Raw genomic sequence first — 71,338 nt, forward strand, 5'->3', positions numbered from 1 at the left:
AAGTGCAGCTAGATGCTGCTTTTAGACATCTTTAGGCAGATTATGTGTGTCATCCATTTCCTTAAAAGCCTTAAACAATTCATGGTTTAAAGCCAACTGCCAGCCCACAGGCAGGCGCGTCATCCGGAAGCTGCACGCACCCCATTGCTGGCAATGACAAAACACATTCTGTGACATCACATGATGTCGCAAGTTTGACATGTCTGGTTTAAGCCTTAAAAGCATTTTAAGAATATAAAAATATTAAGTCCATTTACCTCCTTAGTTATCCTTCTCCTTCAAAGGAGAATATGTGCTGTACCACTATCTCCCAAGTCACACTCGTTTTTCTCCTTTCCAGTTTAGCAGTTGAATGCAAAAATGTCTACTGAATTTTACTCTGTGCACCCATCCTTTTTTATTGGCATGAAAAAATAATAATAATAATAATAATAATAATAATAATAATAATAATAATAATAATAATAATAATAATGATGATGATGATGATGATGATGATGAAGAAGTTGGAAGGTACCTTGGAGGTCATCTAGTCCAACCCCCTGCTCAGCCAGGAAACTCTATACCATTTCAGACAAATGGCTGTCCAGTCTCTTCTTAAAACTTCCAGTGTTGGAGCATTCACCACTTCTGGAGGCAGGTTGTTCCACTGATTATTTGTTCTAACTGTTAGGAAGTTTCTCCTTAGTTCTAGGTTGCTTCTCTCCTTGATTAGTTTCCATCCATTATAAACAGCATGAAAGACACAGTACTGAATACTAAAATTGGCTCCATGTCATTTGCATCTACACAAAACTGGTGGTTTGAAAATGCTGAGAAATAGGAATGACTTAATATATAAGCAATTTTATCACATTTTAATAAATTACTAGCATCAATTATATTATTTTATCCCGCCAGTTGTTCATCCTTCACTGCAAATATTGCAGATATTAATGAAATCTAACAACTAATTTATCTTCCCTGTTCCAGTTTTTAGTAATTCATGAAAGAATTAAAATAATTTTCACAATAATCAGTTTAAGTTGGTTTGTTTTGGGCCAGAACATGAAGTTTTGGAACTACTTTAAAACAATTCATATGCTTCATTTAGTGGGTTTTGGTAAGTATTCCATCTGACAATCTGCGATCCAATTCAAGTCAGCAGCAACAGTGAAAATGGATTCATGTTTGCTTATCTAATAACAATAAACATGAGGTATAATTATATAAAAAATGTTATGTGCTACTGCAGCATTAAACAGCACACTACACATAATTCAGTCAAGGTCTGTTCTAAATAGAAGTCCTCAGATTGCTATCAACAGAGGAGTCTGGCAAAATAAATGCAATCATAGCTGGCTATTGCTACAGACATTGAGGCAAATTTCCTAAATAGAAGCCTGATTAGAAGAAAGTGAAATTAAAGATATCATGAGACTGAGGCAAACTTAATTAATTCACAGCATCTATCTTCACTGAAAAATATAGGATATTAATATCAAAACAGCATTGCTGAGCTGTTTGTTTCACAACTTTTAATATATTGTCTATCTGGACTTTCTGAGAAAATGTCTCATGGAGATAAGAGAATGTCCTTTTCATACACCAACATCATACCATACAACAGAAAAATATAAACTGACATTTTTTTTACCATGAAGTGGGAAACAGACGGTTTAACTAATAACTGATACTAAGACAGGTGGTTCTTTATTTGTTCATAACATTAGGATAACCTAAAATACCAAAAATAAATAATGAAGAAAACATACAAGTGGACTATAAAATTTTAAAATGATATTGATGTGATTAACATTAAAGAAACCAAGGATTTCATTGAGTTTAAGCCAATCATTCTCCTTTAATTCAATCTACCTCACGGGTTGATAAACAGGATAAAATTAAGGAACATCTCTATATAAGTTGCCTTGCATGTTCTAAGCAAAATACCACATAAATAAAATGAATAATAATCTGTGATGTATACTACCAAGTGCAATTGATAAAGATGGGCAACCTCCAGAAAAAAAGGGCATCTTCCATGTATATATTGCAGACTGAACTCTGATTAAGTAGAAAGTAGATCCTGAACATCTTATTGATACCATTTCCCCCCCCCCCAAAAAAAAAATGGAATGGTCGTTTGTGTCAATCCTTCATTTTCACTCTGTTATTTCATATACTTTTGCCGTGAGCTCCATAATTTCCCAAAACAGATTTTCAGGTGACACAGAATTTAAGGGTAAAGCGAAAAAAGCAAACCTTGATTTCTTCCTCTGCCTCCAGGCTCTAGTGTGGGATCATAAGTTTATGGAAATCCAATTGATACTATTTTGGTTTAAAATCCTTATTACATATTTAAACAGCCTCCATACCCCAAAAATAGTATAAAACAACCCAGGTAGCATTTTGTTGAGCAATTTTGATTTAATCCAAACTGAGAAATCTATAGGAAAATAAAATACATGCAAAACTAAAGCATGGATTGTGTAACCAACCTTTAAAAATCAGATATTATATGGAAACAGTTGCATTAATCTTTAAGATGAGAAATTGAACCTCTAGACATATGGAGGTTGTTAATGAATTACAGAACAGATTGACATTATTTAAATGAATGAATACATAGTTTTTGTGAATTGTGGAACTATGAAGATTCCATTTAACTATTCAGTGGTACCCTTCATGTATACACTTAACATGTTTTCACAATTTAATTTACAAATGGAAAAAGAAGAAAATCAAGGAGGAATACAAATTTCAACATCAACATTATTTTTGGTTTGAACAAAAATTATTATAGTAACATTAATAATGCAATGGAAAAATATAAACATCTATATACAAGTTTTCCCACAGTATCTTATTTTTGATTAAGAGGCCAATCATTTTCTTTAAAACAAAAAAGGTAACATTGCTCTAACAATAATTTGGAATTCAGTGCCTGGACAGAACACTTTTTCTTTCATTTCATTCCTTCCCACCCCTGAGCTTAGCAATTATATTGATTTTAAATATAGCTATAGTAGTATATACATATCTATAAAACTTGTAAGATTCAATGCAGCAGTTAAAAAAAATCCACACACACTAGAGTATTTTCAGCTAATCCTAGGAGATTGGTTTTGCTTATATGATTCTTACTTTAAAAATCAAGTAAGAAAGTTACTCTGCAGTTCAAACATTCATTTATTGACTACTAGATTTGATTTTTAGTGCAACAATAAGGCAACATTAAAAAGAGCATTGAAATAGAAAGTTTGCATATGTGTAAAGGTAGCAAGTTTATAAAAGACACATCATTGCTTCCTAAAAAGACAGCCTAGATCCAGTATCATAAAATTACATATAGGTGAAGATCAATTCACTATTGTTTAACAATTGTTTTTCTGTATAAAAGGTAATTCTAGTTTTTGTCATATCTTTAAAGAAAACCTGGAAAAGTGTTATGGCTGTATGGGATAAGTAAGGTAAGAAAAATATATATATTTATATATATTTGTCTTAAGTTTAAATAAAAAGATCCACATTTTGTCAAAACAGTTCATCTCTGTCCAAAATGTATTTCTTCCTTTATGGTACAGAATTAAAAGACAAGATAAATGTTAATAAAGAAATATTTTACAAGAAAATATCTTCTGATAGCTTTTCAGTGAAAATATTGTTTTGTAACATTCAAATATGACATAGAAGACCACAAAAGAAATGGTGAACTCAAAAATTTCTAGACACATAAATAAATGAAATATTATGTAGGCAACAGAGCTCATGCTGAAGGCTAGTATGAAATAACAGTGTGCAATCTACTAGGAATATAGCTCTAGTATACATATTAACAAGCCCAATCATGGACTGCAGCAAATCAGTTTTATCACTGCTACCTGTTTCTATTTCATAACAAAGTTTTCCTTGATTAAACCATTTCTGCCTTATTCATACCTTTCTTCAGAAACATAACACATATAAAACAAAAGATATTTATTTACCATAGAACGTACCTCTCTGCTGACATAACTTGGAAAAAACTTGCTTGTCAAGACACTGACAGTTCAGTAAATATGCAATGATCTTACTAATTTCTTAGTTAAGCATGTTTTAACTTATGCTGCTAGTTGTGTGATCACAGTGCACAGAATCCATATCTAAACAAATTAGGTGGCTTTCAAAGTAAAAGATAGGTTACTTATCATCCTAATATACTTAAAACCTTTCATAGGCCCTATCATGCATCTAAACTATTGTTTGGAAAGCATATGTTTCCTGAAACAATCTTTTGCGGCAATGGATATACCAAAACCACCAAGAAATTCATATTATTGCACAATACATGAAGACCTGGAATTCTTCCGAATGTTAAAATTGAATGACATTTTCCAGCATTAACGTTGTATGACTACGAAAGGCATGTCAGTAGCATGGTGTGAACCAGCGATAAACATGCGCCCAGAATGCATACTAGTAAAAATTCAGTCAAAGGAAGTAGTCTTCATCGCCTATTTATCATTTCCAGTCAGAAGGTTAAAGTTCAAAGACTGAATGATCAAAGTGCTCATTTTCTCAGTAGGATTATCTTCTGTTAGGAGAATCATAGAATGATGGTGTCAACAAGTGTCATCTTTAAAGAAAAACAAAATGTAAAATATTATATTGTGCACATGTACATTCTTTAAAACTTATGAAGATCTTTATCTGGAATAGCCCCTAACAGTACCACTTCAATAAATTAAATAAGGTTTAAAAATTATAAATTCTGGAGAAGACAATGTAATTTTGAACCATTGAATTGCCTTGTTTTATTCACACTAATCTGACAATGCTCAACTGCCTATTCAGTAAAATAGTGCATCTTTCAAACAAAAATGCAAATATACAAAAAGCCCCAAGTCTCAGAAACCGTGAAAAATTTGGGAAAAAAAATCTGTTGCTGTGCAAGTATCTTCACATCATGAAGGGTTTAGAGGATGAGAAGTGGTAGAAAAATCCTCTATACTATTTTGTCTTGATATTTCCATGCAGAATAAAGAAATTGTTATATTTTAAACTATTCATTGCATTTTATTTTATGCTAGCTTTGGCAACCTACCGTATATACTTGAGTATAAGCCGAATTTTTCAGCCCACTTTTTGGGCTGAAAAATTCCACTTCGGCTTATACTCCAGTCAACAAAAAAACTTACCGAGGACTTGTGCGCGGCCGAGGCTTTGGTGCTTCCGGGATCGCGCGCACCTCTCCCAAGCCACCGCCGTCCGAGACCTGCCGAAGTTTGGGGAGGTTTGGGGAGGTGCGCGCGCACCTCCCCAAACCTCCCCAAACATCGGCAGGTCTCCGTTCCTCCGCGCCCTGCCTGCCTGCTTCTTTCCACAGCGGAAAGAAGCAGGCAGGCAGGGCGCGGAGGAACGGAGACCTGCCGACGTTTGGGGAGGTTTGGCCGCCTCCCCAAACCTCCCCAAACGTCGGCAGGTCTCCGTTCCTCCTGCCGACGTTTGGGGAGGTTTGGCCGCCTCCCCAAACCTCCCCAGGTCTCCGTTCCTCCGCGCAGACCTGCCGACGTTTGGGGAGGTTTGGGCGCCTCCCCAAACCTCCCCAGGTCTCCGTTCCTCCTGCCGACGTTTGGGGAGGTTTGGGCGCCTCCCCAAACCTCCCCAGGTCTCCGTTCCTCCGCGCAGACCTGCCGACGTTTGGGGAGGTTTGGGCGCCTCCCCAAACCTCCCCAAACGTCGGCAGGTCTCCGTTCCTCCTGCCGACGTTTGGGGAGGTTTGGCCGCCTCCCCAAACCTCCCCAGGTCTCCGTTCCTCCGCGCAGACCTGCCGACGTTTGGGGAGGTTTGGGGAGGCGCCCAAACCTCCCCAAACGTCGGCAGGTCTCCGTTCCTCCTGCCGACGTTTGGGGAGGTTTGGCCGCCTCCCCAAACCTCCCCAGGTCTCCGTTCCTCCGCGCAGACCTGCCGACGTTTGGGGAGGTTTGGGCGCCTCCCCAAACCTCCCCAGGTCTCCGTTCCTCCTGCCGACGTTTGGGGAGGTTTGGGCGCCTCCCCAAACCTCCCCAGGTCTCCGTTCCTCCGCGCAGACCTGCCGACGTTTGGGGAGGTTTGGGCGCCTCCCCAAACCTCCCCAAACGTCGGCAGGTCTCCGTTCCTCCTGCCGACGTTTGGGGAGGTTTGGGCGCCTCCCCAAACCTCCCCAGGTCTCCGTTCCTCCGCGCAGACCTGCCGACGTTTGGGGAGGTTTGGGCGCCTCCCCAAACCTCCCCAAACGTCGGCAGGTCTGCGCGGAGGAACGGAGACCTGGGGAGGTTTGGGGAGGCGCCCAAACCTCCCCAAACGTCGGCAGGTCTGCGCGGAGGAACGGAGACCTGGGGAGGTTTGGGGAGGCGCCCAAACCTCCCCAAACGTCGGCAGGAGGAACGGAGACCTGGGGAGGTTTGGGGAGGCGCCCAAACCTCCCCAAACGTCGGCAGGAGGAACGGAGACCTGCCGACGTTTGGGGAGGTTTGGGGAGGCGCCCAAACCTCCCCAAACGTCGGCAGGAGGAACGGAGACCTGGGGAGGTTTGGGGAGGCGCCCAAACCTCCCCAAACGTCGGCAGGTCTGCGCGGAGGAACGGAGACCTGGGGAGGTTTGGGGAGGCGCCCAAACCTCCCCAAACGTCGGCAGGAGGAACGGAGACCTGGGGAGGTTTGGGGAGGCGCCCAAACCTCCCCAAACGTCGGCAGGTCTGCGCGGAGGAACGGAGACCTGCCGACGTTTGGGGAGGTTTGGGGAGGTGCGCGCGCACCTCCCCAAACCTCCCCAAACTTCGGCAGGTCTCCGGACGGCGGCGGCTTGGGAGAGGTGCGCGCGATCCTGGAAGCACCGAAGCCTCGGCCGCGCGCAAGTCCTCGGTAAGCTCCGGGCGGTCACTTGCTTCGCGTCTCCTGAGGGAAGGGGGGGCGACTGGAGCGGGCGTGTTTCCTCGCCTGCTGGGCGCCGCGATTTGCGTTCCTCCTGCCGACGTTTGGGGAGGTTTGGGCGCCTCCCCAAACCTCCCCAAACGTCGGCAGGTCTCCGTTCCTCCTGCCGACGTTTGGGGAGGTTTGGGCACCTCCCCAAACCTCCCCAGGTCTCCGTTCCTCCGCGCAGACCTGCCGACGTTTGGGGAGGTTTGGGCGCCTCCCCAAACCTCCCCAGGTCTCCGTTCCTCCTGCCGACGTTTGGGGAGGTTTGGGCGCCTCCCCAAACCTCCCCAGGTCTCCGTTCCTCCGCGCAGACCTGCCGACGTTTGGGGAGGTTTGGGCGCCTCCCCAAACCTCCCCAAATGTCGGCAGGAGGAACGGAGACCTGCCGACGTTTGGGGAGGTTTGGGGAGGCGCCCAAACCTCCCCAAACGTCGGCAGGTCTGCGCGGAGGAACGGAGACCTGGGGAGGCGCCCAAACCTCCCCAAACGTCGGCAGGAGGAACGGAGACCTGGGGAGGTTTGGGGAGGCGCCCAAACCTCCCCAAACGTCGGCAGGTCTGCGCGGAGGAACGGAGACCTGGGGAGGTTTGGGGAGGTGCCCAAACCTCCCCAAACGTCGGCAGGAGGAACGGAGACCTGCCGACGTTTGGGGAGGTTTGGGGAGGCGCCCAAACCTCCCCAAACGTCGGCAGGAGGAACGCAAATCGCGGCGCCCAGCAGGCGAGGAAACACGCCCGCTCCAGTCGCCCCCCCTTCCCTCAGGAGACGCGAAGCAAGTGACCGCCCGGAGCTTACCGAGGACTTGCGCGCGGCCGAGGCTTCGGTGCTTCCAGGATCGCGCGCACCTCTCCCAAGCCGCCGCCGTCCGGAGACCTGCCGAAGTTTGGGGAGGTTTGGGGAGGTGCGCGCGCACCTCCCCAAACCTCCCCAAACGTCGGCAGGTCTCCGTTCCTCCGCGCAGACCTGCCGACGTTTGGGGAGGTTTGGGGAGGCGCCCAAACCTCCCCAAACGTCGGCAGGTCTGCGCGGAGGAACGGAGACCTGGGGAGGTTTGGGGAGGCGCCCAAACCTCCCCAAACGTCGGCAGGAGGAACGGAGACCTGGGGAGGTTTGGGGAGGCGCCCAAACCTCCCCAAACGTCGGCAGGTCTGCGCGGAGGAACGGAGACCTGGGGAGGTTTGGGGAGGTGCCCAAACCTCCCCAAACGTCGGCAGGAGGAACGGAGACCTGCCGACGTTTGGGGAGGTTTGGGGAGGCGCCCAAACCTCCCCAAACGTCGGCAGGTCTGCGCGGAGGAACGGAGACCTGGGGAGGTTTGGGGAGGCGCCCAAACCTCCCCAAACGTCGGCAGGAGGAACGGAGACCTGGGGAGGTTTGGGGAGGCGCCCAAACCTCCCCAAACGTCGGCAGTTCTGCGCGGAGGAACGGAGACCTGGGGAGGTTTGGGGAGGCGCCCAAACCTCCCCAAACGTCGGCAGGAGGAACGGAGACCTGGGGAGGTTTGGGGAGGCGCCCAAACCTCCCCAAACGTCGGCAGGAGGAACGGAGACCTGGGGAGGTTTGGGGAGGCGCCCAAACCTCCCCAAACGTCGGCAGGTCTGCGCGGAGGAACGGAGACCTGGGGAGGTTTGGGGAGGCGCCCAAACCTCCCCAAACGTCGGCAGGAGGAACGGAGACCTGGGGAGGTTTGGGGAGGCGCCCAAACCTCCCCAAACGTCGGCAGGTCTGCGCGGAGGAACGGAGACCTGGGGAGGTTTGGGGAGGCGCCCAAACCTCCCCAAACGTCGGCAGGAGGAACGGAGACCTGGGGAGGTTTGGGGAGGCGCCCAAACCTCCCCAAACGTCGGCAGGTCTGCGCGGAGGAACGGAGACCTGGGGAGGTTTGGGGAGGCGCCCAAACCTCCCCAAACGTCGGCAGGAGGAACGGAGACCTGGGGAGGTTTGGGGAGGCGCCCAAACCTCCCCAAACGTCGGCAGGTCTGCGCGGAGGAACGGAGACCTGGGGAGGTTTGGGGAGGTGCCCAAACCTCCCCAAACGTCGGCAGGAGGAACGGAGACCTGCCGACGTTTGGGGAGGTTTGGGGAGGCGCCCAAACCTCCCCAAACGTCGGCAGGTCTGCGCGGAGGAACGGAGACCTGCCGACGTTTGGGGAGGTTTGGGGAGGTGCGCGCGCACCTCCCCAAACCTCCCCAAACTTCGGCAGGTCTCCGGACGGCGGCGGCTTGGGAGAGGTGCGCGCGATCCTGGAAGCACCGAAGCCTCGGCCGCGCGCAAGTCCTCGGTAAGCTCTGGGCGGTCACTTGCTTCGCGTCTCCTGAGGGAAGGGGGGGCGACTGGAGCGGGCGTGTTTCCTCGCCTGCTGGGCGCCGCGATTTGCCCGGGGAACGCGCGGGCCCCGAATGGCAGCGTGGAGCGAGGAAGCGGACAGCCAGGGCTTCCCCGAGAGCCGCGGCCACACAGGGTATTCCTGTGTATTCAGGCTTGCAAAATGGCGGATCGAGCCTCTGCTGGCGGCAGAGGCTTGCAGAGCGCGGATCCAGCCTCCGCCAGCGGCGGAGGCTTGCAGAGCGCGGATCCAGCCTCCGCCAGCGGCGGAGGCTTGCAGAACGGCGGATCGGCTTATACTTGAGTCAACAACTTTTCCCAGTTTTTGGGGGTGAAATTGGGGTCTCGGCTTATACTCGAGTCGGCTTATAGTCAAGTATATACGGTATTTCTTCAGTTCAATTCTATTTTATTAATGATCTATTCATTCAAGAGATTTTTATACCGAGCAGTAAGGTTATTCATTATTTCATTCTACTGATATGAAGCACTCCTTTACACTTAATGTACTAACTGGCTCATTTATTAATGGCTATTCTCAATATACGGTAAGTAAAATCCTTAAAGCTGAACATCTGCGTTACATATAGGAAAGCCTGTTTTCAGTGCTTCTGCAGTTCAGAATGACAATACTTCATTCCCTAGCAGATTTCTTGGAAAAGAACTGTATTTGAAATTTTCATATGCCTATAAGATATAGATCTCTCTCACCTGAATTCATTAAGACAAGTCTAAGTAATGTACTAGTAGACTCATTTGTAGTATTATTTGTGAATATTAAGAAACTTAAACATTCAAGCATTATACAAGAAGCTTTGTAAATTGCATACTAATTATTCATTATTTAGAATATTGTTTTCAAAGTAAGTGCTTACCATGATACCACCATTTTGTTTTCTTTGGATTCTTGTTACATGTTCTTACATAAAATGAATTATCTGGTGGTCTTCTCTGCAATAAAGTAAAACTATATAAAATTATAAACCTATTTCAATTATACAAAACTGCACATCAGTGGCTCAATTGAAAATAGGATATACATCTAACAAATAAAGGGAAGGGACAAAGGAAATTTCAGAAATGCATTAATTGAAATGAGAAAAAAATCTGGCATTTATAAGTTCCTTTTCTAAGATTTTATTCCTGATTTTCAATACTTTAAACTGGTCAACTCTCAGGGAATAAATTGTTAATACTTCAGGTGACTTTATAATTCCTGATGTACTGACACATATATTTAAGCAAATATAATATCTCTCTACTCATGGCTGGACAAACCAGACAAAACTAGCATGTAATCAATCCAGGTTTGGAAAAACCCTCAAGTTGTGTCAAGAAATAAACTGGATAAAGAAAGAAAGAAGTGAATAATACATAAGTAGGCTAAGTGATATGAGAAAATATTTCTCTGCCAAACTTTAAATAGCAGTTTCTAGAGGAAATAATAATCAGAATCTTTCCTCTTACTCCTTCTCCATCACACACTTTAAATATATCGGAAGAAGTTCTTCCAACTGTATTCTGTGTATGAACCATCTAGTATTTATAATGTATTTTTAGTAAAAGATACCAAGTATGAGTAGTATGTCAGAAGGATTGCTATATTGCCCGAATGTGTTTTTATATTTGTTCTTTTTAAGCCAAACAAGAATAGTCTCAATCTAGGAGAGACACAATTTAGATATAACATTGCAACATATACCAAATGATCTGCAACTATACAAAGAGCCAGGAAAATTTCACTGATGCCCAAGTGTGCTTTGCTAAAAGCTGAATTTTATTTTAGACAGAAAATCATTACAGGATTTTTAAATATCTCTAATTTGCTTTAGAGATAGCATTCAAAATGTTATTAATATCAAGCACACTAAGTATACAAATATCTCACTGAATACCCATTATCAGCCAGTCACATTCTTAAGCTTTCCAATGAACTTTTCAGGATTTCTTGAAATAACAATTCAATGTGAATTACAAAATGTGGCAAAATGAAGCAGGAATTCACACTAATTTCAGTGAAACTAGGTAATGACCTTTCTTTTGAAGATAATTATTGTTTCTTAGTCTCCAAAGGTTGGAAAGAAAAAAAAGGTTAGTTGTTACTTAACTAGTTTGCATTGCAGTTATATAAATTAACCCTTATGCATTTTTAAAGTGTATTGTTTAACAATGTAGCTATTTTAGGGGTCCACTAAATGTCATTAAAGAGAAAAAGAAACATAATTGGTTCAGAGTGGGACATTCTACTATCATTAAACTTATAATGACATTATCTCTAAATTTATACCTTTTCTTTGCAGCTTGAAAGCATACTGATAATGCTAAGACAAACTGATTGCACTGAAAGAGCTGGAGACCAGTCTTCTGTTAGAATAGATAAACAGATATGTCCATTGCTATAAACATGAGGATGAACAGGAATATTTTCACCAGTAAACACAACCTATAAAGTAAAAATAAAATTAATACTTTATTAAAATTATAGATAAAAATACTAATACTATTTATAAAATACTCCATTTTTATACAAAAAACATTTGAATTCAAACGTGGACATAATCTGTAAATTAACTGAGACATGTGAAAGGTATGAATCAAATTTTATCCTTCATATATCGCAGTATGTCAGTCTTGAATTTAATGAAATTTATCATTCAGTATGTTGCACAGGTACAGAATAGGTGGTACCTGGCTTAGTGCACAACCACTTAAATATGAGCGAGCAGCGTTCTGCAGCTGCAAAAAAAGCCAGAGCAGTCAGAGGCTACATTAATAGAGGGATAAAATCAAGATCATATGAAATATAATGCCCTGGTAAGACCACTCTTGGAATATTACATACAGTTTTGGTCACCATGATATAAAAAAAATGTTGAGGCACTAGAAAGAGTGCAGAGAAGAGCAAAAGGTGATCAAGGGGCTGGAGACCAAAACATATGAAGAATGTAGGAATTGGGTATGTCTAATCTAGTGAAAAGAAGGACTAGGGATGACAATGACAGCAGTTTTCCAATATTTGAGGGGCTGTCACAAGGAAGATCTATTCTCCAAAACAAAAGCAATGAATGGAAGCTAATCAAGGAGCGAACCAACCTAGAACTAAGAAAATTTTTCCTGATAGTGGAAACAATTAACCAGTGGAATATCTTGCCTCCAGAAGTAATGGATGCTCCAACACTGGACAGCCTTTTGACTGAAATGGTATAGGATCTCCTGCTTGAGCAAGGGATTGGACTAGAAGGCCTCCAATATCCCTTCCAATTTAGTGGTTTTTCGGTTATATTCTGTTATGTACATTCTGTTACTTCAGGTGCTACTGCCTAGAGGTAGTCCTCAACTTACAACCATAATTGAGTCCAAAATTTCTGTTGCTAAGTGAGACATTTGTTAAGTGAGTTTTGCCCCATTTTATTACTTTTCTTGCCACCATTGTTAAGAGAATTACTGCAAAATCACTATTTACCCACTGACTTTGTTTGTCAGATGGTCATAGAAGATAATCACCCTGGGACATGGCAACCATCATAAATATGAGTCAGTTGCCAAGCAGCTGAATTTTGATCACATGACCATGAAGATGCTGCAATGGTCGTGTGAAAAATGGTCATGTCATTTTTTTCAGTGTCATTGTATCTTCAAATGGTCACTAAATGAACTGTTGTAAGTTGAAGACTTACACCTTTATATATTTAATTCTTGTCAGACAAATATTCTCAATGTGATTTCTTTCCTAATTTGTTTTTACTATTCTTTGTAACTTTTTTAACTTGAAGTTTTTTAATCCTGATCCTGTGCTGTGAATCCGTGCAATTCAGAATATACAGTTCAAAACCTGTCTTCCTAATACAGGTATGTCAAACTGCCGTCCTGTGGGCCGGATACATCACGCTGAAACTGCACCCACCCCATTGCCGGCAATAGGGAAAAAGTTGCGATATGTTGCACAACGTCATGTGACATCACGAGTTTGACGTGTCTGGTCTAATAGTACTTTTTACCTCTTCATTGTTTCAAATAGCCCACGGAAGTACGGTATTTCTTTAATTTGGAGAAAAAATGGAAGTCGCATGGGACCAAGTTGCTAAGATGGAAAGATCCAACTTTGCAATTACCTTGTGGGTTGCTTGTGAGGTCTGAACCCTGGTATTGTTACATTATAGCAAATTTCCTTCTCAACTCTGATTGTTTCAAAGATTTCTTGCAATGTAAAGTTTTGAACTGATGATGGCTTTGGATTCAAGTTTATGTAAATCTGTGTAGCTCACTGCCCCCCCAAACCTGTAACCCATGAGTTTTCCTGCTAAAGCCTGAGTTTTGAATTTATTTTTTTTACAGGTGAAGCTTTACAATGTCATTGAATGGATAAAATAATAAAATAATCATTCAATATTACCAAATATTTTATAATTTAATTGAGCATATGATAAATTACCTGAGGAGAATCAAATGGATACCGACTACTGAATTTAAATAGCAGTTGAAATTTCTCCCCTTCATATAATGTTCCAGAAGCCCCTTCCATGTCTACTATCCACCTTGGGAAAGAAAATGGTTTACAATGATGAAAACACATAACCATAGTATTTGATCTTCTGTAAGTAACTTGATGTAAGTTATCGGGCTGTCTTTTTTTCTTAAAAGGTCATTGTATGTGCTTTACCAAAAGTAATATTCTCTACAATATTGGCCTTTGAAAAAAAATAATGAAGTTATGTTACAGAAATATTGTATCAACAATTGGACTGTTGAATCCAAAACAGAGAATTCTTCAATTTCTAATGAATCACTAGGCTGGGTTGCCATTTCCCAGACAACTGAGCAATGGACGGTATGTACTGGTATCTTCCTAACTGCCCCTTGAGTCATTCTCAAACTGTCATCTTTCCTCTTAGAAATTGTGAGGAGGTTGAGAAATAATTGGAAGAATATTGACGATAAAAAAAAGATAAACCACCAGCAGGTCAATGGAGATTCTCAGTCTTCCAGATCATGGTTGTCCCAAAGGTGCTTTTTCAACAGGCAATTGGACTTTTCTGTTTTTCTTTGAAGAAGAGCTGAAGAAGCTTCTTGGATGAGAAGTGAAACGTCTTCAAAGAAAAACAAGGAAGTCCAGTTATGTCCTGAAAAAAGCACCCTTGGGACACCAGCAAGTCATTTCAAAAAATGGCAGCCAGGTGGCAAAAAAACCAACAGAAGAAAGGTTAGCATCCTTCATGAGACTAGCCCAAGCTACATGCAGCTGAAGCCAAAAAGCACTAAACTAAGCGTGATTGTAAACAGCGTGACTGAACTGGGTAAGAAGATTGATTTTATCTCTTTTACCTGACTGATTTCCTGAGGGAAAAAAAAAGAAAAAAACCCAGAAGTAAAAATCCTCTGAAAGTGAGGGTGTGTGTCTTTTTTTTTTTTTGGCGGCACGGCAGTAGCTTGCAGCGGCCACTGCAGATCCTAAGTGGTGCTATCTTTTTTATGTTTTTTATGTCTCACACAATATATGGATGTCAGAGCAACTGGTGTTTACGTGTACCATCGCCAGACACTATGGAAACTCAGAAACAACTCCAACAACTTCAACGACATTATTACCGAAGATTTGCAGAGGAAGCTGCGTAATCTCGGCTTGCTCCAAAGCCCAGGCCTTCAGACCTCGGCGTCACCAGAAGCCGACGGATGGAGGAGGGGGCATCGGAAGTGGTGCGAGAGGAAGCGAAAGCGAGGAAAACAAGCAGGGGTAAATGCTAGGTTAAAGGCTAACTTTAGTCGGCCTGCTTTACCATCTATCCTGCTAGCAAATGTTTGTTCCCTGGACAATAAATTAGATTAAATCAGACTCCAGCAAGCTACACGGCATAAGTACAGACATTGCTGTGTCTTTGTTTTTATGGAGACATGGCTGAGTGATAGAGTTCCGGATGCTACTATTCAGTTGGATGGGTTAGCCGCGTTTTGTGCCGATAGGAATGAAGCTCTGTGTGGTAAGACCCGTGGTGGTGGACTGTGTGTTTACATCAACACAGAATGGTGTATAAACTCTGTCCTTGTTTCCACCTACTGCTCACCGTTTGTGGAGTTTATGGTTGTGACATGTTGTTGTTGTTGTTAGCTGGGAAGTCGTGTCCAACCCATCGCGACCCTATGGACAACATTCCTCCAGGCCTTCCTGTCCTCTACCATCTTCTGGAGTCCATTTAAGCTCACGCCTACTGCTTCAGTGACTCCATCCAGCCACCTCATTCTCTGTCGTCCCCTTCTTCTATTGCCCTCGATCTTTCCCAGCATTAGGCTCTTCTCCAGTGAGTCCTTCCTTCTCATTAGGTGGCCAAAGTATTTGAGTTTTAGCTTCAGGATCTGGCCTTCTAAAGAGCAGTCAGGGTTGATCTCCTCTAGGACTGACCGGTTTGATCGCCTTGCAGTCCAAGGTACTCGCAGGAGTCTTCTCCAGCACCACAGTTCAAAGGCCTCAATTCTTTGGCGCTCAACCTTTTTTATGGTCCAACTTTCACTGCCATACATTGCAACTGGGAAGACCATAGCCTTGACTATACACACTTTTGTTGACAGGGTGATATCTCTGCTTTTTAGTGTACTGTCTAGATTTGCCATGGCTTTCCTCCCAAGGAGCAAGCGTCTTTTAATTTCTTGGCTACAGTCCCCATCTGCAGTGATCTTGGAGCCCAGGAAAATAAAATCTGTCACTACTTCCATTTCTTCCCCATCTATTTGCCAGGAATTGAGAGGGACAGATGCCATGATCTTGGTTTTCTTAATGTTAAGTTTCAACCCAAGTTTTGCACTCTCCTTCTTCACCTGCAACAAGAGGCTCTTTAGTTCTTCTTCACTTTCTGCCATTAGAGTGGTATCATCTGCATATCTTAGGTTGTTGATATTTCTTCCGGCAATCTTAATTCCAACTTTTGATTCATCTAGCCCTGCCTTTCTCATGATGTGCTCTGCATATAAGTTAAATAGGCAGGGCGACAGTATACAGCCTTGCCGGACTCCTTTCCCAATTTTGAACCAATCAGTGGTTCCATGTCCAGTTCTCACTGTTGGTTCTTGACCCGCATATAGGTTTCTCAAGAGACAAATAAGATGGTCTGGTACACCCATCTCTTTAAGAACTTGCCACAGTTTGTTATGATCCACACAATCAAAGGCTTTAGCATAGTCAATGAAGCAGAAGTAGATGTTTTTCTGGAACTCCCTAGCTTTCTCCTGTTGTGACTCAGGGCCAGCCTGTGGGTCCGACAGCCGGCTCCGATGTATCGGAGGACTCAGATGTGGGGGAGGAGGGAAACGAACCGGCTGATGATGATTTGGAGGCTTTGCAGAGTCCTCAGCCGGGGACCTCTTCTCAGCTGCGTGAGCCCGAGAGTGCGGAGGAAGATGACCCACAGCTGGCCCTGTTCAAGGACGCCCGACGCAGGAGGCAGTCGAGCAGGAACAAACAAAGAAAGGCTGTGAGACTCCTCGGGAGGAGGCACAGGGAGACCACGCCCTGAGCTCTCTATAAAAGGAGTGTTTGGGGAGGGGCTGGTTGCTGAAAGCAACTTTTCCGCTTGAGAAGACAAGCTCTAGTGTTTTTGTTAACTGCGTAATTAAATCTTGGCAGAAGCCTTTTAGCCTTGGACGCTCTCCAGTCTCTTCTTTTGAATAGGGGTTTGTTAGAAGAGGGCTGGTTCAGAACATCTCCATGATCCAGCGTATGTTGGCAATTTGATCTCTAGTTCCTCTGCCTCTTCGAAATCCTGCCTGTACTTCTGGTAGTTCTCGATCCACATACTGCTGAAGTCTAGCTTGTAGGATTTTAAGCATGACTTTACTAGCATGAGAAATGAGTGCAATGGTGCAATAGTTTGAACATTCTTTGGCACTGCCTTTCTTTGGAATTGGAATGTAAACTGATCTTTTCCAATCCTGTGGCCACTGTTGAGTTTTCCAAATTTGCTGGCAAATTGAGTGTAGCACTTTTACTGCACTGTCTTTTAAGATTTTGAATAGCTCAGCTGGAATACTGTCACCTCCACTAGCTTTGTTGTTGCTCAGCTTTTCTAAGGCCCACTTCACTTCACATTCTAGGATGTCTGGCTCAAGGTCAGTGACCACCTCATTGTGATTATCAGGGACGTTAAGCTCATTCTTGTATAGTTCTTCTGTGTAATTTTGCCACCTCTTCTTAATCTCTTCTGCCTCTGTTAGGTCCCTGCCATTTTGGTCCTTTATCATGCCCATTTTTGCATTAAACGTTCCCTTCATCTCTCCAATTTTCTTGAAAAGATCTCTGGTCCTCCCTATTCTATTGTTTTCTTCTATTTCTTTGCACTGTTCATTTAAGAAGGCATTCTTATCTCTTCTAGCTATTCTCTGGAATTCTGCATTCAATTGGGCATATCTATGTTTTTCTCCCTTGCCTTTCGCTTCCCTCCTTTCCTCAGCTATTTGCAAAGCTTCCTCAGACAGCCATTTTGCTTTCTTGCATTTCTTTTTCTTTGGGATGGTTTTGGTTGCTACCTGTTGTACAATGTCACGAACCTCTGTCCATAGTTCTTCAGGCACTCTGTCTATCAGATCTAATTCCTTAAATCTATTTGTCACCTCTACTGTATATTCAACAGGGATATGATTTAATTCATACCTGACTGGCCTAGCGCTTTTCCCTACTTTCTTTAATTTAAGCCTAAACTTTGCAACAAGAAGCTCATGGTCTGAGCCACAGTCAGCTCCTGGTCTTGTTTTTACTGACTGTATAGAGCTTCTGCATCTTTGGCTGCAGAGCATATAGTCAATCTGATTTCTGTGTTGACCGTCTGGTGATGTCCATGTGTAGAGCCGTCTCTTGGGTTGTTGGAAAAGAGTGTTTGCTATGACCATCGTATTCTCTTGACAAAATTCTATCAGCCTGTGCCCTGCTTCATTTTGTACTCCAAGGCCAAACTTGCCTGTTATTCCAGTTATCTTTTGGCTTCCTACTTTAGCATTCCAATCCCCCATGATGATAAGGACATCATTTTTTGGTGTTAGTTCTATAAGGTGCTGTAGGGCTTCGTAGAACCGGTCAATTTCATCCTCTTCAGCACTGGTGGTTGGGGCATAGACTTGGACTACTGTGATATTGAATGGTTTGCCTTGGATTCAAACTGAGATCATTCTGTCATTTTGAGGATTGTATCCCAGTATTGCTTTTCCTATTTTTTTATTGACTATGAAGGCTACTCCATTTCTTCTGAGGGATTCTTGTCCGCAGTAGTATACCTGATGGTCATCTGAATTAAATTCACCCATTCCTGTCCATTTTAGTTCGCTGATACCTAAGATGTCGATGTTCAGTCTTGTCATCTCTTGTTTGACCACGTCCAGCTTTCCTGGACACGTAGACCTTTTTTATTTATTTTATTTATTTTTATTTATTTTTATTTTATTACATTTATATACCGCCCTTTCCCGCCCTTTTATTTACCCAGGGAATTTACCACTGCTTTTATACTCGGAGTGTATATTCCACCTAGCGCTAATGCTAAAGAAGCGCTCTGTGTACTTTATCGGACTATCAACGAACTGCAGAACACACACCCTGATGGATTATTTATTGTTGCCGGAGATTTCAATCATGCAAATCTCAGAACTGTGCTCCCTAAATTTCATCAAAATGTGGACTTTGCAACCAGAGGGGAAAACATGCTGGATGTTGTTTATACAAACATGCCGGGTGCATATTGGGTGAAGCCCCGTCCCCACCTCGGTTATTCAGACCACATCTCTGTTATGCTAATTCCAGCAAACAGACCACTCATCAGGCGTTCAAGGCTAGTACGGAAGCAGATGAGGACCTGGCCAGCAGGAGCCATCTCTGCTCTTCAGGACTGCTTTGAATGCACTGATTGGGACATGTTTAGGGAGGCTGCAACCAACGGCGACTCCATTGACTTGGAGGAGTATACATTGTCAGTGACCAGCTATATCAGCAAGTGAATTGATGATGTTGCAGTCTCCAGGAAAATTATCTTACACCCCAATCAGAAGCTGTGGATAACTGGAAAGGTGCGTGCTCTACTGAAAACTCGAGACTCTGCATTCAGGGCAGGCAATAAAGTAGCCCTAAGAATAGCGAGAGCCAAATTGTCCCGGGCCATCAGAGGAGCAAAGTGTGCACATGCCCAGAGCATCCACCAATATTTTATGGACAGCGGCGACACACGGTCTATGTGGCAGGGCATGCAAGCCATCACTAATTACAGAATATTACCATCTGCCTGTGAGAGCGATGGCTCACTTCCAGATGTGTTGAACATTTTCTACGCCCGTTTTGAAGCACAGAATAATGTGACAGCAAGGAAGACCACACCTCCTTCCAACGACCAGATACTTTGTCTCTCCACTGCTGACGTGAGGAAAGCCCTAAGTAGAGTCGACCCATGGAAAGCTGCGGGACCAGACAATATTTCTGGCAGAGTGCTCAGAGGATGTGCAGACCAACTGGCAGATGTTTTCACATCTTTAACATTTCTCTGAGCACCACTGTTGCCCCAAAGTGCTTCAAGACAACGATCATCATTCCCGTGCCGAAGAAACCATCTATGTCTTGCCTCAATGACTACCGTCCCGTTGCACTTACTCCCATCATCATGAAGTGCTTTGAAAGGCTCGTTATGAGGCACATAAAGACCCTGCTGCCCGTAACATTGGATCCACTGCAGTTTGCATACCGCTCAAATCATTCCACTGATGACGCCATCTCTATTACACTCCATCTAGCTCTCACTCGTTTAGAAAACAAGGACTCATACGTACGTATGCTGTTCATAGACTTTAGTTCAGCATTCAACACTATTATCCCACAACACCTGATGGGGAAGCTGGCCCTGTTGGGCCTGAACACCTCCCTCTGTAACTGGATCATGGACTTTTTGACTGAAAGACCTCAGTCAGTCCGGATCGCGAATAACATTTCTAACATCCTCATACTGAACACTGGGGCCCCTCAGGGCTGTGTGCTCAGTCCCCTGTTGTTCACCCTGCTGACACACGACTGTGTAGCAATGCACAGTTCGAACCACATCATTATGTTCGCTGATGATACAACCGTGGTGGGTCTCATCAGCAAGAATGATGAGTCAGCATATAGAGAGGAGGTGGAGAAGCTAATAAGGTAAAGGTAAAGGTTCCCCCGCACATGCGTGCTAGTCGTTTCCGACTCTAGGGGCCGGTGCTCATCTCCGTTTCAAAGCCGAAGAGCCAGCGCTTGTCCGAGGACGTCTCCGTGGTCATGTGGCCGGCATGACTAGACGCCAAAGGCGCACGGAACGCTGTTACCTTCCCACCGGAGTGGTCCCTATTTTTCTACTTGCATTTTTACGTGCTTTCGAACTGCTAGGTTGGCAGAAGCTGGGACGAGTAACAGGCGCTCACTCTGTTACGCGGCACTCGGGATTCGACCCGCCAAACTGCCGACCTTATGATCGACAAGCTCAGCGTCCTAACCCACTGAGCCACCGCGTCCCTTAGGAGAAGCTAATAGACTGGTGCAAAGCCAACAACCTGTCTCTGAGTGTAGACAAAACAAAAAGAGATGGTTGTTGACTTCAGGAGGACAAAATACGACCGCTCTCCGCTGAACATCGATGGCTCCTTCGTGGAGATCGTAAGGAGCACCAAATTTCTTGGTGTTCATTTGGCGGAGAATCTCACTTGGTGCCTCAACACCTGTTCCATAACAAGGAAGGCCCACCAGTGTCTTTACTTTCTGAGGAAACTGAGGAAGGCACAGCTTCCACCACACATCCTCACAATCCTCTACAGAGGGACTATTGAGAGCACCCTGAGTAGTTGCATTACTGCCTGGTTTGGAATCTGCACCGTTTCGGATCAGAAAACCCTACAGCAAATAGTGAGGATGGCAGAAAAGATCATCGGGGTTGCTCTTCCCTCTGTCATGGATATTTACATCACATGTTGCATCCGTAAAGCCAGAAACATTGTGGCTGATTTCACACAACCCTCATATACACTCTTCACTCTTTTGCCATCTGGAAAGAGGTACAGGAGCATTCGGGCTCGGACATCCAGATTGTGTAACAGTTTCTTCCTACAAGCCATTAGAATTCTCAACACGAAGAAACTGGAACTATAAATACTTGTATTTGTAGTTTTTAAGTTTTTAGTTTAGAGTTATGTGTAGTTTGTTGTTCTGCTCTTCTTTTGATTTGTGTCGTCTGATGTAGCACCTTGGTTCTGGGGAAATGTTTCGTTTCACTGTGTACTGTACTGTATATTGTTGAAATGACAATAAAGTCTACTACTACTACTACTTTGTTCCACCCTCCTCTAAACTAAAGTGATGAATTAAGTTTACGGGGGGGGGGAATACAGAAAATTGAAAGATGGACTGGTGCTGACATCTAGTGGTAGATGAAAATACTGCCCTAAATATATAGATGAATCAAAAGTTGGAATTAAGATTGCCGGAAGAAATATCAACAACCTAAAATATGCCGATGATACCACTCTAATGGCAGAAAGTGAAGAACTAAAGAGCCTCTTGTTGCAGGTGAAGGAGAGTGCAAAGGTTGGGTTGAAACTTAATATTAAGAAAACCAAGATCATGGCATCTGGCCCTCTCAATTCCTGGCAAATAGATGGGGAAGAAATGGAGGTAGTGACAGATTTTATTTTCCTGGGCTCCAAGATCACTGCAGATGGGGACTGTAGCCAAGAAATTAAAAGACGCTTGCTCCTCGGGAGGAAAGCCATGACAAATCTAGACAGCACACTAAAAAGCAGAGATATCACCCTGTCAACAAAAGTGCATATAGTCAAGGCTATGGTCTTCCCAGTTGCAATGTATGGCAGTGAAAGTTGGACCATAAGAAAGGCTGAGCGCCAAAGAATTGAGGCCTTTGAACAATGGTGCTGGAGAAGACTCCTGTGAGTCCCTTGGACTGCAAGGCGATCAAACCGGTCAGTCCTAGAGGAGATCAACCCTGACTGCTCTTTAGGCGGCCAGATCCTGAAGCTAACACTCAAATACTATGGCCACCAAATGAGAAGGAAGGACTCACTGGAGAAGAGCCTAATGCTGGGAAAGATTGAGGGCAATAGAAGAAGGGGACGACAGAGAATGAGGTGGCTGGATGGAGTCACTGAAGCAGTAGGCGTGAGCTTAAATGGACTCCAGAAGATGGTAGAGGACAGGAAGGCCTGGAGGAACATTGTCCATAGGGTTGCGATGGGTTGGACACCACTTCGCAGCTAACAACAACAACAAATATACAGCCCAGAAAGAAAAGCCTGTTGTTTTGACCTTCATTATGGAGCATCAGAGATCTGGAGAAAGAACATACAAAAAAAATACTTACCAGGAGGAAAAGTATGTTCTGTTACAACAAATGCAAATGATATTAACTTCAAACCACGAGGAAATTAAAAATGAATTTGAAAATTTAAATGAATGCATTCTCAATTTAATGTCACAACAATCAAATGATCAGAAAACAAAAAGAGACAGAGATCATGTAAAGCAGACAACTGAATATAAGCTAGTGGAGACTCAAGTGGAGAATGACAAGAAACATTGAGCATGGAAAAGAAAACTTGTACTCTAAGACCACAAAGTATATTTGAGGATAAAGAAAAAGATTTGACAAAATGGATTGCTGAGCTGTTGGGAGTACCACAAGAAATGGGGAGACAAGGGATGATGAGAGAAATCTTCAATGAATATGAAGGGGCAAAATCTTTTTACAAAGACATGAAGTTTGATTTGCCTACTATCTCTACAACAACATTTACAAGATTATGGAAAGATTCTTTGATGCAATGGAATATATTAATTGAGAAAGATGCTTGGCAATAGAAAAGGGCTAAAGTGAGAATTGAGGAATTAGATGATGGGGTGTATCAGAGAGAATATTTAAAAATTAAACACTTGTTTGAATATGGCTGAAGAAATAGAAAGATTTTAGTTTAAGAGGGATGAACCCTCCAAGTAAGTATTTTTCTTTTCTTTTTTTCTTTTGTTTTTTGATATGAGAACTATAAAAATGTGTGGGATGATCAACATAAAGAAAATGTTTTAAATATTTAAATGTAATTGATTTTATGAAAATTTCAATGGATAATTAAAAAGTAGATGATTGGATTTAATTATAGGTAAAGAGAACAGAAAAAAATTGGAAATAAGGGTATACTAGTTCAAGAGAGATATGTATTTTAAGTAGTATATTTTTCCCCTTTTTTCTTCTCTTTTTTCTTTTTTTCTCATATCTTTTCTTTTTCTATGTCCTTCTTTTTGTGTCTTTTTCTTACTTATTTTTTAAGACATGAAAATATTAAAATACTTTAAGGTAATTAATTCTGGGAAAATTTTAACCTGTAGAAATGTTTTGAACGTTGTAGGGAAAATAACTGGGAGAGAGCATGTCTACTCATTTGCAGTCCATGAGAAAGACATTCCTAGAGTTAAAAGAAAGAGGAATGACTTTTACTGAGGCACACAATGTGTATGTGATGCTCAGTTCATTGGACACTTCATGGGACGTCCTAGTGACCGGTTTAGAGTCCATGCAAGAGAGGGACTTAACCATGAGTTATTTGACTGCCTGGTTGTTGGAGGAGGAACAGAAATGACTGGAAAGGCAGCAGAGAGGAGGTGATGACAACGCACAGACCAGGCCTAAAACTGCAATGTCCAAAGATGCCAGTAGAGCAGCCAAGAACATTTGCATGGTGAAATGCTGCTTCACATATGGTTCTACAGAGCATCTCCAGAGACACTGCCCTGAGAGGAGAAACAGAGGAGCAGCAAAACAAGGTAGTAGAGCTACACAACCGACATTTTCCCGGGCAGCAACAGTAACTGAAAAAAACACTTGGCTGTTGGACAGTGGGGTGAGTCAGCATATTGCAAATGACCCATAAATGTTTTCAAACCTAAGACCAGCTAAACAAACATTTGTTAGCTTGGCTAATGGACAACAATCTGCTGTTAAAGGGGAAGGTAAAGTTTATGTACTGGGTATTGGAGAAACATTGGATAATATATTATATGTACCAGAGTTAAACCATAATTTACTCAATATTTTGAGCTTGGATAATATGGGGTATGAAGTACTGTTTGCAAAGGGTCAATACATCATCAGGAAAGGTGGGAGGATTTATCCACAAGGTGGTAAGATGGATAATTTATACATGTTAGGAAAGCAGCAGGATGGTTGTGCATGAACATGATAATTGTGTACATTTATTACATAGGAGGTTAGGTCATGCACGTTTTGGAGTGCTGCAAAGGATGCCAGACCTAGCTGAAGGACTACACTTTAAACAATGCAGCACATATTTAGACTGCACTATTTGTAAGGAGTCAAAGTCCAGAGTGTATCCTGTAAGTAAGAAAAGCTCAAGGTAAACAGAGTTTTGCAGTTAGAGCACGCTGATTTAATTGGTTCTATGGCGCCCTCTCTAAGAGGGGCTAGGTATGTACTAGTCTTAGTAGATGACTACACCAGATATGGGTTTTGCTATTTATTAAAGAGCAAAATAGAAGTCCTACAACAGTTCAGGCAATGGGTGAACTTTGTAGAGCAAAGCTATGGCCATAAAGTATGCCAGCTGCAAACAGACAGGGGAACAGAGTTCATGTCTGACAACTTCCAAAAGTGGCTGAGGAACTTAGGCATAAAGCATGGATGTACGAACCTGTACTCGCCAGCAGAAAATGGTGTGGCTGAACGGAGGAATGACATATTACAAACCATGAAAGACTCACTGTTGGCAAATGCAGGAATGAGTAAAACATTCCGGGGGGAAGCCATGAAAACAGCCAACTATCTAGTAAACAGGGTATGAAGTGCTGCTATCAATGAAACTCCATATTGCCTGTTATATGGAAGGAAACCTTCATTGGCTCACCTAAAAACATTTGGCAGTTAAGCCTGGGTGAATATTTCCAAAAGCAACAAAAGGAAAGGACAGAAAAAGGCCAGGAAACTTAGGTTTGTTGGATATGAGCCAGGTTCTAAAGAATATAGATTCACAGATGGAACAAAGAAGGTTGTGATTTCAAGGTCTGCTAGTTTTGTAGAACAAAACAATTGGACAGGGCGCATGTTAACGCCGAGATGTTCATGCCAACATGTAGCGCTAGTTCTCAGGAAGGAGAGACTACACAAGGCCCAATGAAGGAAGGGCAGGATAGCAGGTCAGAAATAGTAGGAATAGAAGAGGATAGACCTGAGGTAAAGAGAGAAGTAACAGAAACACAGGAAGAGATGATACCGAGGAGGTCTGAATGTAGCAATAAAGGCATGCCTTCTGATCGGTTCTCAGTGAGGTTAGACCATATAGTGTAAAGTATGAACCCCGTAATTACCAAGAGATGTTATCATTGCGCAAAGTAGAACAGGATAAAATGGAAGGAGGCTATGGACAGAGAAATGGAGTCTATGAATGTGCATCAGGTGTTTACCCTTATGAGATTACAAGGAGGAACAAAGGCTATGGGGTGTAAATGGGTATGTAAAAAGAAGGTTTTGCACAATAATGAATTGTAGTATAAGGCACGATTAGTTGCGCAAGGATTTACACAGAAAAACGTTCATTATGATGAAGTGTTTGCACCAACAGTAAGAGGTGAGGCCATAAGGCTAGCATTGGCTTTAGTAGCTACACGCAGTTATACCATATATCATTTTGATATTACCAGTTCATATTTAAATGCTGAATTAGAGGAATAAGGATATGTATTTAAATTGAATAAAGCCATATATGGGTTAAAACAGTCAGCAAGAAACTGGAATCAGTGTTTAGATGCTGCTTTCAAAGAGTTAGGTTTTAGAAGCAGAAAGGCAGATCCATGTTTATACACTGCGCAGTATAAGGGTGCAGTGTGTTTCCTGTTAGCTTACGTTGATGACTTGTTTTATTACAAAGAATCACTCCCACGTTGACTCCTTTGTCAAGCGACTTGAAAGCAATTGGGTTAACAGCTGTTTAGCTTTAAATGGGAAGAGTGTCAAGGTAATGATTTAACAGCTAACCAGCTTATGTAATGTAAGATGTAATGATGGGAATGACTCAGCAGGGTCTGTGTCTCTTTAAGAGCCTTTGTATAAAGGGAAGGCTCTGCTGATATGTTCTATCTCTTCCATTTCCTGCTGTTAACTGGTGTTTGTTGGATCCTGCTGTATTAGCAGGTGTATGTATATTGTTCCTGATGTATGATATTGTAGATAGTGTAAGATAAACCACCATTTAATGTAGACCACTGTTTACTGTAAAAGATTGCCGGCGGATAACACCCAGGGGGAGGGCCTTCTCTGTGGGTGCGCCTGCCCTCTGGAACCAGCTGCCCGTGGAGCTCAGGACTGCCCCTGACCTGCGTTCATTCCGCCAGGACCTGAAGACCTGGCTCTTTGAGCTCTCTGGCCCAGGCTGAGAATTTTAACTGGGGCTTTATTTTCAGGGATAATTTAATCTTTTTAATTGTCTTTTAACTTTTGTATTTTGTATTGGTGTGATTTTAAAATGCCCTATAAACCACCCTGAGTCCTTCGGGAAAGGGCGGTATATAAATCTAATAAAATTAAAAAATTAAATTAAATTACTCCTGGGTTATCTCACGCAATAAGACTGTGCACACTTCCATAACTACCCATTCTGCTGATTCTGGACCAGCTGAAGCTTCTTAGTGGTCACCAAAAATGCACTGCATTAATCCTGTTGGAAGATGACTGCGGTATGAGTGATTATATGTAAGGAGTAGGATGCACAAGATAGACTGTAAAAACCAGGTGGCCCTAAGGGAAACATAAAAAAAAAGAGGCCACGGAGTGGTGATTAAGGTCTCAGCAGCTGATCATCAGGAATTCTTACTAGTACCCTCCAAAGCCCAAAAGCATTCATCTGGCACTTTGCTGGACCAAATTGTTATTTAATTAAGTAAATTTATATGGCCACCCATCTTGCAATCAGCAATTCTAGGCAGCTAACAAAATTAAAAACAACCAATCATAATAATATGAAAAATAACAGTTGGGAAAACAACTCCTTCATTCATAATCATCGTATAGGCCCCCCTCATGAATCAATCCTGCCACCCTGTAGTAGAGAATGGGTAAGAGAACTCCAAAATAATCAATCTGTTCATGACAAGGGACAGACAAAATTAGTTGCCAATGCCCCAAAACAAAAAATATCTCATTCACACAGACTATGCACATAGGTATAAATAAATTCATAAGTAGAGGATTGACATTTATTATCATAGGTATCATATTGCCTATCTGTGTTATAAAACAGTATTTCATGCTTCAATATCACAAACCTAGTTTGTTTAAAAGGCTTAAACTGTGATAAAATATCAGAGAACTCTCCATCACTTACTTATTTATTTGTAAAATTTATTAGCTGCCCATCCTGCCACACGGTATCCTTTTTAAACATGCATCTAAGTAAACACTATTTATACCCAGGTCTGATAGCAATGTAAACTGGATAAGTGGATCAAACGAAGTATTTAATGATACAATAATGGTAAATATATTTGCATTTTCCTACAAGTCGTATCTTTCAAAACAGTAATAAAAATACATATACTTACTGTGTAATTGAATTTTGTACACTCTTTTCATTCAAGGTCATTCCTGGTGGCGGGTCATTCTGCAAAGCTAACAGCTCTTTCTGTAGCCTCTTCTAAAGAGAAAGAAAAATCTTGAAACATTTCATAAAGTATTTGACTAGTCCTTAAAGATGTTATCTATATAGTATAAGACATTGCTCAATCTGAATGGCCAAGCCTGTTATTTATGTCTTAAACACTATAATCATCATGTGTATATTTGCTTTGCATTTTGTGTAGCAAGTCAACAGCAGCTTACATTTTATTCTTAATTATATATTGTTCTAATCTTACATACAAAGGTAGGTTAAGGATACATAAGCTGCTAAGAATTGGTAATGACTCAAATAGCATATAAGCCTAGTAAGACAAATAAGTAAATAAATGAATATCATACTGGTTATCATTCCAGAGAACTGAACAAGACTGGGACAGGTAGACTGTACTTCACAAATAACAAAATATGTTATATAGAAAATCAGTACAGCACATGAAACAGATATCCAATATAAAATGTTTATTGATGAAGTTCAACATTTCTTTAACACAATAAATATCAGAAAGTAAAGAAACTTCAATTAAACTATCTAGATATTCTATACTATACAAATTGGCTTGAGCACCAATTAAATTTATGATTAGTAAAAGGATATAATTCAATTTTATCTGAACAACTGTCTATATATGTAGCACGACTTCAAAACAGATATAGAATTGATTCACATAATTTAAAACTGCAAATATGTAAACTTACTTAATAGTGAACCTAACTGAATATACAGGGATAATTCAGAGGAAACATACATCGCACCATACTATCAATATATTGAGAGGCAATTTGGTGTAGTGGTTAAGAATTGGGAGACTGTGATTTCTAGACCTGTCTTAGGCACAAAGCCTCTCAGAAGGCAAAGATAAACCATTTCGGAAAAATCTCATCAAAAAATTGCAGGGATTTTTCATGGCAATTCTCAATTCTGAGAATTGAACACACTTGAATGGGAAAAATATGTTAATTAATTAATGCATGAAGGTATAAGGAAATTGTAGAAACTGGTTTTTATTATTTACAGTATTATATCAAATAGATAATGTTTGAATAGATAAGAGTAGTACATAACTGGGTAAAATTACATCCCTGCACCCAGCAGCTAAAAAAAATAATAATCAAAGTATTCTCCAAGTAATCATGAGATAACTATAGCTTTCCACTACTTGGTGCCTTCTAGATTTGTTAGATTAGCACTCTTATCATCCATAGTCAGCCTGAGGAAAAAAATAAAACAAACATGAGCTGCTGTAAACATGAGGATAAAAAGTGAAAGTATACTTTTACTTGAAAGACATGAAGCAGATGCAGGAAAAGCAATCTAGAAGTCATAAATATACTTTAATGAATAAATTCATATTCAAAACAATTACTACATAGTGCATCCTCCTTAAGTTTCACAATATTCATATACTGATGAAATTATATGAGCACAGAATTTCACTTTCCTCTGTTAATTATGGAGATTGTAATATATGTATGTGCCCAATAAGTTGCCAATAGTCAATCACTTATTTATTTAAACCTCAAAGTTTAAGGAGACAGCTTTAAAAAATATTAATGAGGATTGGAAAAATGTATACAAATAGTGGACGAACGGTATCCAGAACAAACTGTTTCAGTGTGTGCTAATAAAATACAGGAATGCTTCTTTTCAGAATGTTTCCCTATTTCGTTATCTCCTGAATATTTCATTTCACTCTCACTTCCTATTTTCCACTTTTAATGTCCCTTTTAAAATTCTGCATTAATGAGCATGCTCGTTCACTGTCATCTTCTCTTACTCCTCCTCTTTATATTATTATTTTGTAGGGGAGTTCCAGAAGTTGATATTAAAGCACTAGTTACATAAATGTATAGAATAATAAACAAACATATACTTAAGAGTCACTACCTTTTATAAAGCTATGTTTTGGTTTATTAAAGAATGACTAACCCGTATGTTTTTGCAAAGTATGCCTGTGAAACAGACTAACTAAAACATTTAATTAAATAATTATGTAGCTCCCTTTTATTTATAGGATAACACTCCTAAATCTCTTCTAGAATTTCAGAAAATAATGATAGGATAGAATGTATTTAGTATCCTAGTAGCTCCATAGGAAAATTTGAGGTAGAACTTATGCGAGTATATGTCTGTTTGGGCAACAGGATTCCCTTCTACTTTCTTTTCTCATACAACCTACCATGTGCCTTTGAGTCTTCTTCTCAAAATCACCCTTGGATTCTTTATCCAAGGAATTTTACCAAAGGATAATCAAGTTTTAAGTTTACAAGAGAACATTTATTATCTACTAAAGTTAAAGACTCATCTTAAATTAAGGTCTGTACAATATATCTTCAAACACATGGAAAGTGTATTGTTATATTTTTCCTACTTCGGTTTGTTGCTGAGAAATACTTTTTCCAGAGAGTTTAGTAAGAAATGCTTGAAAAATAGAGTGATTATTTTGAAGTGAATATGACAGCTTCTTTATAATGGTCATAAGGAATTACCAAGCAGCATATGTTAAATGTCATGGTTATTTGAAAAGAGGATGACCCTGAATTTAGGACAATACTTTCCCCAAAACAGCTGGAATAAAAGTAATCCTTTGCTATGCACATTTTCCCTACCTTATTATCCTAGACATTTCACCCAATATATATTTGTAGGTAATAATGATTTGCCATTTGCTTTCCTAGGGCTGAGAATCAGTGACTGCCTCAAGGTCACCCAGCTGGTTTTATGCCTAAAGAGAGATTAGAATTCATGATCTCCTGGTTTCTAATCTGATGGCTTAACTACTATATCAAACTGATTCTACATATATTTTTTAAAGCTATGCAATGTTTCAGATTCAAAGCAGAAAAAGCCAAACATTATCTTTTCCATAAATCACAGAGGATAGCTTTGTGAACCTGGGAAAAGACACAGTTGCTTTGAATTTATCACAGTTGGCTTGAAGAATGTTCACCAACATCAAGGATTTTTTTTTTATTAAAGGTGGGGAATACCGGCAACATTAAAACTCTTTGATGCTAAAACGCTTGCCCACATCCTATAGCATACACGGCTCTAGGGAGCTGCAACAAACCCCAGCCGCCACACAAAGCTCTTCACAACTTGAAGCCCAGCTCCAACTCAGCCTAGCAGCACAACACAAAGGGGCTTCTTGGCATAGCACAACTCTGGGCGTGCTAAAAACCCCTATGTCATCGTCCCAAGTAAATCAGAAAGGAACCGCAACTAGATCAGCTAATTCTATCTTACTGTAATGCCACATTAAAAGAATTTTGCAAATCTGAAAGTACAAACTTCCCACCGCCACTTTTAACTGCTTGATCCATTAGGGCATGTCCTTCCTAAGTTTCTTCCTCTGACTGTCAATCCATTAGGAGCTTCTCCTCTCTTGTCTGACTGCCCCAAAGATAATCTACATCCCATTACACCGACCCCCAGCACACAGCAAAGTCCTTCACAGCACAAAGCTTGGCCCAGCAGTGTGCCACAAAAATCATCCTCGCCATCTCGCACTCCGGGGCCCCTGATGTCCTGAGCTCTACTATCCCAACTGATATTCGCCATCTTCTTTCTCTTACTGCTGACAAGGCATACCCACTCTGGCCCTTGACAAAGCAGCTGCTGGACCCATGAGGCCATCTCCCCCATGTCTTATAAAGATCCTGCCTGAGGAAAAAAGCCTCGTGTGGCTAGCAACTGCATCACAAAGAGTTATGTTTGGTTAGTAGTGGCAACAGGAAGACAGCAAAGACTGGGTAACCTGGAAGGGGCCTCAGAATGCTGGGAGCCACATAAGGGGGGAAATAAGCTAATGGGTAGAGTTGAAGCACCCTTGTGATCATACTACCCTTGTATAAAAAGGGAGAAAGCCACTGTTTAAATGTAAGGTGTTACAAGATGCAGAGCAAAGTGTGGGAGAAGGACAGGCAGAGCCTGGAGGCAGAATCAAGAGAGGAATCAGCCTGGAGTCATTACATCCCTAAGAGGTTCAAGGGTAGCCAGTCTTGAATTCCATTAACTCTTATCTAGCGCCAATTTAGTGCTGACTCCTCTCTTGACTCTGCCCCCCAGGCTCTGCCTCTCCTTCTTAATTGATTAGATTGTCAGGCATGAAGAATCAGGCCCACATATTAAGTTCTAGTTAAGCTGATTTATTACTCTTGCCTATACACAAGAATCTAGTCAACTAACAGTCAGCACTAAATTAGCACTAGATAAAGAGTTAACAGAATTCAAGAAGAGCTGGACTTGGACCAATTGTGGGAACATAACGACTCCAGATTGATTCCCCTCTTGACTCTGGCATGATTATTTGTCATATGATAAAACTAAGGTTAACATAGATTTTAAAAATCATTATGTTAGTTGTACCATATTGAGAATATGGAATATACATCCAAAAATATCTCTCTGGCTCTCAGCAAAAAAAGTATTTTATCAATGACAATTGATAAAGTAAAATAAGCAAACATAAATGATTAGCTTACCACGAGATATTAGATTTTTTTTTAAAGGAGAATACAAAATAAAGTCAAGAGAAGATGTAATAGCAAAGTGATATACTTGTCCATGGCTCTCCTATACATAATTATCAAAAAGCTTTAAAATAAATAAAAGAATGTATGAACATATAAGACTGAATTGGAAATAGAACTCTTTACAAATGGAAAATAAGTGGTTGACAAGATACAATTTACATTTTGTTATAACAAAGAAAATTTCTATAAAATTATGGATCATTGGTATATGTCACCAGAAAAACTGCATAGGATGTATTTCAAATTTATGTTGGAAATGTAAACAACATAAAGGGACATTTTATCATATTTAGTCGATGTGTAAAAACACCAGAAAAGTTTGGATGCAAATGAATACACTACTGCAGAAGCTTTTGATGATTAACATACAACAGAAACCAGAGGCTTTCTTTTGAGACTGATGGACAAAGAACTGGAAAAAAAGTCATGGAACTTTATTTTTACACAACTGCAGCAAGAATATTATATGTATAAAAATATGTACCAAAGTGGAAAGACTCAAATTACCCACAATTGAGGAATGGTTGGTGAAGATGATGGAATTTGCAAAGATAGCTAAATTGACTTAATTAGAGAAAAGATGTTATCTACATTTACTGTTTAGTAGAAGCCCCTCATAGACTTTTTGTGTGAAACAGAAAATAATGAACTTATGACTTACAGATTTAATAACTAGAAAAAATAGGTAATATAATAAAGAGAATGTTTTTGTAACCACAGAGTAAGAGGTATTTTTTATTTGTAATTATACTTGCTGAAAAGGAAATCAGCAACTGTTTTTTTGTTTGTATTTGTCATTGTTCCTGTCTTTGTCATTGTTCCTGTCTTTACTTTGTATCTTGTTAGTTTTTATGTTATTATAGATGATAGATACGATATATATATATATATATATATATATATATATATATATATATATGAAAGTCAAATATAGAAACAGCTTAAAGGTAAAGGTAAAGGTTCTCCCGCACATGCGTGCTACTCGTTTCCAACTCTAGGGGCCGGTGCTCATCTCCATTTCAAAGCCGAAGAGCCAGCGCTTGTCCAAGGACGTCTCCGTGGTCATGTGGCCGGCATGACTAGACACCAAAGGCGCACGGAACGCTGTTACCTTCCCACTGTAGTGGTCCCTATTTTTCTACTTGCATTTTTACGTGCTTTTGAACTGCTAGGTTGGCAGAAGCTGGGACGAGTAACAGGTGCTCACTCTGTTACGCGGCACTCGGGATTCGACCCACCAAACTGCCGACCTTCTGATCGACAAGCTCAGCGTCCTAACCCACTGAGCCACCGCGTCCCTTAGAAACAGCTTAGAAGCAGACATATTGACTTTGGACCAAATGATAGAAGATAAAGATGAATTTTTAATTTATCCTATGCACAAAGATAAATAAATCATCTATCAGATATAAGTCAATGGCAATATTTACAATTATAACATTGGCTACATTATTTGGAAGAGCAGCATTTTGTTTCTAAGGCACCTGAGGTACTAGAACAACTTGTTAAATCCTTTAAAACTAAAAAAAACCTATTTTTATAGATATTTGTTATCAAAAAATCAGTTCAATAAGCAAATGTTGAAAAATGAGTGGCAAATAGAATTAGAAGTTTCTATATTATCTAGATAATGGGAGACTATCTTAACTTCTATAGTAAGAATGTCAATGGACCTCCAATTACAGCTTATAGAAGAAAAATGTTTAGAATTTATTGGACTTGTATAGAAAGGATTATCAAAAATAGCATTTTATTGTAGATGTAATAATGGTAGCATTTCTTTAAAATGGATGTTTTTACAATGTCTTATAGCTACATCTTTGGAGAAAGTATTGGATGATATATGATTGTACAACTAAAACTAAAATTCTCAGGCGGTAATATTCTCTTGAATTACATATCTAATTCATGGAATTTGAGAACAAGACAAGGTGAGTTCATTATCCATGCTCTTATTAAGGCCAAAGACTAATATTGCAGCACTGGAAAGATATATTTAAGCCCCGCTTCACTCAATGGATTGAAGACCTGATTGCACTTGCCATCTATGAGTGAATTTCCTATAGACGTAGGCTTTGAATGGACAAGTATAATGAAATATGGGACTCATTTATACAGAATAAAATAGGTTAAAAATAATCATATAAATGTATCAAAATATATGTCTTCACTATTTACACTAGACATATATAGAATTGTAACTGTTTATTGTTATAAAAGACATTACATTTTTGTTTTTTTCACTTTTGGTTAGAATAATTTTTATGTGGGTTTTTTTGTCTTTTGACAATATATGTATCACTATCACTATTATTTTTGTGTACTGTATTGTCCTTTTTATTAATTTAAAAAGCAACAGAAATAAATACAAAACTGTAGAAATGGTTGTGGGGAGATTTTTCTATGGATAAGGGGAGAGAAAGCAAATGAGATATTACAAGAAGATTTGCAGTGGCCAATTAGCTTAGGTTGACTTCCTGATTCCAACACAAAGGCAAACAAAAACGTTAGTTAGAATTTCACAACTCATACATACTTGTTTTTGAATATGCCTGCCATCAAAATGTGTCGAAGATAACAGTAATAGACCACTTAGTGGGAAGAACAGATTATTCAGGACCTATTTCACCTCTCTCCACCACTCTTTTGAATTTGGTTCCCTTGGAGACCCTGAAATCCTGGTACTACACAGACATCCCTGAAGTCAGGGTAATTGGTCTACAGCAGGGGCCCCCAACATTTTGGGCACCAGGGACTTGTTCCATGGAAAAAAGGTTTTCCCATGGACGGAGGGGGCATGGTTTCATGTGCTGTCTGCATCCCATGGATAGGGTTCGCTTGTTTGTGTAGCCCAGTTTCTGGCATGCCGTGCCAGTCCACAGACCAGGGACCAGACAAATAATCCGAACTCTATCTTCATACAGAGAAAGATAGGTCCAATGGAGACTGCAGTGCCAGTGTCACTCCTACAAAAACAAACTATGCCATGACTAAGGTACAAAAGAAAGCACACCGAAATGACTTTCCATAAAGACTTCCTGACCTCTTCCTCTTTCTCAAACCCTCACACGTAGGCACTCCACCAAAACTCCTCCGTCTCCTTACTTCCAGAGCAGGGGTCTTCAAACTTGGCCCTTTTATGACTTGTGGACTTCAACTCCCAGAATTCCTCAGCCAGCAAAGCTGGCTGAGGAATTCTGGGAGTTGAAGTCCACAAGTCATAAAAGGGCCAAGTTTGAAGACCCCTGTTCCAGAGCAACATGGTCCTTCAAAGGATTCCGAAGAAAACGGATGCTTAAGATATTTCATTTCCTGAAGCATCGACAGACCTGCCTCAGCCAGTAGGCGCGTCTTACTGCCCCTTCCACATTCACCACCAACCAAGCCAGGCCAAGCACAGCCCAAGTCTTTGAAAGCCACACCTAGGAAACAGCCACCTGCTCTCCCCGGCGAAGCCCAAGCTGGCCCTGCCGCCTCCACCCCTGCCTTTCTTCAGCTTTCCTTCCCCTCGCCAGCCCCTTCCTCAGCCGGGAAGGGAGACGAAGGTGGGGAGAGGTCTCCTTGGCCTTCTCTGCCCCTCGCCCGGCTTCTCGCCGTGCCTTCAGGACGAAGTTCCTCTCTCGGAGGCTCTTTCCAATCGCTCGGGCAGGAAACGCCAGAGCGGCTCCAACCGCCGCCGCTCCACGGAAGTCATTGCAGGCGAAGAGCGAGAGGGCGAGAGCCTCCGGTCCAACCTTCACCAACTCCTCCTCTGCCACCCCTGACGGCAGCGCGGCTCTCCGCCCCACTCTCCTCCGTACTCCCGGGAGAGTCACCTGGGGACGAACCGACACGCCACCCCAGCCTGCCGCAGGCTGCTCACCTGCATAGACGCCATGATGAATCCGCCTCCCCACACTGTCCGCTCTCGGCGCCGCCGGCCGGGACCGGGAGAGACTCAGGGCGGCGGCGGCGGCGGCGGCGGCAGCAACGCCGGCACTCTTCCCCGGTCGCTTCCTTCTCCTCCTCGCCTCTCCCCCCACCCCTCCGGGTCACGTGGGAACTCCGGCCATCCCGTGAAAAGCGCGCATGCGTCCCGAGGCTCTGCCGTAGTTGGTGCCAGGTGGGCACGGGACCTCTTCGAGTGGGTTGCTGAAATTCTGGCCTTCCTTAAAAAAAAAAAAAAACAACGCCCAAAAGGTTCAAAACAAACCGTAGCAGCTTAGCTCCTCTTGTTACGGCGTCAGAACTCGGTGACATATAGGCCACGTGCGTGCTGTGCTGGCTTCCCGAGTATAGGGTGCCAGGCGGTTTATAAAAAAATATGCGTGTATATATCTTCGTGGACGCACCAGACATCGCATGTCCTTTCTCTGACTACCCCCTTGCATCTGGAAGGGGGCCAAAGAAACGGACGATGTGAGGTTACCCAGAGTAGGGCTCGACTTAATGAGCTTTGAGGAAAAGCAAGGCATTTTGATTGTCTCCTGGAATCTCGTCCATATCGACAGCAATGACATCACAAGTGACCTATGTTTCAGATACAGCTATAGATAACCTACCTTCAAAATGCGTGTAACATTTAACATGCTATAAAAAGAATAGTTTCTCTTTATTCTAGGCAGAATATATTATCACAGAACAGAAATAATTAGCTATGTATAGGAAATGACACCATGCCATGATAAAGGCTTATTTTCTGGTAGTGCCTGTTTTTTTCGTTACTGAAGAAAGTATACTGGGGCAGTTGTTATAATCAAGTAAAATCTTGCAAATATATCTGGACAGATTTGTCCTGTCCCTCTGAGCAGGGAATTTGAAATCCTAAATGTTTTTTGTCAGAAATACATGATTTTACCAATTCATGAAGGGTTTGCATGATTATTTATAATGAAAATATTTACACGAGCAATTGGAAGATGATTCTTCACTTTTAGATTTTCCCATCATCCAGCCAAATGACACCCACAACCATATAATTCCCATTAGGGCTACTAATGTTTTTTTGTCATACAGAACATTTGCTAATATGGATGTTAAACTTGATTTTTTTTAAAAAAAAAAAAGCATTTGTCATAATCTTTATTAAAATTCCAGTGGTTAATAGAGTTATTTTGTGTAGTGATTAAGGCATTAAGGAGACTTAAGTTCTAGTTCCATCTTAGGTATGAAACTACCTGGGTGATCTTGGGTCAGTCGCTCACTCTCAGCCCTAGAAAGTAGGCAATGGTAAATCATTTCTGAAAAACAAATTGCTATAGAAAACTGCAAGGCCTAGTCCAGGAAGTTGCCAGGACTCGACTCTGACTCAAAGGTACAAATTACACACACACAATCTGGACACAAGATTACATCCTTCGGACTTGGTATGGAAACCAGTATGAGTTCTCTTCAGTCCTCATGTGCAAACTGTTATTCATTGTGTTTGCATTTTACACCAGGACTTCGGCTAACAGACTCCAGGATTCTAGTGACACAGATTCCACAGATAATCTTCCATGGGTCTAATATGACAAGAAACCAAATGATTCTAGATCAGATTATTCTTCTCAGTTTGTATTGCTTGTTAAAACTATTATTAGATAAAATTATATCAGTTATCTCATTATTTTCATTAGTTCAGTAGGAATTGTTTTTGAACCTACTAATATTTTAGTTCAGTCTGGTACTTTGTTTATGGAAAAAGTTAACTAGGCTGCTTGAGACGCATAACTGTCTTACTTAGGAAGAAGGCATATGTATTTCATTGGGCTACTAGCCTGTGTAAACAAGAACAATGCTATATGAATATAATCCAAAACATACATAAAAGTTTCCCCTGTCCAGTTGTATCTGACTCTAGGGGACAGTGTTCATTTTCGTTTCCTAGCTGAGGGAGCCAGTGTCGTCCAGAGACTTCTGTGGTCATGTTATCTAGAGGATAACCGATTGAGGAAAACTGCATTAGCAAGTGACTTGATTTATTTAGCCATGGATTGTTTAACCATGTTTGGTTGAATAAACCATAATTTGGTTCACACTATGTATAAACTGTAAATCATGATTTATAAGCCAGAATGCCTGGTTTCAAACTGTTCTTTAGTCAAAATAAGTCAAACTATATAATTAGGTATATGAATCCAATCAATGTAAGTTTAGGACTCCTTGAATAATTTGAAATATCTGTGGAGTGTTTGTAATATTAGCTTTATCAAAATCAGATTCACTGTAAGTATTCCACTGCTTCCATTGACAAGATTAAGAAGTCTTATTCTACTCTTTCAAATCTCACGTGTAGTTTTTTGCAAGATTTTTTTTTATTCCAGGGAAATAGAAACTTGTAAAATTATTAAATCGCAGGGAACAGACCAGGCAGTCAGCTTGGAGTTACCATTGAGTGAAAGGCACTAAAAAGGATCTTTCTGAAGGAGGAAACAATTGTACTAATATTAAAACTGAGTTCTGAAGCATAATTAATTTTAAACATAAATTACATTATTTAATACTAATCTACAACCAATGCTATAAGCATATAAGTAACATATACCGTCACTACACACTGGATAAAAACTAATAATAGACTAAAATTGGAAAATGGCATGTTTCATAAAAGACAATATGTGGCTCCACTTCAGTATGGGAATACATCCATATGAATATTTTAAGTGGAATAGTTTTGCAGTGTAGAGACAGTTTCCTATCAGCTATAGACCTGGATGTTAAATTCTATCAATTTCATAATTTATTTTATAAATAAGTGGATATTTGAACATCTTACACAATTAACAGATGTACTTCTGTACTTTCCTCACAGCATAGTTGTTTTGTCTTGCCCACTGTAATGGAAGATTTATATTCACATCCTTTTGTTGGGCCAGTTGCATAGCAACTAACATTTGCAGTACCAGGAGGCCACCTCACTATGAGCAGTATACCCTAACAGAATTATTCCAGTTTCTCATTATCTTCAGTGTATGCAAAACTAGAAGCTACTGACAGTGGGAGTATTTGGAAACAAAACCAAATTTCATGGTATACTTTTTGTTTTCACTGTGCGCCTTTTCTATATATCAGTTCCTTCCTCATTTTTCAAAAAGAGAATAATCCTGAAATAAACACATTACACTATACTTTCAGAATACATACACAATGAACAATATTCAGAATAGATTAAAAAACAGACCCGACTTGTGAGAAATAAAACAGGAATACTGGCCGGGAAAGAAGGGAAAATCAATAAATGAAGAACAAATTGACTAATATAAGGTTCTAGATCAAATTGTGCCAGAAGACACCTTTACTGCAAATTTCTACTTGGAATGTAAGTAATATTTGCTTATATTTACTTGCATCAGTTCTACATGGGGAACTAGTATACACAAGAGTTGAATGTTAAATTCAACTAGAAAAGCTGGATCTCTAGATTTCCCCCCATCCCAGTATCATGCCTTGTTTTGGCCTGAATAGTACATTATGAAAAATACATAAAATTATAACAAAGCATATTTATCCAGATATTTTACAGACCAAGCAATTAGTATTATAACTGGTCTAAAGGTCACCAAACTAGAAACTGGGAGACTGTAAGTTCTAGTTTTGAATAAGTCATGAAACCAGATGGCTGAACTTAGGCCAGATACACTCCCTCAGCCCTTAGAAGGCAGCACTGGGTAGCCACTTCTGAAATCATGCCAAGAAAACTGCAGACTAGTCTAGGTAGCCACCAGGAGTCAAGACTGACTCAGAGACAAAAAGAAAAGAAAAAAAGAAAAGTTATTTCACAAGATCACTAAAAAATTAAGTACTTAAGGCAATCTTATAGAGCCTTGGTGGAGCAGTGGGCTAATGCCTCCTTAAGTAACACCAGCTGCCTGCAATTAGTGCAGGTTCGAGTCCCACCAGGCTCAAGGTTGACTCAGCCTTCCATCCTTCCGAGGTAGGTAAAATGAGGACCCAGATTGTTGGGGGCAATTAAGCTGACTTTGTAAAAATGCCGCTTGGCCCCCCCCCCCCCAAAGCCCTAATAAGCAGGCATATACATAGAATGAAGGCTATTGCTAAGCACATTGATTTGTGCTTCTTAGATTGTAAACCGCCCTGAGTCTTCGGAGAAGGGCGGGATATAAATGGGATTTTTTTAAAAAAAATCTTCCCTAATTCCCCACCCTATTTTTTTAAAAAACTGAACAGATGCCTTAGTCTGAACACACATCAAATCTGTAAAGGTTTTGTTTCTTTTCACCTCTGACTGCAGATGGGATCCATGCATATACATTCACTGTGTTTTTTTATTCAAAACCATTTTCTGTAATGCTTGTTAAACAAGTTTGCAAAAAATTGAGGCTGGACTAGCTCTGGTATAGTTGGAATTGCCTGATGCATGGTCAGAATAGGATGGCAGAATGTTCCTTGAAACATTTGCATACCTCTGTTACCAAACAGCAATATTCAAAATGACCTTATTGTAACCAGCTCTCAAGCAGAAAAACACTGCTGGATAAAAACAGCATTTAACTCATACTCTATATTTCTAGAGATGATGTATAAACTGCTACACTAAATAATGTCCTAGGTTACACAGTCCCATAATATGTGCCTTGCTGGTTCAATCTGGCAGGATTGGCCTGCCCCAGGTTTCATTGATTAAATAATAGTGCATTGTGGGACACTGAAAGTATGTCTTCTCTGTAGCAGCATCTGCTCTCTGAAATAAGGTTCCCCTCGAGATTTGAACAGCTCTCTCTAATGCGATTTCAAAAGGCCTTGAAAACATAGGTCTTCATTAGGGATTTGGTGACGATAGTTGATGTCTGTTTTTTCTTTCCTTGTTCCTATCCAGGTTTCTTTTCTCTGCCATATTAATTTTTGTTTTTTGTTTCTTGTACTGTATTTTTATGTGTTTTTAACAATTTATAAACCATGCAGAATTTCTGGGACTCAGGTGCATATGAATTTAATAAATTATTATTTACTGCACAAAATGAAGTCCAGTAATGATTGAAAATATTATTCAGGATGAATAATGTTAAATTGAGAAGTGTCTTTCTGTCATAGTCCTCTGTTTTACATTTGACAGCATAGTTGGGAATCATCATTTTTATAAGGCCTATACATTAGGCATGTCAAATGTGCGGCCCACAGGCCGCATCCGGCCCGTGCAGGCCATGCCCAACCCAGCCCCGTAGAGCAAAACAAATCCTGATATGTCACGATATGGCCCACAGTGCGATTGGGTTTGACATCCCTGCTATAGATGAATTTATAAAGATACTAAAAGTAAACAAGAACTGGAAGTATGGAAAAAGCCATGATAGATTACTATGTAAATGTAATAATGCCTACCAATAGTTTAAACATAGAAATGCAGTAAAGTATTGCAACAAATATGTTATAAGCATAGCTATATAATTTTTACAATTACAACATAAATTCATTTTATTATTAGCACAATCTGAGAATATGCTAACATAAAATTCCAAACCCTCCCCCCCAGCACATTTGTAGCATGCTCAATATTGAGCTTTCCAAATGAGTGAAGTCGGCTTCATCCCCAGAGAGGATTCCATCTTTAACTGTGATCTGTTCTCAGAAAGAAGTAATTTCAGCAAATTCACAGCGTTGGTAACATTATTTTTTTGCTGAAGGATAAGGCAAAGGTCATGCATAACTTGGCATGTTTATTTATCAATTGGTAAGAAGTCCGTACTCGTGGAAGCAGCAAAACAAAATCTGAGCATGAATGATTCCTATGCAAAACCACTGTGAGAAATATCCTCCACAGTGATGAGTACAGTTCTTGGCCAAACATATAAAACATGCTATACGAAAAAGTTGCTAACTAAACATATGTATTAAATACTGGAGGGGAAGGGGGGTGGTTTACATTTTTATTATAATTTATTCTATTTAACAATCTAAGAAGTTTGCAGCCATCAGCAGTTCCAGTGCAATCTCAGGTGCAATTGGAAATTCAGGAATCTCTGTGGAGCTGTTAGTGTAGCGAACCTTATAAGTGAAATACATGCATACTTTAGATAAGACGTGAGAAGGAATCTCTCTGAAATTCACTTCATTTGTTTCATTTTCAGCAAACTGGCCTGTGCACATAAAAAAAATACACAGATATTTTCATCATTATATTTGCAGATATAAAAATATGATTGAAGTTAATTGCTATCCTAAATCATAAATTATAGTTAGGAATATGGGAAAGCATCCCAAAAAGTAGCTAACATTAACATTCAGGTACCTTTTATAGTTCTCAGTAATACCTCTGCAAATTATATCTATAACTATATATGAGGAACCTATTTTCTGTCAGTTGTTGCTGCATGACTCCATCATTTATAACTTTGTTTCTGTCGTGAGAGCAGATTAGGCCTCTATATTTTACAGCTAATTAAACTCACATTTATAAGTAGTCCTCAAGTTACGAGTGTAATGGAGCCTGCCCATTTCACTCATAACTCGAAAACTCGTAGAGGTACGAGATCACTCCCTTGCTTGTTAAAATGCACGTGGCTCATTAAGCGAACATGAGGTATCTCAGGGTGGGGGAGGCCATGGAGGGCCTAGTGCTGGAATAAGCCCCCAGGCCTCCCCGACCCACTAAGATACTGCATGCTTCCCCTTCCCTTCCTGCAGCGCCGGACTCTCCTGGAAAAGATCCGTCTCCTCTCTGCCGCGGTTCCTGCTGCCGCCTGGATTTGAGACCAGGGAACGCTTCTGTGAACCCCCTGCGGCCTGATCTGGGCTCCAGAAGCCTTTTCCAGTCTGCTGCTGCCCAAATTTGAGGCTGGGGAACACTTCTGCGCAACCCTGCACGGCCCGATCTGGGCTACAGAGGCCTTTTCCAGGCTGTTGCTGCCCAGATTTGAGGCTGGGGAATGCTTCCACGCACTCCGGAGACCTTTTCCAGGCCCAGATTGGGCTGTGCGGGGTGCATGGAAGCGTTCCCCAGCCTCAAATCTGGGCGGCAGCAGCCTGGAAAAGGCTTCCAGAGCCTGGATCGGGCTGCACAGGGTGCACGGAAGCATTCCCTGGCCTCAAATCTGGGCGGCAGCGGCCTGGAAAAGGCCTTTGGAGCCCAGATCGGGCCATGGACGGGGGGCGTGGAAACCTCCCCCAGCCTTAGATCCGAGCCTCAGTGGCCTGGAAAAGGCCTCCAGAGCCCCGATGCAGCCTCCAGAAATATGTGTCTCTCAGCTTCGGTTCCATTCTCTGTTGCTGAGAACAGAACCCTAAAGTACCATTAGATCATGCGAGATCAGTAGTGTGAGATCTTGCCCCACTGATCTTGCATGATCTTGCATTACTTTAGGCCTCCATTCTCTGCAAACGCATCAAAGGCCTGGAGCAGCCAAGAAAGCGAAGGATCTTGATCTTCACAGGGTGAGTATTGAAGATCATTCGCTTTCTTGGCTGCTCCAGGCCTTTGGTGCGTTTGCAGAGAATGGAGGCCTAAAGTAACGCAAGATCATGCAAGATCTCACAGGGTGTAGGGAGGGAGAGGATAACCAGGGTGAATGTTGCAGAGCCACTGCAGTCGCTCGTATGGGCGAACGACTGCGGTGCTGCTGCAATATTTGTAACTTAAGGACTTGCTCATAAGCACTATGGGGCGCTCATCACATAACTTTGAACGAGCGTCAAGTGAACGCTCATAACTCGGGGATTACCTGTATCTAATTAAAATTTAAAAACTATCCCTTTAGCAACATTAAATGTAATTTTAAAAATAATTGGATTTTAATCAGATTTTATTTCCAAAAGAAATGAATTGGGAATTGTGCCATACTGACGTTAATCATTATAAAAGTATTTGTCATAAATTTGAATTAATTCTGATTTTGATAGCTGTTGATCATCCCTAAATTTTATTCCTAGAATAAAACTGTAGTAAGCATGATTGAACATATGCGAACTATAAGTGAATGTGATATGAAATATAATAAGCTCCTTCACCCCGTAATGTGAAATATAATATGAAATATAAGCTTCTGTGCCCCATAAATCTGGCTTGTAGGAACCCAAATGTATTTTATGGATTTGTGGGCACAGTAGCTAAATATATTTGTTAGGAAACAACTACAGTGAGGAAGGGAAATACATCCCACCAGTAGTGCTCCTTGTATTGGCAGATACTCTCAGTCTCTAGAATTGTACAATTATTATCATTAGCAGAATGAATATGGAAATTATTTTTCCATAATATATATTATTGACCCAATTTGGTATTATGGCTAACTCAAAGCTGATCCCTTTTCAAAAAACAAAAACTGATTTATAAAAAAGTACCTAAAGCTTAGAATCGTTCCTTTGGTAATATTGGAAAATCCCTATGATTCTAAAATCATTTTCACTTTTGTTTGGACACAGACTCTGACTGATATTGAAATACTAAATCTTACAAAACTGTACTGTTCTTTTTGGAGAAACTAGTTCCAGAGATTACTCTAGTATTACAAAACAAAGAAAAATTCTCAATCCCAATTTTCTAGAAATAAGTGTTATACCAACCTGGGCCACTCAACATTGCCTTTATTGTTCCTGATGTGAGTGCATGCTCCCGTTTAACAATAAATTCGTGGCCATCAGAAGATATCAACTTCACATACATAGCATCAGGGCCTTCACACCCACCATATGTTTTCTCTTCTCCATCTACAACATGAAATGAATAATTTCAATTTATGATTATTAGGTTTAACAATAATAAACAATGCAACACTGAATTATTATATTATGTATAGTTTGATATGGAGAACCATTTTGGTCTACAAACCAGAATACCATGAGTTTCACCCCTTAGGTGTGAAAGATAGTTGGGTTACTTTGGGCAAGTCACTCTCTCTCAGCCTAACCCACGATAGGATTGTAGTTGGGGGCAAAACAGAAGGAAGAAGGGGTATTAGATACGTTTGCTTCCTTACGTTACTTATAAAGTAATAAAAGTGGGATAAAAATACATAGGAGAATGGTAGCAAGCCCAACATGTAAATATGATATTGAGATCTTCTTTGAGATAAATACTGTAAGAGTTCTTATCTCAAGTTGCTTTAATACTAGGTGGACACTAATCTACTAATCTGAAATCTTTCAAAATACTATAGCATTCCTTGATAATATTCAAACCGGATGAACTTTAAATTAAAGGCATCCTTATCAACAATATTTTGACAGAGTTATCTAAAATATTTAATCATAATAGGAAATAAATTTTAAAAGATAAATTTAAAATATGAATACAATTTCAGCACACTACAAAGTAAAATGAATTCTGTTTTTTTCTGTTATACCCACCCTTCCCACCAGTACTGGTAATCTTTCTTTTTTAAAAAATATTTCACCTGTCAAGATAGCAATACTCAAAACATGGCTTATAAAAAGATGATATTTGTAGAATTCTTTCTATAGGCTGTTAATGGTAAGTAGCTTCATGAGGGAGAATGGTTGAAGGAAACATTCAATAAGTTAATTGTTCAGGCTTTGAGATGGTAATTACTTCCCTTCTTTCTCCAATTTTCAGAACTGTTTATACTGCTACTTCCTTCCTGGGAAGCAGGTTTTCATGATGGTTTGTCATTTGCCCATCTTTCTTTTTTATTCCTCTTTGGTTTTTCAAGATTTTTAAAATCTCCATGTAATTTCATTCCTATTTGATTCATATTTAAATTAAGTGTAAACTTAATTTATCTCCAAATAACGAGGGAAAAACAACTTTGAAGTTTTAAAAGGGGGAGGTGTTGAAGAAGTGATATATATCTCTGAATAATGTAAGATTACAAAAGTATCACTTTGTTATTCTGCAAACAAAATGAAATTTAAAACAGTTGCAACTACAAGCATTATATTAATTACTACTACTCTGAAAACTCACCCAACTTTTCATTTAAACATGACTGGAAGTAAAATTAGCATTTTCATGATATATTGAATATATTCTTAAAAAGCAAAGATATTTCTAAAGGATATTTTTGTCAATATCCTTACCCATATCTTCTTAAGCAATGATAATTGCTTTGCCTTTGGAGCTTTTAAACAGGATCTGAAAACAAATGGAAAAGTACATACATGTTCAAGTTCATTATGAAAAGAAAAGAATATTGTCTGGTGGCAGTACAAGAAGGTCACTAACTGCAGTCCTTTGTACAGTTGGTAGTGACCTCAAAGAAAAACGTGATTTGCCTATGTTTACTGTACTATATTACCATACCATATATAGCATGGTGTTTACATTACTACCCCTTAATTTGAGGCCAAGGTTATCTAAGGAACCTTAATGTACAATCATGAATTTGATTGGCCAATCACATGGCCAAGCCTGCTAAAATCTTATCTAGGTATTTGTAGGCCCAGAAACATTTACAATAGGTTTCAATGTAGATCAGTTACAATGTCACAGGCAACCACAGTCACATAATCATTACTTCACTGGTAGTTTCCCACAAGCAAAGTGGGGAAGCCAGCAAAGTTGCAAATCACTCTAGTAAGTTGTTCCCATCTGCAGCACATAGTCTTGCCTGTGCACAACTTCCACCAGCCCTCTCAAACCTCCACTAACTCACTGCTCCAATTCCTTCATCTCACACACAGCATTAGCTAGGCCTCCCCAGGCCTCCCTACCCTCTGGTAACCCTGTGCTCCTTACCTGGGACTTCCTCTGCTTCCTCCTCAATAGCCCACGTCTTCAGTTAACACAACAGCAACCGGACCTGTCAGGATTGCCATTGCTAAGTGATGCTCATATGACATTGCACTGTATGACTGCATCCCTTAGCAATGGCAATCCCACTCTCAATTGCTGTCATAATCCAAGGACTACTTTACACTAAATAGATTACTCTGTGACAATATCTGGAGATTGTAACTGAATAAAGTTTTCCCTGAAGGACTTTTTAATAGACACGCAAATTATCATGGGAAATGCTGTCAAAATAAAAGACAAATTTGAATATTTGTAGCTCAGGGTTGAAATGAAGGGATCTTTGGTGCTCTCTAAGCTTGGTTGTTTTCTTGAAGATGTTTCATTACCCAAACTAGATAACATCATCAATAACAAGCATGTCAGATGACTTAATTCAGTCTTCCAGAACTTAATACCTATCAGATAAGTTGGATTATATCTCCTACAATCTAAAGGCCAAAAGATAAATGTCTAGAAAGATTCTATTTAACTGTCCATGGCATTGCTTGCACAGAGAGCCAAGGTGGTAAAATGATTCGATTAAGAGTGGCTGGGTTCCAGTCCATTTCCAGTAAAAGAAGTCACTTGGTAAGGGTAGTCTACAGAACATAGAATATCAGAGTTGGAAGGGACCTTGGATGTCTTCTAGTGGTTCAACCCCTGCTCAAGCAGGAAACGCTATACTATTTCAGACGGGTGGCTGTCTACTTTCTTCTTAAAAGCCTCCAGCAATAAACAACTTCTGAAAGCAAGCTATTCCACTGGATGATTGTTCTCACTGTCAGGAAATTTTATATAAATATGGTCTTCACTCACTCTTAGCCCAATCTATTTAATCAAACTGTTATGTGGAAACACAGGATGGTACACTTCACCATAAAGTAAATGGACAGATAATTGGTCAGTCCAAGAATTTCTGTCACATACTATTTTTATTAAAAATACCTAAGTGGATTTTTTTGGCCAGGTGTAACCTTGATTTTCAGAATAAGTCTTCCTTCTGGCAAAAATACTGCCCATATTATCAGAATACAAGTATGATCTTTTCCAATAAGGAACAGTTCATATTGTGTGTATGTGTATTCTCAAATAAAGTATTTCAATATTATATCTATGTATTAACATAGCTATACAAATATAGATGTATTCATTCTTGAATTTACAGGTATATATTTCAGGATAAATACTATCCTACCACACACACACTGGATGATACCTCAAGATTCCTTGCAGATAGTAATAATTAGGAAATTCTCATTCTAGGCAGCATGGCCAGATATAAAATGTCAGCTGAATTCTGTTAAAAATTGTGTGGGCACATTATACAGATATTGTCCTCATTTAGAAAGAATTGTCTTTCTTGCCCTCTATACTATACAGATAGGGATCTTGTTTAAAATTGAAATACACATAGAAAGAGCAGGATTTAATTTTAAGTTAAGTCTGTGATGTGCCAAGTTGGGAATCAAGAAAACATAACACTTGCTATTAGTTAATTCTAACATCTACCTATTGAATAAAATAACTGAAATTAAGAAATGCCTGACCATTGTTAGATATTCTATCAATATCTGCCTTGTCAATTGATCAGTATACCAGCACAACTGGCACTGGGCAAAGAAAATGACTCTGAATGCCACTTTGCACAAAATCTTTCACCAATTTATTTGAACATTTGGGAGATATTATTCCTGTAGAAGGGACATTACTACCTGAATATTTTTTCTAATTTAACCTAAAATTATACATGTTGTCTTTTAAAATATAAAATTAAAGATATCCTAGGCAAAAAACCCAGATACCCTGAAAGTGGACATGCTTCATCTCATCAGAAAGCTACACTGTGTCTTCAGTTTCAGTATATCAGATATACATTTTAAAAGTTTTAGTTATTTTGGGTTGCTCATCCTAGTCCACAAGAACTGTAAAATTCTTGTTGAATTAATTAGCACAAGATGTAATAATGCCCACCAACCTGGATAGTTTTAAAAAGGATTTGGATAACTTCATAGAGGACAGATACATCAAGGGCATTTAATCTTGAGACTCAAATACCTCCAAAATACCAAACTCAGAATAATGGTGAAAAGAGTAATTCCTCCATCTCCTGTTTGCAAGAAACCTAGAGGCACTGCTTGGCCATTGTGAAAAACAAAATGATAAACTTGTACTGACGTATGTTCTTATGAGATTTTAGATTTCTAAATCTTACGTTGCAAACAGTTGCTAATTTAATCTGAATCAAAATTAGTTTCACCAAACTGAAAAAAAAATTTGTTTAAGAACACACAAAGTGACACTACATAGGTGGCTTTTCCTCCTATGGTACCATTCAGATCTTTCAGATCTATAATTCTCAGAATTGTTACCTGGTATGACAAACAGCTACATTAGATGGAGATTTGGGGGCAGTTGCAGTCCTAATATTATATAAAAAGGTAAAGGTTCCCCCGCACACGCGTGCTAGTCGTTTCCAACTCTAGGGGCCGGTGCTCATCTCCGTTTCAAAGCCGAAGAGCCAGCGCTTGTCTGAGGACATCTCCGTGGTCATGTGGCCGGCATGACTAGACGCCAAATGCGCACGGAACGCTGTTACCTTCCCACTATAGTGGTCCCTATTTTTCTACTTGCATTTTTACGTGCTTTCGAACTGCTAGGTTGGCAGAAGCTGGGACGAGTAACAGGCACTCACTCTGTTACGCGGCACTCAGGATTCGACCTGCCAAACTGCCGACCTTCTGATCGACAAGCTCAGCGTCCTAACCCACTGAGATATAGAGTGCTCCATATTAAGAGAAGGCTGATATGCGTGATTTGGTTTTGATATATAATTTATTGCTGAACCTAATTTACTAGCATTATATGTACGGTACGAGAGTCAGTTTGGTGCAGTGGTTAAGGCACCAGGCTAGAAACTAGAAAACTGTAGTTTCTAGTCTTGCCTTAGATACAAAGTCAGCTGGGTGACCCTGGGACAATCACTTTCTCTAAGTTCTAGGAAGAATGCAATAAACCCATTTCTTAAATCTTGCCAAACAACCTGCAGAAATCCAGGCAATTGGTAGGAGTCAATGCTGGCTGGAAGGCATATTTATAGTATATCTGTATTCTTATTGCATGGATCATATTTTAAATAGTGTTGAAAATTACTTGGGAATTGTAGGCAAAGAACAGATTTAAAAAGAGTAAGGGAATATTATCACATTACCAAAACTACCACATTTGATTTCTAAGCTACACAAATATTTGAGTTACGAATGTCTTGCTATCAGAGTGGCTCGTTTCACTTTAATCATAATGGGGGGAAAAAGCAGAGAAGAATGCTAGAGAACGGAGGAAAGAAATGATAGAAAAATATGTGTGGCAAAGTCAGTCCGAGAGAAAAATCCATCCAGGAGTTCACAGGTAATAAAGAGCTGAAACCCACAGAGAAATTGACATAAAGTCCTCTTAGTTCTTACTAAAGGGGAAGAAGGCGGAGCAACCCTTACAAGGTGCTTTTCACAAACAGCAGTCTTAAGAGACGTGGCAGCTCTTGAGAAAAAAGTAATTTTCAGGGGCTCAGGGAGGAAAATAGAAAAGGGGTCCTTTTAAGAGGGCATCAATAAGTCATATCAGACGTAAGAACAGTTTCCCCAATGCAGTGCGAAGCACCTTTGGGGAAGGCTGGCTGAAAAAATTCAAGGCTGGGATTAAGTCACTTTCCGCCCAGCATGGACACCAGCACCTTCCCACGGCTCTCAGCTATTGTGGCAAAGCTTCCCACGACTCCCAGCTATCGAGTCCTCGTGGCGAACAAAACGCGCAAGAAAGAAACGGGTTTATCAGGCCACGAGCTGGTCGCTCTCCAACAACTCACCGCTTCCCAGCCGCAGAAATCCGCGAAGCAGCTTCCCAAAGAACGACACCACTCCAGTCGGGACAATCCTTCCCAGAAACCACTTCCTGTAGGTCACCAAAAATGATTTCCGGTTTCCGAAACGCAAAGAGAAACAAATACGATAGAGATATAATGTAGAGTAACATGCTATGGGAGCAACTGGGAGAATCTTTTCTTTAGTAACTCCAATGACAGGAGGGCGAGGTGTCTAGCTAACGGTATTTTAAAATGCCGACGAATGGTCCTGTACAGTTTTGAATTATTAGAGCTATGTCGGGCTTGTTCACCCTACGAAGTAGACTGCAATGACCCTTTCCCTGGCTCAGGGGTAGGCAACCTCGGCTCTTTTATGACTCATGGACTTCAACTCCCAGAATTCCTGAGCCAGCTTGGCTGGCTCAGGAATTCTGGGAGTTGAAGTCCATGAGTCATAAAAGAGCCGAGGTTGCCTACCCCTGCGCCTGGCTGAAAGCAGAGGAGCACGTCTTTCTGGTGCTAATCCGACACTTCCACATTACATCCCAGTATGTACATAGTATATGTTTAAATCTCATGTGGATATAAACCAAGGTAGTTTTTTTTTCTTTCTCATGTACACACATAGGAAGTTGCTTACAAAAATCTGATTCTTGAATAACCTCGGTCTTGTGATGAGAGTATCTCACGACAAATTGTAGCAGTTGATTATTTTCCTTATAACTTTTAGATCGGTGTTTTTCAAACCTGGCAACTCTTAAGATGTGTGGACTTCAACTTTCAGAATTTCCCAACCAACATGAAACGTTGCAGTACACATATTTAAAAGTTGACAATTTTGGAAAACACCGTTTTAGACTAAGAGACGAACCTGTGCCTGACTCCTCTTAGGTGTACTGGATGTAATGGGAAAGTAACAAGCTGCGGATTCTTGTGGCTCCGCTTTTAATTAATTTAATATTAATTACATTAATTTTAATTAAGAAGAATTGTAATTAAATTGAATCATTCCATTCTGAGATCAGCGTTAAATTCAATCTCTATGAACTCGGAAGAATGTGGCTGGCTCTCGCGAGGATCTGAAAGCTGGTTTTTCATGTAAAGGCGGAAGTTTGAATTCCTCTCCGCCCTTGCCCGCCAAAGCAGCGCAGCAGCTTTTCCCCGAGGTTGGCACGGGATGCTTTGGGTTTTTTTTGGTGAGTGAGTCTCTTCAGTCCTACAGATCCCTTTGAATCGTACGCGGGTGGATTCATATGATCACTAGGTAATAAACCTAGGAAAGACACTGGGGATTCATACCAAGTAAGGGGAGAAATAACAATTTCCAAAGAAAAGGGACCTTAATAGGAAACGAGTAGAAAGGAACTTATTTTTTCCCCGGAAATTTAAAGCAGTTTACTTGCCCACTCAGTTTAATTTTTGCGTTGTTTTGCTACTATTGAAATGCATTGTAATCAATATGTAAAATTCTAATTGGTTTGAAACCATGCATTCTAAATAATTTGACAGAATATAGATCTTTATAAAACTAATTTATTTTTATTATCCCATATTTTTCTAGAAATATTTGAAAACCTGGTGGAGAACATCTGCAATATCCAGCATCAATAAGTGAAGACAGAATTATGGATGATGGAGCTAGGTTTGTTGAAACTCTAAAGCGGACAGGATATTTAAAGGCAAATTCACTTAACGGAGAAGACTTTGACTGGTTATTCGAAACTTTGGAAGATAAATCATTTTTGGAGTGGTTCTGTGGAGCTTTGAATGAACATAATGTATTATCTGAAGAAGAGTTGCAGTCATTTAACACTCTCCTAAAATCATCAAAACCAATTTTAGGAGAAGAAGCTCTCAGTGAGGTTCTTAAGATTTCCAAGCCTCTGGATTTGAACACTGACAATTGTGAGGAAAAAGAGGAAACTCTTAAAATGTTAGAAAATGAATTACAAGCTCTTAAAAAGATTAAACAGGTAAAGATTCATCGTCGTAACAAGCTTCAAATCATGGCTTCAGCTAATAGTTTTATCTCCTTAAAAATTAAAGAAAGAGGTGAGGAAGGACTTAAAATCCTGAAAGATGGTCAAAGGAACTTTACAGCCATGAATATAAAGATAAACAATGAGCTTCAGACCCTAACTGAAGGAGTTAAGAAACTTGCTTCTTTTTTTGCTGTTGCAGCTGGACAAGACCTGGATTCTCCTCCTGTGCTGCTAACCCAACTTGGTTTAGATAATTATTTGTATCAAGAAGAACAAAGCACCGGAGCTCTTACTTCATATACAAAAAAACAGTTTTTCCAGGATATATCTGAATTGGTGGAAAGTTCTAATGAAGAAAATTTCCAGCTTGTACATATAAGTAAGTCCTCCAGTTGTGAGGGAAGCAGTGATTTCTGTGATGAAAGATCAGAACTGGCTAGATTGCAAATGGCATATATTTGTGCTCAGCATCAATTAATTCAACAGCAAGCAAAGAACCTAAGTATGAGATCGGGTCTTCAGTGGGCAGAGAAGAGTATCGGTACTTTAAAAAAGGTAAGGTGATATTTGCTTAAGGCTTAATGCTGTTCTTAAAGATACAATTTTATGTGGTCTTTGAATTCATAGTGAGTTGACTTGAACATATCATCATCTTAAATGTTCCATAGGCTGGCACTCATTATTTTGAGCAAACTTATTTGGCATTTTAGAACAGATTAATCCTGAAAATGCAGTATGAGTTGCTCAGATCTATGCTGAGTTGGACCTTGACTGGTTTTGAAGTGTGAGCTGGAATTAGGTTGAATTAGTAATTTTTGAAGTAAGTAGGATTCTCTGTGCCATTAGAGAATGGTCTTTGAAGGAGAGGAGCAATAACTTCAGATTTGAAGAAGGCGCTGGTTGGACTCCTGCTTAAGAAGTCATCCTTGGAATCAATACTTTCAGATAGTTATCATCCTTTTTTAGGGAAGGTTGTTGAGAATGTAGTCCGACTGCAGCTGTAGAACACCCTGGAGGAAGTAGATTATCTAGGCCTGTTTCAGTTAGATTTCAGGCCAGGATTTAGTACAGAGACAATCTTGGTCACACGCATAGATGACCTGTGCTGGAGCTAGGATGGAGATGATACATTCATTCTTGTGCTCCTTGATCTCTCAGTATCCTGTGCTAAGGAATGAAGTTCCTCTTATGATCTGTGTGGCTCCCACCCCAATGACCCAACCACCCAATCTCCCAGGCTTTGGGCTGAGATGGTTGGGTCCTTTCTTAGATATGCTTGTATGTATTTGGTGTTGTTGGCCAGATTCATCATCTTTTTCTTTGTCTCTTCTATTTTATATTGTATTTTTATTCTGTCTTGTTTATGCTGTGATTTAATCTAAGGTCAATTGGCAGCTAATATAAATAACATAAACCCTCCAAATAACTGATTTTCACTGGTAATTAATTTCTTTGTCTTTCAGCCACTGGGATAACTGGATCTCCCCAACGAAGGACTTAAATAATAAAGGAGATGTGGATTTCAACTCCAGAAATAAAATAGATAGAATTTATGCATAGTAACTATAGAATATTAAAATTAATGTTCTGAACAGAACTACAGTATTTATCCATACCAGTCAATGATATTGGAACCTTATGGGTGAAGTGAGAAATCCTTGGTAAAAGAGAACAAAAGACTTCTAAAAGTTTCTATCCTTATATGGATCAATTGGCTGAATTTGCTTCATAGTTCCTATGTTGCAATCCATTATGGTGCATTTCAAAAATCCATTATAGTAAAGTCCATTATAGTGTGAATAAAATAATTGCAAAGGGATTGATAAATGAAGTTTTGAAAAATATTTCCCACTTGCTCAGGTCTACAGCCACTCAGATTTTAAAGATGAGTAATTGCAATTATGCTTCAAATAAAGTGTGTTATGGCATGTATTCAGTTTATATAGCTGACCACTTGTCAAATTTCTGGGCAGCTAGTAAGGATTAAAAACATCACAATATAGAAGGCAATGAAAATAAAACACACTTCTGTAGAGAAAAAACACAGATTTCAAGTAGTTGCAACAGACTTATAGATATTATCCTGGCCCAGAGCATGGTGGAAGAACCAGACGTTCAGGGATTTTTTACAGGCCAGAATTGAGTTAGGGTGTATTCCATAGAGCAGGCATTGTGAGGTATGCTTCTTGTGCCTCACAAGATGACATTGTTCAATTGTTGACCTAGACCTGGAGCACCTTGACGTTGTTGGATGCTGTGGGATAGGTAGGAGGAGAAGGAAAAGGAATGGAACAGTATTATAAATATGTACAAATATATATATTTATCCCCTTCAAAATAATTAGTGGGGAACTTCTGGAGTTCGAGACTTAATAAAAAATTAAACAAAAACTCAGAAACTATTTGTCTATTTTGCAGATTCATGGAAAAGAAAAATTTGAAGCTAAAATTTCTAGCTTGAATAATGATATTGCAAAAATAAAAACAGATTTATCACAAATAAACAGTGGAACCCTACCTTTGCTGATTAAGGAGAATGCAGAGCTGTTGAATATGCCTGTGGTTAAAGGGGATTTTGATCTACAAATTGCTCGACAGGACTACTATACATCAAGGCAGGATCAGATTTGTAACCAGCTGATCAAACAGAAGGCATCATTCGAATTTCTTCAATTGGCATATGAAATTGAATTTCGAAAACTTAGGGAAAACAGCCGTCTGCTGGAAAATATGGTGCAAGACCTGAAATTAAGCAATGACATTTTAGTGCGGACAATAGAAACAATGTCTGAGCCTTCTATATCCCTTCCTAGGACACAAAGTAGCACTGTTGAGTCAAAAGATATTGCAGCACATAGGTAAGAAGCTGACTTATTTCAAACGTAATGAAGCACTAAACATAAGGTCTATACAAACATAAAAATAATTTGTTTGAAATTAATTGGTCTTCCTTATGGGTAACTGGTCTAAGTCAGAATGTACTGTTATGTACAGGTAGTTCTCGACTTAGAACAGTTTGCTTAGTGACCACACTGAAAAAAGCAACTTATGACCGTTTTTCACATTTACGACTGTTTCCACATCCCTATGATCATGTGATCAAAATTGAGATGCTTATGACAGCTGCAGGGTCCCTGGATCATGTGATCCACCTTTTGTGACCTTCTGACAAGGAAAGTCAGCGGGAAGCCAGATTCACTTAACCGTGTTGCTAATTTAACAATTGCAGTGATTCACTTAACAACTGTGGCAAGAAAGGTTGTAAAATGGGACAAAACTCACTTAACAAATGTCTCAGCAACAGAAAATTTGGGCTCAGTTGTGGTCATAAGTCAAGGACTACGTGTATTTTTAAATTCATAATAAATATTTACTTTCTTTTTTTGTACAGTATTTTAAGTTGTTTCTAGTTAAGCAGTTGTTAATCTGAATACTTGCATGAAAACTGATTGTCAGGTTAGTAGATGATTTTTCTGCAGAAGTATAGAAAGCTGAAACAGATAACCTTTAAAATCAATGGATGTAATCTCATTTCCCATCCAAACTTTGCAGATGAACAGTTTCTCAGTACACTTTTAATATGCAAGTATTTTGGGATTTTGTTATTTTGATTGGAGAGTATAATTTACTTCCTTCCTTGAATAAAAGAGTGTATGGATGTTACAGTTTGCATCGTGTATACTTTTTTGTCTAACTTTGGTAACATTTCAACCAAGAATATTGGATAGTTTAATGCTGTTCCTGGATTAATAGCTGCCTGATATTTGATACATTCCAAAGTCAACCATCTTTTGCCAGGGTTTGGTCTTATTTATTTAAAATAATGAATTCCATAATGACAAGCGTGACTCTTGAACCAAGCATAACATTGATTTTCTTTTAAATATCCTGTAAACCGCCCTGAGTCCTTCGGGAAAGGGCGGTATATAAATCTAAATAATAATAATAATAACATGGATGCAAAGGCCCAACACTTTTTGACTTGCTGTATTTGCACCAGACTTTACAGATTTTATTAAATAATGTTATATTTTATGCTTCACTGTTAATGAAATACTAGCATTGTTAATTTTGTTGTATTTCTATCCCATGTCTATGTATATTTTAAAGGATGTGTCAACTTCTGGAAGGAAGGAATCCAAAACAATTATTTACAACATACGAAAGGCTTGAGGAGATGGCTGAAAAGTTACATTTGGATTCAGTATCAATGTTTGAGCAATTGGTGATAGCTGGCCAAGGACAAAGTCTTCTTTTGTCAAAGATGGATGCTGATTTAACAATTCTTCATGATACAATATACTGCAAAGAAGAAAGTGTGTGTCTTAGTAATCAGGTAAGTAATTGGATTATGATCACCCGAGATGGTGGTTTAATGGAGTATTCAGCAGTACGTTTGTTAATACTTACTGTAATTATAAGAAAATGCCTGATTCACATAACTTTTTGATGTGTCTAATCTAAACTCTTTAGTAAGCTATCATAAAGCTGATAGGCAGAATTAAGTCCTTCCAAATCTGACACAGTCTGGACCTAGCCCAGGGATAGGCAACCTCGGCTCTTTTATGACTCATGGACTTCAACTCCCAGAATTCCTGAGTCAGCTATGCTGACTCAGGAATTCTGGGAGTTGAACTCCATGAGTCATAAAAGAGTCGAGGTTGCCTACCCCTGACCTAGCCTAAATATTCTGACCGAGGGTGGTTCTTTTTCCTTGACCATCTTAGTACTATCAGCAGTGCATATTGACATCTGTTGAACGTTCACGCACTAAGTTTGCAGCCCCTGCCTCACTGTGACAATACAGGTAGTCCTTGACTTACAACAGTTCATTTAGTGACTGATTGAAGTTACAACAGCACTGGAAAAAGTTATTTATGGCTATTTTTCACACTTATGACTGTTGCAAAATCCCCAAGCAACTTTCGGATGCTTGACAACTTGTCATTTTATAACAGTTGCTGTGTCCCAGGGTCATGTGATCACCTTTTGCAAACTTCTGACAAGCAAAGTCAATGGGGAAGCCAGATTCACTTAACAATCGTGTTACTAACTTAGCAGCGATTCGCTTAACAAATGTGGCAAGAAATTCGTAAAAAGGGACAAAACTCATTTAACAAATTTCTCACTTAGCAACATAAATATTGGGCCTAATTGTGGTCATAAGTTAAGGACTACCTGTAGAGGGATAGTTGTTTTCTCTGGCTTTCCAATCTTATTTCTTATACTTACACTGTTGGAGGAGAATGGAAACCAATACAAAATTGAAGTGCTGGCTATGTGAAGGGTATACAGTAAAATAATCTACAACCCCAAATAATATAATTCAATTCAGGTTCATGAAAAATGACTGCAGTACTCAGCAAACATTACCAGTTGTGAATAATAGTTTTCTGAAGGCCCTCTCCTATTTGGGTTATGTCACTGGAGGTGGGAATCATGCTTGTTTAAGAGAGTTCTGTTCAGGTACATTGGCACTATCGTAGAAAACACTTTCTGGCCTCTGCTTCTTTCACTTTACTAAGACAATTCTGATGCATCTTCTAGACCTCCTCAGGGGATCAAAATATACACTGAAATTGGTGCACTGAAAGAGGCCACTTGGAGGCATTTTCATGAAGAGTTTGGAGTCATGTACTGCCAGAGGTCACAGCAGTCAATGGAACAGCATGTCAGGACATTGGGAAATTGTGCTCATGGGGTAGATCTAAAAAAGAATGCAGGAAATTAAAATTGCTCTACTCACCAAGAAGAGGGAAAGAACATAAAAATAGAATTTAGGCAGCTTTTTTTGATGCCCTCGACGTGATGTCCCGTTGCCTGGAAGCGGTCCGGGAATGGATGGGGAGGAACAGGCTTCAACTCAACCCGGACAAGACTGAATGGCTGTACATACCGGCATGCCAGGATACTCAGAGTATTCCATCCCTTAATATTGGGGGTGAGCTATTGCCCCCCGTTGATAGGGCGCGCAACCTGGGTGTGCTCCTAGATTCACAGCTCTCCTTAGAAGATCATATAGGAGCTGTGACCAGGGGGGCCTTCACTCGGGTTCGCCTGGTGCGCCAACTACGACCCTATCTGGACCTGGATGCCTTGCGTACAGTCACCCATGCACTTGTGACCTCCCGCCTTGACTACTGCAACACTCTTTACATGGGGCTGCCCTTGAGAGCCACTCGGAAGCTTCAGCTGGTACAGAGTGCAGCTGCACGAACACTTTTGGGGGCTTCCCGATACTCCCATATTACACCTCTCCTCCGTGAGCTGCACTGGCTTCCAGTTGCCTTCCGAGTGAAATTCAAGGTGCTAGTGATGACATACAAAGCCCTACATGGCATGGGTCCGGATTACCTACGGGAGCACCTACTGCCAGCGTCAACACCCCTCCGTCCTGTGCGCTCCCACAGAGAGGGCCTCCTCAGGGTGCCACCGGTCAGAGAATGCAGGCTGGTGGCCCCCAGGGGGAGAGCATTCTCGGTGGGTGCACCAACCCTTTGGAACTGCTTGCCTGCCGAAATCCGGATGGCCCCCGACCTTCGCACCTTCCGGCGTGACTTAAAAACCTACCTATTCCAGCAAGCCGGCCTGGCCTGATAGATTTTAGGGTTTCATTTGTTTTACTATTGTTTTACTGTATACTCACCTTGCTCTGTACACCGCCCCGAGTCCTTCGGGAGAAGGGCGGTATATAAAAACAAACAAACAAATAAATAAATAAATAAATAAATCTGGGTTACTTACACCAGATATTGGTATTTTAGTTAAAAGATCCCACCTTCATACTGCTCATGTGTTTGGTTCTGAGTTTTATCTAATTCTTATTCATCTTAATGTTTTTTGTATTTGTGTTTTTATTATATTGTAAGCAGCCCAGAGTTGCTTTGGATGGTGAGATGGGCAACATATAAAATTAATAAATAAATATGCAACAATTTAAGTGACCAAAGTTAAGTGGCTGTTCAGTTGACATCAGCACTTTTGAATATTTGAGCTTGAGACTCCCAATCTAATGTATTGTGTGAACCCACCCATAGCTTTTTACCCAGCAGAAGGTTATTGCCAATAACCAGTAATAGTTGGCCAATAGAATCAAATCAAAATGTTCATATTCCTAATTTACAATATAAATGCCAAGAATCAGAAGCTTTAATTTTAAAGAACCATATTTCAAAAAGATGTGGGTAGAAAAAGCTCATGATTGCCTACATAAAGGAGTTAGTATAATTATATTTCTAGGATATGGTGGGACAGAAGTGTATTGAACTCACTACTGTATTTCTCTCATGTTTAGGAACTGTCTGAACAGTTTCAGCAGTTGGAATTCCAGTTGAATAAAATAAATCAACTTATTATGGATTTTCTTGCTGATATAAAAGCTAAGAAGAAAGTCTTGGAAAATAATAAAGTACAGGAGATGGAAAGAAAACTCTGCTTGTTCTTCTTCAACAATGAAGAACGTCTGAAAAACATTGTGGAAAAGTTGGAGCAACAAGATGAGGCTCAACCCAACCCTTAAAGATTAGGTGTTAAATTAATAAGGTTTTTTTTTGGGGGGGGGGTGTTTAGATAATTTCAATTTTTTTGCATTGAATTTTAATGGGCTATTGTTGCAGCACCAGAAAGTTTAAAGGAAACTATGAACTCTATGAGTCAATAGTTATTTGGTGAACTAGATAAACTATATTCTTGAGTTAAAGACAAAATATAATCTGGGAATATTCTCATATGAAAAGATAACTAAACCCAAATGGATTTGTTGCAAGACTTCCTAGGTTTATTACACCAAGTAGGGGGAATGTGTAGAACATCAATTCATTAGTCAATAGTTTTTCTATTGTTTTTTCATCCTTACATTAAGCATATTGATGATTAACATTTCATCCTAATTTGGTAAATATTCCAAGCTACCTTCCTCAACATGATGCTTTCCCATAGTGTAATTAGAGTAGTTGTAGATTAGGACAGTAGGGGAATATTGTGCTATGAAAGATATTCTATAGGATTATTAAACCTGCAATTCTGTACTCAATAATACTTGGTGTGTTTGTATGCTACACCCTCCCCGCCCCCCACGAAACTCCCTTAGTATTCCTTTATATTCAATTGTAATCGTTAATTTTAGTACCAGACTTAACAAAGCTGAAGATAAAAGCTTTCCATGTATTTTGTAAATATTGGTCCTATCAGAAAGTTGAGTTTTGTAGTTAAAACTTGTAAGCTTCAAATAAATTTTTCACCATCTCAAAGGCTATGGTTTTTATTTCCTAGTCTTATTTCCCCCAGCTCCTTTTTTTAAAAAAACCCATTTTATTCCAGGTACAGAACAGAGGAAATCCCTTGCAGCATGTTTACCTATGTACCTCATATTCCAAGGGGAGGGCGGGAGGGGGGTAACATTCCCAAGGCAACTTCCCCAGGGTGTATTTTTGATTCACTCGGCATTGCTATTTTTTTTTAACAGTCCAATTGCTGCAGACGAAAGAGAGTTCCCACCAACTTCCCATCGCCTCTCGAGCTCCTCTTTCCCCAGGACCACTTGAAGAGTGGCTCTTCATTCGGGAGCTCTATTCCTCGGCTGGGAAAACTCAGGTTCTCGGCATTTGATCGGGATCCGAGTAATTTCAAACGCCTTGCAGCCCCGCCTTCAGACGGGCGCTGAACTTGAAACGTCGCGCCCCTCCCACCGCGGCGCGCTGCAGCAGCTTTCCCAACGCCGCTTTCGGCTTCTGTAGGCCGGAAGGGGAGGCCTCGCAGCGGCGTCCGCTCTGCTTTTCCCGCTAGCTTTGGCTTCCCGCGGAGATGTTGCTGGTGGCCGGGTTGAGGCTTCACGCTCCCGGCCTAAAATTGTGGCAGCAAAGCGCCGGAAGATGTAGGGCGCTCCAGCCGGCGAAGAGGTTGGCGGGAATCCCCGAGAAGCGCCAGCCCTTCACGGCTTCCCACTGCAAACTGTTAACGCCGCTTGGTTCGCCCCGAGCGTTTGGATCCCGGTTTTGGCTGGGGGGAAATAAGCAGGTAGGTCCTGCAGCGAACGGTGCTTCCTTACACGGCGAGGGAGGACGGAAGTCCCCGTAGAATGAATGAATGAACCTTTCATTGTCAAAGTACAACCAGGTATACATTGAGATTGGCTGAGCCTCCCTTCGTGCCCCCACCCCCCAACTTACAGTGACACAAACCCTCCATCTTATTACACCATGTGAACTAATTGCACAACACACCGGCCTCGCAAGTCAATTATGCATAAAGTTTATAAAAATTATTTCCCGTTCAAAAGCCTAACAGCCCATGGATAAAATCTTCCTCACTCTTCCAAGGCAGCGAGCCCTGGCAATGTCATCCAGTGGTGTCAGGGGACAGCCCACAATGTCTTGTGCTGTGCTCACCACCCTCTGTAATGCCTTCCTATCCACGGCTGTCAGACCAGCATACCAAACCACAATACCATACGAGAGGATGCTCTCTATAGTAGACTGGTAAAAGAGGGTCATAAGCCGTTGTTCTACTCTGCTCTTCTGCAAGATCCTGAGAAAGTGAAGCCTCTGTTGGGCCTTTCTGGCCACCTGGGTTGTATTAACTTTCCATGTCAGATCTTCACAGAGGTAGACTCCCAGAAATTTAAAGGAGGAAACTCTCTCCACACAGTCCTCCCCGATGTAAAGTGGGGCAAGTTTCTCCTTTTTCCTCCGGAAGTCTAGCACCATCTCTTTCGTCTTGCTGATGTTCAGGTGCAAGTTGTTCTTACAATACCATATGGATAGTTTTTGTACCTCCGCCCTGTATGCTGTCTCATCCCCACCTGTAATAAGACCCCGGTCGTATCATCTGCGAACTTAATTATTGCAGTAGATGGGTCGGATGATACACAGTCATATGTGTACAAAGAGTACAGGCTAAGCACGCAGCCCTGTGGCGAGCCGGTGCAAAGCTTCAGGGGGGTGGACAAAGCAGACCCGACCCTCACTGTTTGTAACTGGTCCCTAAGGAAGTCTTGAATCCAATCGCAGATGGAGGGGGAGAATTTCAAGTCAGTCAGCTTCTCGATGAGAATGCTCGGCAAAATGGTGTTGAAAGCCGAGCTATAATCAACAAAAAGCATCCTGACATAACTTCCAGGTTTCTCAAGATGACTTGCTACAGAGTGTAAAGCAGTAGCTATGGCATCGTCTGTCAACCTGTTCCCCCTGTAGGCAAATTGATGTTTATCAAAATCCAGTGGAAGGCATGTCCTGAGATGTTGGAGAACCAATCTTTCGAAGCATTTCATGACTACAGACGTTAATGCAACAGGTCTGTCGTCATTCAGGCACTCAACTGCAGTTTTCTTGGGGACTGGGACAATGGTAGCTGCTTTCAAGCACGATGGTACACATGCCATTTGCAAATCCTTGTCAGAAAGCATTCAACCGGGATTTAAACTGTGGCTCCTGGCCCGTAGGTGGCATGTGTGGATCAACAGTTGCTGCTGTAATCCTGTGATTCTCAGCTTCAGTAGCTGTAAGATGAGTGGAGTGCAGCTCCCAGAATTCTTGAGCCACCAGGTGGAGTGATCCATGCTACCTGTGTTTGGGATGAAAGATATCAGGGTTTCATAGCCTAGCAGCAGCAGGAAATTGGAAACAAAATCTGGGACATGTATGTAGTTTTCTTTTTCCACCAGGAGATATAAGCAAACGGTTAGTTTTAATTTGGTAGGAAATACTTCAAAATGCTTTTGTTGCTGCTTCTTTAAAATGCATATATAGTAGCAAATAGAGTTGAAATTGCTAATTATTAAGGATGGACATCTAAAAGATGTTTGTAGTTGCTTTAATTTTGCTATGTTGCCTTTATTGCAGTTGTCTGCTGCCCAAGATTATATTGCAGAAGATAGGTGGCCATATAAATCTTATGCAATAAATATCTTTGAATCATGGGCATCTTAATTTTTTCATGTGGTCCATGCATCACTCACATAACAAAGGGAACCATGGTTAGAGGTAGGGCAGCAGTTTGTCAATCTCAACCAGGCTCTCAGGATCATTATTTAGGTTAGTTGCTAGAAGAAAGCATGTCTGCATATATATGTTTGTATCTGAATAAACGTACTGGAAGATATATTGATACTACTGGTTATATATGGTATTTGGCCTCTAGGTTCCATTTTTCCATGCAGAGTCTCTGTACCGCTTTAGTACATCATCCCTGGAGGAACATTCAGAATATGGAAGATTAATTTATTCTGGAAGTTTATCAAAAACTGTATTAGGTAAGTGTTTTTTTTTAAAAAAAACTTTTTCATGAGTAAAAATTCTTGTCATACAGAAATGTATGCAAAGTGCATAACTATGCACATTTGTTTATTTAAATCTCTTATTTAACTGCTACTTATGTAGTAATTTAACCCAGGCACTTGGGACTGTTGCTAGAAAGAAGAACATTAAGATGCTTTCTCTGTTATATATGACTTTTTTCTCTTGCCTGAAATCCAAAAACACTTTTGGAGCACCTTGGTGGCTCCTTTTAGTTTATGGGGAAAACAGTGGCTGGACGTTCAGTCAGACCTTCCAACTTCTTGCAAAATCTTTTTTTTTTTTGTGAGAAATTGGAAAGTCTGACGGAACTTTTTTTAGTCCCAGAAACTCAGTTTTTCTGCAGCAGAAGACAAAGGTGCCAGAGCTGGAAAGCAGGTTAGCAAAGAAATGCTTTTGGGAAGAGGGAGGAGCTACGCCAGGAGGAGAAGCGGCAGGAAATGGGGCTGCCGTTTCCAGAAGGGAGATGCAGGGCAATGCAGGCAGCAAAGAAGTGCTGTTCTCTGCTCTGCATCTCTATGCAGAGCTGCTGCATTTTCTGTTCTCTGTGAGACAGGCGACAAAGGGCTGGCGGACATAGATGGCCTGGAGAGTTGGCAGAGGACAAAGAGGCAGCAGCTGCGCCCAGGCAGGTGATCTGCAGGGTGAAGCTTAAAGAAAGCCCCTCCAGCAGTGCAAAGCAGCAGCGGAGCCATTCGCCATCACTTCCCCCTGGCTCCAAAACGGCGGAGGGGGACCGGGCCTACCCCACCCATACCATCCACCATAGCATGACAGTCTGGCTTGGGAGGGAAGTGAAATGTTGCCAATCAAGGAATGGCCTGGTGAGGGGAGGCTGAAGTACCAATAAGGGGGTGCAGGGTGCGTGAGGCAGCTACACCCCCTCCCCCACCTGCCTCACCTTGTGGCGGCAGCAGCGCCATGTGCCGTCTGGCCTCCTTCCCCACTATGGCAGCGAGGTGGGACAGAGTGGGCAGGGCCCTAACTAGGGCTTATTTTGGGGGTAGGACCTATATTAGCCCCCCCCAAATCAAGCTATGTCTTAGTTTAGGGGAGGGGCTTATTTTCAGAGAAACACGGTAGCTATCAGGAACTACTGCATGTTCTTGTCAATCAACATGAGAAATGCTGGCCAGCTTAATTGCTTTCCAAAGTCTTTTTAAACAAAATATTTTGTTTTTCCTCTGTTCTTTTATACTTTTAGTAAATTTATATACCAACCATCTCACAATAATATAAAAAATACTATAGAACATTTAAGAACATTAAGGATTAAAACATTAAAATTAACCAAGGACTAGATAAAAAGGAATTAATAAGTCAATGGAGTGAAGGTGGAATCTTTTCTCAATCTACTCACCCTCCCCAAAGTGGAAGGCCCAAGTTAGATGACAGAGCCAGGTTTTCAACGCTTTTTGAAAGGCCAAGAGGGTAAGGCCAGATTTCACCATGAGGAGCATGATGTTCCAAAGGGCAGGAGCTACGGCAGAAAAGGCTTTTCTCCTGGACCCTGGTAGCTGAAGTTTTTTGGGCCAATGTGGTCAGCACCATACTCCCTCCAGCCAGAGCAAGTGGGGCAGGCCAATCCCACTGGGGTGAAACATTTCTTCAGAGAGACTGGATTCATGCCGTAAAGGGCTTTAAAGGTGATAAGCAACACTTGAATTGGATCCAGAAGCTAACTAGCAAGTTTTAAAAACATTCTTCATATCAGTGGCATATCTTAGATTTGTAACAAAAGAGTGGGACTTTATAACAAAGGATTGATCTCTTGTAATCCCTTCCACTCTAGTGTCTCCACTCTGGGTGTTGGGAGGGAAAACGAGTCAGGTCCAGAAGATATTGCTTTAGAAACTGCTTGTTTCGCCAGAAAAGAAAATTAGAATGAAAGGGATTACAAGAAATTAAGCAGACAATGGGCAATATACTGTACTATTTGCATTTCATGCTTATAGCTGCTGGTGCCACCACATTGCTTTTGATGTGTATTCCTCATTGTGTGCCTACATATTCTCTTGTAATCCTTCTCCAACAAATGTAAATACAACCATTAATTTCCTTCCTGTTAATTATCCCAGCATCCAGTCAGGGTGAGCATTCAAAGGCAGGGGTCTAGTTAGGAGGAAGCAAAAGAGGAAGGTGTGAAACTGATTAGTCTTGTCAATTTCAAGCAGGTTTTCCCAGCTCTCAGAATTGAGCATCCCAAAGCTTGGGAAGGCTGGGAAAAAGGAAAGCACAATGATTTCCCATTTAGCAAAAATTTAACAGAGCTGCTAGTCGTAATTGGGATTGCTAAACAAGAACCTTTGTACAGCTTTTTCTGGCAGCCATGGAAGCCCAGGAAAAGCTGTCTTTCTTACAGGAATGATAAAAGAGGCAGGAAGTGTCTCTTCAGCTTCCCATTCAAACAGCTGCATATTGTTAAATATTTCATTTAGTTCTGTTAACTGAACTATGTCAATTCAGAAGCCAATCCTGTTGAGGGAAGATGGCTCTTCCACCAAATGGATGTAAATGGAACTTAGTACTGCATTTCTTGAATTACTGTCTAGATGTATGCCATATATGTGGTTGGGAGCCAATTTGAACCTCTTAACTATTAACATGTTTTTCTTTTTCTTACAGGAGTGAAGATTTTCTGTGTTACCACCAGTATAATCACTGCTTCCATGTTGTTTGGTATCATACACAAGTATGGTTTAAATTTTGACAAACTCTATTCAGAAATTGCTTTTTATAGTACCACACTATTCTTTATTTTCTTAACACCATTTCTCTTACATTTATTTACTAGAAGGTATATTATCCGTCTGTACCATAAAGATAAAACCGACACATATACAGCAGTTACATATAGTGGTGTTTTGAGAGAAAAGAAAACTTTATTCCATCAGAAAGATGTGACTGTTCCAGAAATGAGCAAGATCTTCACAACATTTTATGTTAAAAGAAGAGCAATGTTTGTTAACCCATTCCTTTTTAATTATGCTCAAGACTACAGCCATCTTATGGGTTATGACAAACCCTTTCAGTTTCATTTGAAGGACTCAGAAAAATAGAATTCTAAAATGTCAAATCTTTATATATTACCTGATTTCTGCTTGATGTTCAGAAGTCTTTCACAGGTTCTAGATGACCTAATACTGCTTTTTTCATCATTAATTCTAGTTTTGTTATTTTAAATATTGATGAGTGTGATTAAAAGTGCTTTTACTGGAATAGGCATTTAGTCTGTTGAGCAAAAATATGGTCTTTTAAGATGTTGCGTCTTTGACCCCTCTTTCAGAGTCCACATTCTGAACAGAGCAGACCACTCTCTGGACAGTGAGGGGCTCAAAGAGCCCATCTACATTAAATTTGAACAGCCCTCTCTCAATAGAGGGGGAGGGATACGACACCATTGTCTCCTGTTTACAACACAGTCCTTTCAGCAGTTTGAAGAAGATTCCATAGCCATTTGCACTCTGATTCACAAGACCCTGATAAACCTCAAAGTGGCCTCAACAACTCCCAGAGAGAGTGCTAATGACCAGATGACTGCAACGAATATAAAACCTCCTATTTCCCCTCCCCCCACCGCCACCACCACCATTCAGTCAGAACTGAAGAAGCTTCTTGGATGAGAAACAGAATGTCCAAGGAAAAAACACGTCCATTGCCTTTTGAAAAAGCACTTTTGTAACAATATAATCTATTTCATGGATGGATTGATACAATCTTCAAAGAAACCTCTCCCAGTTCTAAGAACTAGCTCAATTTTAAGCAGTACCTGTTTTTATTTCTTTATTTTTAAGTTTTTGCCCATTGAAATGATCTTCAGTTTTTCCAGAACTGTACTATTGAGGAAGTTAAAATTCACAATTTTGGATAACTAAAGAATGGATGAACTTCAGTAAGTGTTTTTGCCACTAGAGGGACCTTTACCACAATACTGTATGACACCTTTAAATGCAGGCCCTCTAATGGAGTGCTCAAAAAGCATGCATTGTTCAATACATGGAGTCATAATTGGCTTACTAATAAGTGAAATAACTTAGTGGGACATACACAAATTTTTTCTTTAAAAAGTTGTTCTTAAGGTTTACTGTGTTTTTGGATTTATTATGACTTCATATGAACTATCACAAGAATTTACTAGCTAAGGCATAAGTGGCAACAGTGGCATGATTTGTTTCTTTGTAAGGTTGATTAATAAAAATTATTAAAAATTATATCCTTTGAAGGATGGATTTTACAAACCTGGTCTACACAGTTACATAACTTCCATTCTACATATTCATGCAAAGATAAACTGCCTGCTCCTCTAGTGCAGGGATGCCCAACCCCCGGTCCAAGGACCAGTACTGGGCCGCGGCATGTCAGCAACCGGACCGCACAAACAAGCAAAGCCCCATCCATGGGATGCAGGCAGCACACAAAACCACACACCCTCAGGTCTGTGGAAAAACCTCTCTCCATGGAACTGGTCCCTGGTGCCCAAAAGGTTGGGGACCTCTGCTGTAGTGCACATACAGGTTCTATGACCTTTGGCCATAGTTAAGGGGTAAGAAGGAATATAGTTTGGTAATAAAGCACAAGTTTTGTACACAAGTCCAAATAAAGGGTAGATTTATCAATCTAGTCTTCAAAATGATTTCAATTACATGGGAAGAGTGGTTAGTCTTACTCTGAAGAACATGGCTATACCCGACAATTTTATCTGGTTAAGTAGTTTACAACATGCATATTTCCTGCATCTGTAATGATCACAACCAAATATTGTTTGATGATCACTTTCACAAAAAGGCAGAAGCTGTAACAGTAATATATACATAACAATAGCTAGAAAGATGGCTAATTTTTTGGAAGCATGCATAACATTTAAGTCAAGACACAATACATGAGGCTCTTCCAAAAAATGATTGTCCTGAGAAAGGTACAAGATTACTGTGATAGGCAATCACAGTCTCAAAAATTTCTATGGCATCTGCTACCACACCTGATCTGCAAAAATGGATTATCTCCATTATGAAAAGCTGTAAAATTGTATGATTTTGCAGCTGTTTTCCATTCATTTATGGACAAAGTTGAACAAAATAACTCAATAAACTTGATTATGGTCACTGACCAATTTAAAAAGAAAAGGACAAGTTAAATAAAAATTATTTAAAAATTAGATAATTATAAAAGTTATGTGGTCAAAAAGAAGCATATTTTATGAAGATGAGCACCACCCCCTAGAGTTGGACATGACTGGACAGGGGAAACCTTTACCTTTATATGAAGCATGTACCTCTAGAATAATAGAAATGTGTCACAGCTCATGTTAATTTTTGAAGAATATATTCCATATGTGCTCTGTCCAGTAAAATAAAACACTATTCCCAAACACATGAAGATTTTAACCTCTGCAACTGAGTGCCTATTTAGTTGCCGGGGATGAATTTTAGGATGCTTGGCATCCTTTTAAGTTTTGTACAATTTGTATAATTAATTCTGAATGCTTCTATATTGCAATGCATAACTCACTTTTGCCCAATTGAAACTGAGAAAACAGCATCATCTACATATAGGAGGATTGCAGTATATCTACCCTTCAGTTTTGGAGAATGACAAGTGTGATTATTCATCTTGGCTGTGCCATAGCAGTGGCCCAAATAAGCATATCTGCTTAATTCTTAGTAGGAATTGCCTTGGTGTTACAGCCTTGCATACAAACCTAATCTTAACCTAGAATTTTTGAAAAGTTTATATATAGTATAAGAAAAACTTACCTGTTAGCTTAGATAATTTTCTATGATAAAATTCTTGCAGGTATATAAGATCAAAGTTGATTTTAACTAACCCCATCATTTTTAGGATCAGAACCTTATTCTATATAAAAGTTAACAGGAAGAACACAACAGGAATCTACCAATCCAGATTATTCCATTTTTTTTAAATGGCAGGTTTTGATCAGACTTGATTTGCTTAATTAAATTGCTATTTCTGAGCATATTAAAGAGGCCACCATGGGAATAACTACTCATTAAGCTCTGGGTCAGGTTTTTGTAGTCAGGTTTACTCCAGCATATATAATGTCCTGAATGGGTCCATTCATGCTTGTGAATGAACGAAAAGGTTGGTGGTTAGATGAGGGTTATGAAGGCCATAATAAAGCTGAATTGAGAAACCAATATTTCTTGAGGGTCTGCCTCCTGACAGTCATAATCAAATCAAGCTTCAGAGAATATAGTACTTCTCTCTCCCTCCCTCTCTCTCTCTCTCTCTCTCTCTCTCTCTCTCTCTCTCTCTCTCTCTCTCTCCCTCCCTCCCTCCCTCCCCCTCTCTCTCTCTCTCTCTCTCTCTCTCTCTCTCGTAATTTGTATAATTTTATAATTCATTAACAGAAAACCAAAATGAGATTCAGAAAATATATTGCATGTCTTCTATAACGATGTCTAAAATGTTGGAAGACAATTTCAGATAATTGTTTTGGTATCATTTAAGATATAACATAGCTATTCCCCTTTAAAACAAATTGTCGTTTGAGGATGACGAAGCAAAACATTGTTCCTCTTTTTATTGAAAATGAAGTTACTTCATTGCTGGCAAGATGGTGTTGAGATACCTACACATTTTCCAGCTTGTTATCATTCTTTCTGTTTATGGTTTTACTGTGGCACCGGAAAAACAACTGCTTTGTACATCCCATGACATTGATATTTTATATTCCTATTGTGGTAAGTGAAGAACCACTATGCCTTTGTTTAGCAGAATTTGCAAAACTTTTCAGATTAGTTTGTCCCTTCTTCTGCTTTATTGTTCTGTTAAAAGAGCCAGAAAAAATTTGTCCTGGATAATGCCATACTTAGAAACAGACCAGAAAGAGGGAGATCATTTTGGAGAGACTTCCATTGAGTCTTCATTCTGGTGAACTTCTAGATTTCTCTGTGTGTTTGCTTTTCACTAACCTAGACCTGTTTTGCATAGTATCTGTGCTTCCTTTTCTTGTTATATATTTACAAAAACGCTAGGTGTAACTTAAGAGTCAGTTTGGTATAACTTGAAAAGGGAGAGAGTTTGGTGTAGTGGTTAAGACATCAGGCTAGGAGGCAGGAAACCCTGAGTTCCAGTCCTGCCTCAAGCACAAAGCTAGCTGG

General features: G+C 40.4%; 5 protein-coding genes across 7 annotated transcripts in view; 3 read left to right on the plus strand and 2 right to left on the minus strand.

The window, feature by feature from the left end:
* Positions 1-417: 417 nt before the first annotated feature.
* On the minus strand, positions 418-36,792 carry UBE2W (ubiquitin conjugating enzyme E2 W). Of its 2 annotated transcripts, none has more exons than XR_014026181.1 (6): positions 36,307-36,792; positions 27,836-27,927; positions 13,676-13,778; positions 11,531-11,686; positions 10,119-10,210; positions 418-4,597 (listed from the first exon to the last, which is right to left on the minus strand). XR_014026181.1 is itself a non-coding variant. In XM_081325830.1 (6 exons), exons 1-6 carry the CDS (start codon positions 36,319-36,321, stop codon positions 4,584-4,586), a joined length of 456 nt encoding a protein of 151 aa, XP_081181956.1. In that variant the 5' UTR covers positions 36,322-36,792; the 3' UTR covers positions 418-4,583. The 2 variants fall into 2 exon arrangements, 1 of the variants encoding a protein (XP_081181956.1); XM_081325830.1 differs by having other exon boundaries at positions 10,119-10,194.
* A 4,979-nt stretch (positions 36,793-41,771) lies between these two features.
* On the minus strand, positions 41,772-51,031 carry ELOC (elongin C). Its single transcript, XM_081322580.1, has 4 exons — positions 50,948-51,031; positions 46,395-46,449; positions 44,922-45,065; positions 41,772-42,499 (listed from the first exon to the last, which is right to left on the minus strand). Exons 2-4 carry the CDS (start codon positions 46,396-46,398, stop codon positions 42,309-42,311), a joined length of 339 nt encoding a protein of 112 aa, XP_081178706.1. The 5' UTR covers positions 46,399-46,449; positions 50,948-51,031; the 3' UTR covers positions 41,772-42,308.
* A 1,056-nt stretch (positions 51,032-52,087) lies between these two features.
* On the plus strand, positions 52,088-61,457 carry HAUS3 (HAUS augmin like complex subunit 3). Its single transcript, XM_081322790.1, has 6 exons — positions 52,088-52,140; positions 52,506-53,481; positions 55,345-55,784; positions 57,037-57,262; positions 60,221-60,452; positions 61,391-61,457. Exons 2-5 carry the CDS (start codon positions 52,570-52,572, stop codon positions 60,443-60,445), a joined length of 1,803 nt encoding a protein of 600 aa, XP_081178916.1. The 5' UTR covers positions 52,088-52,140; positions 52,506-52,569; the 3' UTR covers positions 60,446-60,452; positions 61,391-61,457.
* A 217-nt stretch (positions 61,458-61,674) lies between these two features.
* TMEM70 (transmembrane protein 70) lies at positions 61,675-68,422 on the plus strand. 2 transcript variants are annotated; one of them, XM_081322508.1, is made up of 4 exons: positions 61,675-61,941; positions 64,063-64,174; positions 66,843-66,909; positions 67,504-68,422. In XM_081322508.1, exons 1-4 carry the CDS (start codon positions 61,729-61,731, stop codon positions 67,838-67,840), a joined length of 729 nt encoding a protein of 242 aa, XP_081178634.1. In that variant the 5' UTR covers positions 61,675-61,728; the 3' UTR covers positions 67,841-68,422. The 2 variants fall into 2 exon arrangements, with proteins under 2 accessions (XP_081178634.1, XP_081178633.1); XM_081322507.1 differs by having other exon boundaries at positions 66,843-67,642.
* A 2,369-nt stretch (positions 68,423-70,791) lies between these two features.
* The window catches only part of LY96 (lymphocyte antigen 96), a gene marked incomplete at its 5' end in the record, with an annotated part of 7,081 nt that continues 6,534 nt past the window's right edge, over positions 70,792-71,338 (plus strand). The window contains one exon of the mRNA XM_081322509.1: positions 70,792-70,918. Within this exon, the coding sequence (XP_081178635.1) occupies positions 70,792-70,918 (127 nt within the window). The remainder of the gene's footprint in view (positions 70,919-71,338) is intronic.

Source organism: Vipera berus, assembly GCF_964194415.1.
Source record: "Vipera berus genome assembly, chromosome: 3".
Taxonomy (NCBI): domain Eukaryota; kingdom Metazoa; phylum Chordata; class Lepidosauria; order Squamata; family Viperidae; genus Vipera; species Vipera berus.

Excerpts from the sequence above, each read along its gene's own strand:
- UBE2W (XM_081325830.1), bottom strand. Across the intron at positions 11,687-13,675 it reads ATCCATTTGATTCTCCTCAG|GTTGTGTTTACTGGTGAAAA; the intron begins GTAATTTATCAT and ends TTTACTTTATAG. Across the intron at positions 10,195-11,530 it reads TTTCAAGCTGCAAAGAAAAG|AGAAGACCACCAGATAATTC; the intron begins GTATAAATTTAG and ends ACTTTATTGCAG.
- ELOC (XM_081322580.1), bottom strand. Across the intron at positions 42,500-44,921 it reads GGCAATGTTGAGTGGCCCAG|GCCAGTTTGCTGAAAATGAA; the intron begins GTTGGTATAACA and ends TTATGTGCACAG.
- TMEM70 (XM_081322507.1), top strand. The coding sequence starts at position 61,729 with ATGTTGCTGGTGGCCGGGTTGAGGCTTCACGCTCCCGGCCTAAAATTG. Across the intron at positions 61,942-64,062 it reads GGCTGGGGGGAAATAAGCAG|GTTCCATTTTTCCATGCAGA; the intron begins GTAGGTCCTGCA and ends TTTGGCCTCTAG. Across the intron at positions 64,175-66,842 it reads TTTATCAAAAACTGTATTAG|GAGTGAAGATTTTCTGTGTT; the intron begins GTAAGTGTTTTT and ends TTTTTCTTACAG.
- HAUS3 (XM_081322790.1), top strand. The coding sequence starts at position 52,570 with ATGGATGATGGAGCTAGGTTTGTTGAAACTCTAAAGCGGACAGGATAT. Across the intron at positions 53,482-55,344 it reads GTATCGGTACTTTAAAAAAG|ATTCATGGAAAAGAAAAATT; the intron begins GTAAGGTGATAT and ends TCTATTTTGCAG. Across the intron at positions 57,263-60,220 it reads GTGTGTGTCTTAGTAATCAG|GAACTGTCTGAACAGTTTCA; the intron begins GTAAGTAATTGG and ends TCTCATGTTTAG.